General features: G+C 44.3%; 1 protein-coding gene across 1 annotated transcript; it reads right to left on the reverse strand.

Annotated features, from left to right (window-relative positions):
* Positions 1 to 21,048: 21,048 nt before the first annotated feature.
* KLHDC8A (kelch domain containing 8A) lies at positions 21,049 to 55,060 on the reverse strand. The gene is made up of 6 exons (XM_088479658.1): positions 54,843 to 55,060; positions 37,752 to 38,170; positions 35,838 to 36,002; positions 28,574 to 28,789; positions 23,910 to 24,011; positions 21,049 to 22,539 (listed from the first exon to the last, which is right to left on the reverse strand). Exons 2-6 carry the CDS (start codon positions 38,125 to 38,127, stop codon positions 22,346 to 22,348), a joined length of 1,053 nt encoding a protein of 350 aa, XP_088335784.1. The 5' UTR covers positions 38,128 to 38,170; positions 54,843 to 55,060; the 3' UTR covers positions 21,049 to 22,345.
* Positions 55,061 to 72,089: the final 17,029 nt, after the last annotated feature.

Raw genomic sequence — 72,089 nt, forward strand, 5'->3', positions numbered from 1 at the left:
TGTACAGAAACAATCCTTCTGGCTTGGGTATGCACCCAGCACAATATAAAGGCAGGCGGCACTCCAATAGGTGAATAAAGTCAATTTATATTAATAACTCGACATCATCATAACAAATCCATGTGTTGACGTTTCAAGGCATATAGCCTTTTCATCAGGACATTCATGTAAGCAGGAGCAGTATATATGTTGGATATACAATATATATATATATATATATATTGATAAATATCACAGAGCCTCTGATTAGGGATGGCACCCAACCATCGATGGTTTGCAAACATCGATGGTCTGACTGAAAACAAGTATTTTGCCTTTGCTGGTGGCCATCAATGTTGCACCAACGATGGCAGCCAGTTGTGGTCTACACAAATCTTGACTAATCTCTAAAGAATTGATGGCTTCTAACGATGGTTGAACCATCGATGGTACAGCTGTCAATGGCCATCACTACAGTATAACATAAAAATTGCTATATTTATAGTATACTGGGTTTTAAAAAAATATTTTTTTTTCAAATAAAATAGTGATGGATAAGTTTAAAATTATGTTCTTGACCTAATTTAATCATAAAAGAAACTGACAATTTTGGAGCGTTTTTTTGAAAAAAAATTTGTCAGTTAAGTGGTTAAGGTGGGCACCGAAGCAAGGACTTCTGCAGTTTCTATAGTGAGTGCCGGATCTTTGGTGTTTATATATATATATATATATATATATATATACGACTATTGGAACAGGAATAGAGCGCTTCCTGTGCTTGTATACCCATATATATATATATATATATATGTATGTATATATATGTATAAAGTTGTGGTATTATAAATCAAAGTGCTTTAAAGTGCTTAGTGCAAAGAAAAAAATTATAATTCATTCAGAGAAATCTCAACCGAGAAAACAATTAGCAGCAGTATATAGAGATTTAGGAGCCTCCAACGCGTTTCATCTGTCTTGGACGTCTTCAAGACACGGACGAAACGCGTTGGTGGCTGCTAAATCTCTACCCATTCATGAACTTGCCATTTTTTAAAATCAGATAAGCCATTTTTTATCCTTATTTATTCTGACAATTTTCGGCATCTTTTTGTATATATATGTACTCCTATTTGTGGATTTCTATGTATTTTTTGTGTATCGTATCCTATATGTAGAAGGATACTATTGTTGGTTTTGATTAATATTGATTTTTATATTCTTAATGAGCATTTTTGCACTTTCATAATTTTATTATTAATGCACTATTGCACAGGTTTATGAAATCTTATTGATATATACTGCTGCTAATTGTTTTCTCGGTTGAGATTTCTCTGAATGACTTATCATTTTTTCTTTGCACTAAGCACTTTAAAGCACTTTGATTTATAATACCACAACTTTATACATATATATATATATATATATATATATATATATATATATATGGGTATATATATGGGTATATAAGCACATGAGGCGCTCTATTCCAGTTCCAATAGTCACCTTTTTGGTGTATGTAGCAGATCACCACTGATACATGTTTTTACTGGTTGAGCTGACACCCATATTTCTGGGGAGTGCATGATAACCCGTTGTTCATCTCTGTATGTTCAAAGAACATGTAAGCCAGGCCCCTTTACATCGAGGCCACACCCCTTTGCGGGTGCAGGCAGGAAGTTTTGCTTACATACTCTCATATGCTGGGAGGTATACAGGCAGGTGTTACATTATAATGATTTTTTTTGTGTATGTGTTTTATACTTTTGAAATATTTTGTAACAATTTTTTATTTGTTAATGAATGCACAACTGTAATCTCGCAAGTCCGGACTCCCAGTGCACTTGCCAGTCAGTATCACATACAGGGGCGTAGGGAGGGCGGTTCCACCGGAGCGCGGGCTTTGGGCGCCAATGTTGCCAAAGGGCACCCTGAATTCGGACTCCAAAAGCAGCTGTCAAATAGCTGACAGCCTGCCAGGTCCATGTCCAGCCTGTCAGGTGCTGTGGATACAGAGCAGCAGCAGCAGTAGCAACTGCCTTCCTGCTGCTCTAGTGAGAGACTCCGTGGTCAGAGGATCTTGTGCTGAGCCCTGATTGGTGGAGCTCAGCACATGTTCATCTGACCCCTGCAGAGGGCGGGGCTACAGCAGCATGTCGATGGGGTTATATCCTGTAACATGGAGGAAAAAGCTGCTCGGGTCCACATAAAGGTGAGAGAGGCACCAGGGCCGTAGCTAGGATGGTGCGGCCAGTGCCACCGCACAGAGCGGAACAGCCCTGAGGGCGGAACCGGCCGCCCACCACAAGTGCCTCTGTAGCATGAAAGCCAGCGCAGGCTCAGTATCTAACACTTGCCGCGCTGGCTGAGGGAAAGAAGGGAGGGCTACAAGCTGTTTGGGGCCCGGTTTTTAAATCAAAGCGGGACACGCTGTGTTACCTGTGTGCACTGTGCCACAGCAGCCAGTCACCGCCGTCGGAAACTTCTGCTCACTACATCTCCCAGAATCCCCATGGTGCTTATGGCTCCTTCTTCCTCTGTGTCCGCTTCTGCAGCTGCCGCCCGCTCCTCAGACAGTTATTCTCCGTGCTCCCAGCTCCGGTCCTTCTCCCTCACACTCTGCTCCTGCCCAAGCCTAGCCACTCTCCACTCACTGTGCTTAAGCCTCCGTTCTGTGGGGATGTGGATCCGGACGGGGGAGGTGTCTGCTGCTGTGCGGGCAAAATGGATCTGGACTGGAAGCTGATGCTGCTGCTCAGTTGTACACGGTGCTGGTGGAGAAAGGTGCCCTGCAAGGTGAGGGTCCATGTTCCTGGTTAGCTCTGTGGCCCCTTCCCCTGGTATTATTGGCCAGCTGTGTGCCCCCCCCAATACTGACTGTGTAACAGTGTATTCCTTCACTATCCCCTCACTGTTAACTGTGTGCACCCCCTGCCTTGCCAACAGCACTGCAGGTATAACATGTATAAGGGTCACTACTGTGTAGCGTAATGTGTATAACAGGGTACTACTGTGTGGCATAATGTGTATAAGGGGTACCAAGGCCATAGCTAGGGTAGTGCGGCCAGTGCCATCGCACAGGGCACCACCTGTCATGTGGTGCTGTTTGGGCCTGTCAAATTTCTGTTTATTATCATTCTTGTTTGGAACTTCCTCTTATTTCATCCCCAGCATCTCCTGACCTCTCCTATCTCTTCCCTGGCCCCTCCCCATGAAGCCATGGCCCTTTTTTGGGTGCATTATGTCCCTTTGAAAAATGAGGGGGCGCCAATGCTCTTTCTGGCACAGGGCACCAAAAAGTCTAGTTACGGCTCTGAGGGGTACTACTGTGTGGCATGTGTATAAGAGGCTCTACTGTGTGGCGTAACATGTATAAGGGACTCTACTGTGAGGCGTAACATGTATAAAGAGGTTTAGAGTACTACTTTGTGATGTAATCTGAATGACAGACACTACTGAGCGGTGTAATGTGAATAATGGACACATGTGGTGTAATGTGAACTGGTCTGGTACTTTTGAGTGGCCACATCCCATCTTGGTGAGACCAAGCCCCCTTTACTTTTTGGTGCATGCATTCGCTGCACACTATCCCTGTTTAAAATATAGGGGGGGGGGGCACCAATGTTCTTTCTGGCACAGGGCACCAAAATGCCTAGCTAGGGCTCTGAGAGGTACCCCAGTTATGTCTGTCTCTGCCTGTATGTGTGTATGTGTGACCCTCCCTGCCTGTATGTGTGTATGTATAAATGTATGTATATATGTGGGACCCTGCCTGTATGTATGTATGTTTGACCCTGCTGACAAAACGTGTTAGTGGTGGCCAAGCTGATGTGAGACGTTGTTACATAATCTGCTCCGCTGATTGGGGGGGACGCCGTAGCACAAACGTGCTCCAGGCGCCCTGGCCACATGCGACATCTCTGATCACACAGCTGCCCTAGCAATATTTTGATGGTAAATTTGGTAAAAAAAACAACAACAACTTTTTGTATTGCTGCATTAAGTAGCTATAGGGAATCATGGTAACTATTGTTTTCCTCACATACTGTAAATATTTGTGTAAGAATTCTCTAAATTTTATTATCTCCCAAAACATGTGGCCTGTGACATCTGCCTCTGCCTCCATCATTACAGAATCCATAAACCGTATTAGTAGTTATACAATAATGCAATATATTTACAAAATAATAAATGTATTATCACAGGTTCACAAATGTCCATCCACCTCTGCTCTTCCAGTCATCCCGAAAAACCTGCATTGTTTTTAGGTCCTGGGAAAAGAGACACATATTAAAGAGTTAACTAGAGATAACTACTGTATTAAACTGTCTTCCCATGTGTGAGGGAAAGGGGAAAGGGTTACTAGATAAGTGTATGAGCTCATTATAATTTACATTGATGAATATATTAGCAAGGTGTCATTTCCATCACATACAGTACAAAGTGTGAGAAGCACTCTTCTGCCCCATATCCTGAGTGCTCATCTTACTTCCTGAGAGCGGTGTAATAAAAAAAGGATTAACATCAATATATATGAGGAGAAACAAGAGGGCTGTGACTGGGGAGGGGTGCGCAATGGCTGGTTCTGAAAACACAGGATAAACATTGATTAGGTAATGTATACAGTGTGACAGCTGGAACAAAAAGAGACCCAAATCAATGCAGCATCAGAGCACAGAGACATAAATGTAGTAAAATAAAAGTTGTACTATACTGTAGCAGTAAATGTATGCCCGAACGCCACTATACAGGGCACGCAGGGCAGGGGAAAAATATTTTTTTGTTTTGTACTTTATATAGTATTATTAATATTATGTATGATTTTAAAAAAACATATGTAAACCACCAATAATAGAATAAAAGAAAATCTAGTGTTAGCATAGTATCTATGGGGGTTTGAATTAGCTGTGATGTTCCGTCCTTGTGCGCTACTGTAAAGTGGTTTGTAATCAAAAACAAGTGAGGTTTTCACTCCATTAACTACCTGCAATGTACGCACGCACGCACGCAAATACGGCTTTTCAGAGTTGTACAGTATGTATTTTGCATTTACACACCTTACAACCAAAAAGACGGAATTGAGTCGTGATTGGGCGTTTTCATGTAGGCAAGGTTTAATGCAGGCAATGGAGACTGCAAATATTCACAAATGCGCCTGATAAGGAGGTGAAGCTTTTGAAGCTGCTAAAGGGCAGGTGCAAGTATCCGCTGATAATGTGGACTCGTCCAAAAGAAATTGATATTCTGCCTATGTAAAGGCTAATGCATCTCGTGTGCATCTTATGTGCAGAAAAATACACTTTTTTTGCAAGCATGTTTCATTTGAGTAGTTTACTCACAACTCTGAAACAACCATATGCACAGGAAAAGAAATTGCAGATGCACTATGTGATCATTACTGTTCCAATTTAAATGTACATTGTAATTCTATATCATATCAGAGGTAGTTAGCATATCGTTGGCCAATGATAAGGCCCGTTACTATTAGGGTGTGCAGTCTAGTGCCGCTCCCCAAACACACCTGAAGTCTGAGAATACTTCATTCTACATTGGCATCCCTCCCTCTATATGTTTTTAAGCAGGGCACTAGCATCTGACTGCACTTGGTAACAGGCATAATCTAAAGTAAGTCCTATCTATATTTATATAGTGTCAGTTTATTTGGGGTGAGCGTTTGGGCGTGGGGCCCCCTGAGCTGTTTTGGCTTCAGGGCATCACCACTTAATACACGGTCACTTTTTATATCACTCTTGTTTTTATTTATATATTTTTAAATGAAAATCCTGGTGCTTGCGCCAGAGTCCTACTCTACATACATTTGGCATTCATCTCTGCATTATGTTCATGGTTTCTGTACTTTCTGCAAATCTAATCCTGTATTTTATGTTCATGATTTCTGTAAAGCGCTTTGAGTCCTTTTGGACTAATGTGCTATATAAATAAAATGATTATGATTCTTAAAAATAAGCATAAAAACAATAAAGTGCAACACTATGTACTGTATATACACTATAGTGCAAATAAAACTGAGCACTTGTACTTGCAAATTGAAATGTGGAGATACCTAAAAGTCCTGGTTGCCAGCATTCCACAGAGCCCTACTACTCAACTAAATCAGCACATTGCAATTTGGTGTCATTATACAGCCATTGGCACATTAATGTGGTGCACTATGAGCGCTTCCACTTCAAGTTTATTTGCAGAGTAAAAATGTAAATCTGCATACCATCAGTATAATGATCAGTCAAACCTTGACAGCAATGGTGAAAACCAGCATACAATACCAGCAGCTTGTCTAGGAACGTTCGTCTGTGCTAGGCTACGCGCCTATGCATTTCATCACCTGGCACTTTGTCAGAGGACTGGCCTAGCAATTATCACAGCACAGTTATAAAGGACTACTAACCACTCCCGATATTATATGCCATCTGGACATATCTCCTTAAGATTTCCTGCAGAATAATAAAAGTATTTAAGTATAAAGGAAAGCCCCCAAAATGTAGCAGGTTAGTCATTGCCCTCCACTGCTTTGAACTTTTGACATCTTATATCTTTCAACTTATAAGGACTACAGTATTTCATCCTTTAGAATGTTCAACACTATACTAAAAACATACAGGGTAAGGGTATACTTGCCAACTCTTCCTGATTGTCAGGGAGACTCCCCGAAATAGTAGCAATCTCCCTGACTCCCTGAAGAGTCTAGTAATCTCCACGATGCACCTTACCCCCATTATGTAGCTGTTGTATACTTGAAGAAAAATAAATCATACATATATACATTCAAATTAGATAATCAGTGCCATTTCCCTGCATTGGTGATAAGGCGCAATGATGTATCAGTAGGGGAGATGTATCAACCGCCGAAGCGGCATCAGCGCACGTTATGTGCGCTGGTACCGCTTCTTCCCCATGTATGATTTAGGGCACAGTGGTAAATGACAGGCGCACAATGCACCCCTGTCATTATCGGCACTGCTATCTACAAAATATCAGCGCCGATAGGCAGAGCTATGTATGAACGGTCAGTTCGCCTCACCGTTTCCGCCAGCTGCAGCTGTCACTATCGACAGCTACAGCCTGGTGATGCCCTGTCCCCGCTGCAGGGGCAGCGCTGTCCCTGCTGCGGTAGCTGGCGGCTCCAAGGCTGCTGGCGCAATATTCGCAACACTTGCGAGATCCCGCGCATGCTCAGTGGATCCGACTGGGACTGAGAGTTCTGATGCGCTGCGGTCTCTAGCGGGGATTGCCGGAGGGCGGATTTATCGCTCCCCCGCTCCGGCCAATGAGGTGTTAATACATCTCATCGTTAGTGCTTCCTGCTTCGCCTGGGTAAAGAGGCGAAGCCGTGCCGCTATAATACATCTCCACCAGTGTGTTTTCATCAACAAGTAGATCTTAAAAATGCTGCTTTGGGGATCATTTACATTTGGATGTAAGTTGACTTTATGACACGCCTCCCAGGCAGAACAGTACATGTCCATTTTAACTCTGCGCTCATAGGTGTTGCTTTCACAATCTCCCAGAAATGCTTTTTCAAAAATAGGCAATTATGGGTAAGGGTATTGGTAAAGTACCCTGAAGGCATCAAAAATATTTGTGCTACTGTAAATTTGATATGAGGTAGAATATAAAACTGTGCCCATACCAAACAAGACACTAAGCAGACAGCACACTAATAAAACAAAAGACGTGAGTATGTAGTACGTACACAAGAGGGCACGACAGACAAGCTCACAGGGCTCTTTTAAATATACAAATTTTAAACTTTAACACCTGTACAATGGACAGACAATGAATTATTCCAGCCTAATCATCCATATCCTCTGTGCTGCTTCTCACTGCCCAAATACACAGCAGTTGTAGATGTGTTTGTTACTGATCAGGAAAGACAAATAAATTGATTGTTTACAGTGCAGTTTATTTTTGAATTTTGTTTACAATTAAATGCAAATTTAACTCTGTGTGAATAGATGTAGCATTAGTTTATTATTCAGTACACAATAGATAAAACAGTTGAGTGATCATTTTCTATTTTCTAGATGTATTTTATTGAAAAAGTGGGATACACAAACTGCTTAGTTCTGTATACACACACCATGATCTATGTATATTAAGAACAATATATTGCAGGTAGTGCTCTGCGTGCTCTCTCTCTTCAGTCCGATCTACTGTGTATGTGTGGTTCTCTGTGCATTCTTCTCTCTCAGCGTCAGAGTGTAAAAGATGTGCCCCTGAGTATCCCTACTAACGGAGACTAATATGCCAGAGGTTCCCAAACTCCACCATTACAGTCCAGGTTTTAAGGATATTAATGCTTGAGCACAGGTGACTTAATTAGTACCTCAGTCAATTTGATTTAACCATCACAACAGCAGGTGGTATGTTTTGCCATTCTGCTTTAAGTACAGTGAGCAACTGTGACAGGGAAGAAGGTTGAGTCAGCCTAGAACGCACCCGTCACTCCAATTCGTCCCAGAGGTTCTCAGAGGGCTTAAGATCTGGACTCTGAGCTGGCCAGTCCATCCGGGTTACCGAATTTTCTGTATACCAGTCCAAGCACTACGTAGTGCTCTAGTCGAAACCGCCACATTAGTGGCCATTTGGAGCTTGTGTGCAATGGTATGCATGGCATGCATTTCGCTTGCACTGGGGTGTCCACTTTTGTCTACATAGTGAATGTATATATATATATATTATATATATATATATATATATATTTATTTATTTAATCCTACAAACTCAGCACTCGCCATTATATTCCAAACATTCCAGGGAATGTTAGTTCCAAAGTATTGCAATAATTTGTCAAGCTGACCAACCATATCACAGTCTTCGCATTCTGGTCAGTCCCTACACTGACTCTCAAAAAAATAAGCATTGCTCTGCCTCTGCATCATTTGGCTCCAGGTATCACACAGATCTGAAATACACAATATGCTTCTCCCATAGGTTTAGGCACTGGCTCACTGGCTTAAAGAGACAGAACCTTTTTTATATTTAAATGGTGTGGTGACATACCACAGGCACCTCAGATGTTTGAGTGCCGTGGATCAAAGCCAATTGTTGGAGAAACATAGGGAGGCTATTCGTTGTATATATAAAAAGGACCGCACCCCTACCTGTACCGCACTGGAAAACGCATGTCCACATGACTGGGCTTCTAGTGCAGCACGCAAAGTACAGTCAAGCATGTGCAGAAGAGAACCTGGCTGGTTGGCTATGTACAGTACTAAACTCTGCTTACTGTTACCAGACAGTATCGCTGGGGAGCTGAACATCGCTTGGAAGTAAAATAGGTGACTGTATTTTCAAACCTTTATGGGCCCCTTAATCTTTTTATTAATATTGTTATTGATTTGTAAGCTGCAAAGCTAAAGTGCTTTGCAGCGCTGGACAGTAGAAAAGACTAAGCATACATATAACGGGCATACAAGATAGATGTAATAAGTGCAGATGTGGAAACAAAGGGTGGGGCTCTGCTCGTGACAGGGCTTACAATCTTTCTGTTTACATTTTTGAACACATCAAATAGACCATAATTAGTTGCATGAGCATTTCCCCATGTTTTTAGTACATGGTAGCAGCAGCTTTATCTGCAAATATAGCTATAAGACTGTCTGTACCAGCTTTGCACATCTGGACCCTGCCATTTTCACTCATTCTCTTTTGCAATATTGCTTGTCAGAAATTCTCAATGAGATTGAGGTCTGGAAATTGTGGGAATTGATGGGGCCAATCCAGGACATAAGTAGCGGTGAAAGTTTATGGCCAGAGAAGGAGGAGGGATACGAGGGATCCAGCTTCGCACTCTGGATCTTCTTCCAATAGAAATTATCGGGGCTCCAGGTACTAACTATGTCTGAAGATGGCATCAGTTCTTGCAAAAAAACCCACAAAACTCTCAGTTTTCAGAGGTTGATAAATATTCATGTCCTCGACAGGCCACTAATAATATATGGACCAGTAATTGCCGCATGTGTAACGTGTTAATTAATAAATAGGGCTAAAGAAGAGTTCACAACATGGATCATATACAAAAATGGACTGTAGTAAAATAGAGTATGCCTTGACAAAGATACACACTGGTTTAAGTATCGAAATGCATTGGATACCTGGAGGAACTATTTCCTTTTGCTGAGGGAGTGGGAACTCACCTGTAAAGAAAGGTCATCCTGGGACACCTGGAGAATGCTACCTTTATGCCTTATCTGTCTACAAATTTGTGGACATAGAAATCTGGTGAGTGACCACCCTTTCATTTAGCTTTGATGTGAAAAGTTGAATATTTTTTTACTCTATTGTACTACAGTCCATTTTTGTATATGATCTGCCTTTGGTGAAAACATTTTTTCACCTTGTTTTTATGTTTGTCTTGGTTTAATGTGAATAAATTATGGTAATGCACTATGGAAGCACTTTCTTTATAATTTTTTACATATAAACCTGAGAGAATAGAGGGGAAGAACCGAAACATCCATATATACACCTCAAGGAGGGATCTTCCCTACCAGACATCCACAAGCGTAATTGTCTGCTCATTTGATAGACCACACCTTCTGGTAAGGCGTACTACATATACAGTATTTTCCATAGGAGCTATTCCTTCATACTGCTACACTATGATCGTGTTTTTTATTGTGTTTTCGAGTCTTCTTTAGATAAAAGTGGAAATTATATTCCTGAAAGAAAGGAACAGATCCATGTTGTGAACTCTTCTTTAGCGCTACAGAAAGTGATTGGTGAACTATTGTATGACTTGAACTGTTTTCTGTGTTTGGTGACACAGTCACATCAAGAAGTTCTAATAGCTGCTTTAGCGCACTGACCTGCTCCACAATTTTTCTATAATTAATAAATAGGCCCTTATGTCCTAGGTCCTCTTGTAGACTACATAATATTTTTTCAAGACCTCTCTATGTATTGTGCCATCCATTTTGCCCTCTATGTTGACACGTTTTCCAGCCTCTCAAGCGGCAAACATTCCCAATGATATTATGCTCCTGCCGTCAGACTTAGTATTAAGTGGGGTGATAAAAAGTATCAGGCTTGTGCCAAACATAGCACCTAGCAGTGAAGCCAAAAAGTTAGTGTCCGCAGGCCATAGAATCCTCCTTCACCTGATATGTGGGTCAATAGCATGCTTTTCCAAACTCTAGGCAAGATTACATATGTATTTTCTGGTTTTCTGTTTCTACCCTCCTATATAGTGCAGATGCAGCCTGCCCTTAGCTTATTATTAAGAATAATGTTATCCTATCTCTGCCATGAAAGACTGCAATTATACCAGAGTTGCTATAGGCCTCTGCGCTTATCGCAAGGATTCTCAGTTTTAGAGAACAGCCTGTAAACTACGGGTATAATTCACTACGAAACGCAACTGCGAATGCAATAGCGATTACGCCCGCAGTTCAACTGTGATAGTATGCTAATCCATTGCGATCGCAATGCCGCCGCTGTACTACATAAGGACGCCCACTTTACCTTATGAACATCCATAATGTTTAGCAAGACTGCGATAATATCGGTATAATCGCGTACCATCGCAGCCTCATGCACACTTGCATAAGCTCTGACCTTACTCAGAAATACAATCGAGTACCATCGCAGCCTTGCGCACACTTGCATAAGCTCTGACCTTACTCAGAAATTGCTAACTACATCGCACGCTATCAGTCCTCAGGCTGCGTAGGGCATCGCAGTGGATACTTTATGCATGCCCCTGCAACGGCGTTCAAATGCACTGGCACGTGTGCATTCGGCCAACCACCGCCCCCTAGTCACCACCCACAAACAGCACTTCCTGTCAATCACTCTGCGATGGGTCTGCATAGTCACTGCAATGGATAGTTTGCGCACGGGCACTGCGATGCATACGCATGCGCAGAACGCAACAATCGACCAATTGCGTGTGTATTAGCAACTACGTTCCTTGCTGAATCAGGCCCTTCATGTTCTATACTCTCTCCATTTTTATATGAAGGAATGGCAGTGCTTCATAGTAAAAAAAAAGGGAAGATTCAATCCAGTGTAAGCTGCTGGGTGCATTTTTCTGCCCAATACGGTAGGCTGACACTGCTCACACCTCTGTCAGTCAAGGAACGGGTTCCAGCAGCTTCTGCGTATGATTGAATCTTTCCTTACAGTATGGGGCTGATTCAGACGCAGTTTCGATGTTGGACGTGAGCAATTTTTTCAGTCTGTGCATGAATCCGAGACGCACTGCGCATGCCATGATGGTTACCGCCAGGTGACGAAGAATGAATTTGGACGCAATAGAGCCAATTTCAGTGGGTGTTCCTGGGTGGTAACAGGGTTAGCTAGCCAGATCGGGCATGTCTTATCCTGGATCATCCCTCTCCTTCAAACCACATATCCAGAACCTCTCACAGTCTTGTTTTCAATCTCAAAAATATTTCCAAGATCAGACCCTATCTCACCCAGGATGCTACTAAAACCCTCATACACTCACTTGTCATCTCCAGATTGGACTACTGTAACCTCCACCTATCTGACCTCCCCAACTCCCATCTCTCTCCCCTCCAGTCTGTCCTCAATGCTGCTGCTCAGCTCATCTTCTTCTCCAAATGCTCTACATCTGCCTCCCCCTCTCCTACAAGCCCGCCACTGGCTCCCCTTCCCTTTCAGAACCCAATTCAAGGTTCTCACGCTCGATTACAAAGCTCTCACCCATTCCTCTCCCATTTACATTTCTGATCTCTTGTCCCTTCACTCTTATGTCCGCCCTCTATGTTCAGCAAATGCATGCCGCCTCTCATGCCAACTGATTACTTCCTCTCACTCTCGCCTCCCAGATTTTGCCCGTTCTGCTCCCCACCTTTGGAACTCTCTACTTTCCTCATCAGACTCTCCACTTCTCTACAATCATTCAAACGTGATCCACTACTTCATTAAAGCCTTCCAACTCTCATCCTAACTTGCTGCTACATGTTCCTTCCTCCCTGTCTACCCCATCTGTGTCAGACCTGCTTGTCTGCCCCTCCCCTTTAAGCTCTTACGAGCAGGGCCCTCTACCCTCTTGTGCTTCTCCTTACTTTACTTTCATCTACTTCTTACTCCCCACTAGGGCACCTAACACTTGGATACTTTGTTCTGCTGCTTACGCGGGTGTTATGGTCACTAATGTAGCAATGTATATTATCCATGTCCTTGTCTTGCATTGTATTGTGTTGTACTGTAAGTCACTGGTCACCTATTTGTTTATGTACTGTGTAAGGCGCTTCGGAACACTGGTGGCACCATATAAATAAATGATGATAATAATTTCATGGACAGTGACTGCGTCTTTATCCTCAGTTGCGCCGATTTTGGCGGCCATGTTCAGATGTACAATATGCGCCTCTATAGGGCTAATGCAGTGTCCAATGGTGCGACAGATGGTGGGTCTTAATTACTAGTAGTGCTGCAGTCGATGAGCGTCTCTGTATGAATCCCATTGGTTGCAGTAATAGAAGCAGTTGTGTTCCGGAAAGACGCAGTTGCGGTTGCTTTAGCGTCCACCTTTGAATCAGGTCCTAAATGTCTTCCTCTAATTGGTGCTTTTCAATAAGCGACATGCCCTGGGGGTGGAATATGCCATGCTCACCAGCCGCTGCTACCGCTTTCCACCGCCTCCCGGCTCCTGCACTGTGTGGGTAGAGATGTTATGACGTCTCCCGCAGTGCCATAAGAGGTGCCCTGGGATCTGTACAGCCGCTTGGTGCATCCTCAGGATGTTCTGGGCAGTGCCATTGTTACCTGATGATGGTGGTAACGCCCTCCCACCCCCTAGGGTGTAACTTTATGACCATATTCGCTCAGGCGAAGGGGCGGCAGCGGCACAGGGTGCACTGTCGTCTGTTATGGGGCAGGATGGCGGCATTGCAGTGACATAGTTGCACCTAACTCTGAATACAGGCAGATAGTCGCCCTTATCTCTGAGAATGCGGTGCAACCATAGATGTGATCGAATTGCAAGAAACTCAATCAGTCCCTTTTTGTGGAATACAGGAAAAAAATATGTTTTCATTATATTTGGCAATACAAATAAATCTACTTGGCTTTCTAGATGTAAGAGAATAAAATGTGAACAATATTTAAACTGAGCCAAAATAATCAATTCAATAGAAAATCACATCTTCACAGTAATACCCCTTTTACACCAGAGCAAAAACCTGGGTTTTTGCTGGTCTACCCGGGTTGCAGCTCAGTGTAAAAAGGTCCCTGAAAAATAACCCCGGTCAAGTTACCCAGCAATCCAACCCAGGAAGTTACCAGGGTCGGACCCAAGATGTACCTGGATAATGGTGCAGTGTAAACAGCGCAACCCGGGTTATCTGACCTGGGTCATGCCTAAAATGAGCTGATTGGTGGTTGTTGAGCAGTCACCTCCCACTTTTTATGACCTTGCAGGGCAGACCCAGGTTCAGTGTGAACGGGGCTGACCTGAGAATAACCCAGATCGATGGTGCTGTGTAAACGGTGTCTGACCTGGGCCTGACCTGGGTTGGAACCATGTCTGAAAACCCAGGTCGGACCCGGGTTTTTGGTGGAAAGAGGTATTAAATAAAATGTTAACTTCATAAAATAAATGATCGTCTGACCAAATATGCCCAGTTATGTACCGTACTGTACTTACAGGATATTTGTATTTCAAATATAGGAATTATTATAAATTGTCATCTGGGTAATGGAGAAAATGGGCCTCAGTCTGTTAGAGAATGAGGGGACAGTGAAAAATATATAAAGTGTAAACAGGTATATTATATTAACAAACGAAAACTGCATAGGTTTGAGTGCGATAAGAAGACTGTTTTTTGCTGATGGCAATGATTGACATGCTTGTTGGCTCAGGTGACTTAGTGATGTCAGTGGGTCAGTTTAGCCTATAGGGCTTCTTGTAGGAGTGGTTTGATTTACAGTATATAAGGACAGGCTCTGTCAGCGTTCAGCCTCTCTTCTCCTGTTTTTTTTATGAAACAGGCTGAGTATCCACTTTGTGGTTCCTATATTTTCTACAACTGTTTAATCATGCCCCGTCCACGCCGTTCTGCCCCCCCCCCCCCCCCGCCCCGCCCCGCCGGCTGGTGGATTTTTGGCCATCCACTGCGCTCCGCAGCTACATGCGGCCCCCCCCTCCTCATTCACCTATGCACGCAGGTCCCAGCGCGCCATTGTCCCCTGTCCCCTGCCCCATCGCCCAGCCCCACACTCCCAAAAGGATGTGCCTCAGGTAATTGCAGGGACCGGCAGCATCACTCCAGCACCCCCCCCCCTTCATGGCTGGCGTTACACTGTCGGGCCTTATGCCCCAGGCGGCTCCGGCTGGCAGCTCACTGCAGCCGGCGGTCGTCCCACCTGCCACCTTTTCCAATTCCAGGTCCCCCTGGTCCTTCTCCCTCCCCTGTAGTTTCACAAGTGTCCTGGCTGCCCTCCACAGTCTCTCACCCCACTTTCTTTTCCTCTGCTCCAGTGGTATCAGCAGCGGGCCCTTCCTGGGGTCAAGCTGCCTGGAGCACCGGATTTCCCCCCCCAGTCTATCCATCCGTCTCCGTGTCTCCTTCCACACTAAGTTACCCCCATTTCTCTGCCTCTTCCTTCCCCTCTTACCCCCCCTTTTTACAGCCTTACACTCACCAACCTTACTTTTGCCCTTGGCTTTCTTCATCTTCCTTACCTGTGTCTCGTTTTCAGCCCATCCAAGTCGCTCCGCCTGCTCCAGCCACTTTGGCCCCTTCTACCACCCAGCGAGTAACATCCCCACCCCCCATAACCCACCTATTCCCCCTCCTTCTCCTCGTCCCCCGATACCTCCAGCCCCGATCCCTGAGTCCTCTTTACCCGTTACTCACCATGTGCATGTAGTTTCAGGTCCACCGGCTTCAGGCGGATGCTCGATAGAAGATTCTTCAGCTAGTGCGGCTGCTATTCCTGAACGTATCGAAGAAACCCCGGCTGTTCGGCTGGTGGCTTCTCCTCGTTAAGAGGTCGACGGCGAAGTTCCGGGTCCTTCTCAAGTTGGTGAGTATGATTCCACATGTTCTTTTTCCAGTTTCTCTTCTCATTCCTCTGATTCTCCCGCTCGCTCACGTAAAATTGCCAGGATGGTTGTGCGGTGACTCGCTAAAAAGGCAGATAGCAGCAACAAGAAGGTGGAGTCAGCAGTGCCTGAAGCAATTCTTTGCGGATTGCGTAAAAGTGTTCGAGACAGAATCCGCAAGGATAAATTTGTGGATTTTTTCTCGCTCACGGAGGAAACAAAATAAAGGTTTGGCGAAAGCAAAGAAGCCTGGTGGTGTGGGGGAGGATACCTTTTGTAATTTTAATGCCTGGTTGAAGGGCATGCTGATGTTTGCGGCATGTTACCTCCACTCACGGGCGGACGAGCATGTTAACATTCTGAAATACATTTTTTTGGTGCATGACATGTTTGTCCGTTCCAGAGGCGTGGCATGGCGTGATTACGATGTGCAATTGCGCAGAAAACACAAGGGTAGACGTATCTTGCAGTTCGGCGTAAAAGATGTCAAGGTATGGTTGGAAGTTTCTCAGAACCGACGGCCCCCCTTGGATGCAGCTCAGCCCCGCAGGTCCCCGGCGTCCCTGAAGCCGGGTGCGACGGGTCTGGCGAGAGGCAAGTGTTTTGCCTTTAACGACTCGAGGTGCACACGTGGCGCCTCCTGCCATTTTCGCCACTCCTGTCGTCTCTGCGGTGGCGAGCATCCGGCCAAGGACTGCCGACGGGGAACGGGTGGCTCAGTACCCGATCGCCCCGAAGGAGCAAAGAATGCTAACTAAAGCTAGGTTCCCTATTTGCCTCGAGGCACTTTCCAGGTGGTTAGGTTGGTACCCCTTAGGCGAGTAGGCTAAATTCTTGTTAGAGGGTATTTCAACGGGTTTTCGTTTGCCCATTTCGGGCCCTTTGTTTGTCAGGCCGAGGTCCTGTTGGGGAGGATGGAGGGCCCTTTCCCTGTCCCTCCTTTGAAGGATCTCTGCATTTCCCCGGTAGGTGTGGTCTCTAAGAAGGTTCCGTGAAAGTTTCACCTCATCCAACATTTGTCCTACCCGGCGGGAGCTTCGCTCAATGATGCACTGCCGGCAGCAGCCTGCAGAGTGGTATATCAGTCGTTTGACGAGACATTAGGACTCTGCACTCGGAGGCTATGCGTTATATGGGCTTTCGCCTGCCCTCCGGTTATTTTGTGGACAAGTGTTTGCCCATTGGTTGTGCGGTGTCCTGTTCCTATTTTGAGAGATTCAGCTCCTTTTTGCACTGGTGCATTCAGGCTGGTACAGGCCGGGATGGCGTGGCACATTATTTGGATGATTTTCTCTTTGTAAGACAGGGTGGGAGTGAGGTCTGTGCAGACCTCCTCTTTTCCGCACAAGCGCTTTTTCGGAATTTAGGGGTCCCCGTAGCATTGGATAAAACTGAAGGTCCCAGTTCCCGTTTGTCTTATTTGGGTATTGAGATTGACACATTAGATGGTTGTTGCCGTCTGCCCCAAGACAAGGTTTCAAAATTGCTAGACATGGTGTCGTGTTGTTTGGCGTCTGATAAAGTTAGATTGCGAGCAGTCCAATCGCTATTAGGTTCCATTAACTTTGCCTGCAGGGTTATCCCGATGGGCAGGGTTTTTTCTAGGAAACTTGAAAGAGTCACGGCAGGTGTGCGTCAGCCTCATCACTATATCCGTCTTTCAGCGGAGATAAAAGAGGATCTACGAATTTGGGCCAGATTCCTGGTCCAATTCAATGGCGAACGCATCTGGCCTTCGCCCCCCGTGGCCAACAAGACGCTTCAGCTTTTCACTGACGCTGCTGGGTCATCTGGCTTCGGGGCTTATTTTGAAGGGGATTGGTGTGCCGCTCCATGGCCGCCAGATTGGCGTGACGAGGGCCTCACAAACAACCTATTACTTTTGGAACTTTTTCCAATAGTGGTAGCTGTTGAACTGTGGCATGCGCGTTTAAGTAACCAACATGTTACATTTTGGTGTGATAATCTAGGAGTAGTGCACGCCATGAATAATCAGAGAGCAGCTTCCCCTTTTGCTTTACACTTTTTGCGGCATTTGCTATTGCGTTGTTTAGAGTCGAATATTAGCTTCACGGCGTGCCATGTCCCTGGCATAGTCAACAAGATTGCTGACGCATTGTCCCGTTTTCAATTTGCGCGCTTCCGCTCCCTTGCCCCCTTGGCTTCCCTCGAGGGTTTGATTTGCCCCCCGTTTGCATGGCAGATTATCAGGCCGGCTTAGAGGGTTAGCTCGGCATTCACTTGCCCCGGCGACCCTCAGAACATACACTGCAGCCTGGCAGGACTGGCGAGCTTATTGCGCCCAGCCTGCTATGGAGGGTAAGTCTGCTCAGGATTTGATCTTGTCTTTTGTTTGGTTTAAGCACCAACAGGGCAGGTCCAGGGCCTCCGTGGTTGCGGCGCTCACGTGGATCTCATTCTTTTGCAAACTCAAGGGTCTTTATGACCTCACCAATTCATTCATGCTTACTAAAGCCCCCAAAGGTTGGACGAAGGAGTTCCCCGCTCGCGCCGACTCACGATGGCCGGTTGACCAGCAGCTGCTCCATTCTTTCCTGACAGTATTGGAGAAGGTGGCTACGGATTCATTTGAAGTGGCACTTTTTAGCTTGGCATTTGCGGCTGTATTCTACGGTGCATTCCGGGTTGGGTAATTAGTCGCAGCTAGTAAGAAGTCAGTTTCTTCCGGCCTTTTGTTATCTGATATTGTGTTTAGTTATTCTGCGGTGCTCTGTAAATTGAGATGTTCAAAGACGGATCAGTTGGGGAGGGGTAGATGGGTGACGTTGCATTGTCAGGAAGACAATTTAGTGTGCCCAGTTAAATGGGCATCCTCCTACATGGGTGTGCGCCCATCCGGGGGATCACAATGGCTGGTGCACGTTGATCGCACCCCCCTCACTAAGTTTCAATTTGCGGCTATTTTTAAGAGTGCGTTAAGGGAGTTAGGTTTGGAGGTCTCAGCCTTTGGGACGCATTCTTTTCGCATAGGTGCGGCTACATGCGCGGCTTTGGCAGGGGCTTCCCCTGCTGCCATTCAAAGCGTAGGTAGATGGAAATCAGTGGCTTATAAGTCCTATGTGCGCTGTGATAAGTTATAGGGCGCACCTTGCTAACCCGAAAACGTTGTTTACCTGCCAATTGTTGAACGACGGCTAGCGTTCAGCAATTGGAGGTGTGAATGGATTTTTTTTGTTTTCCCCCCCGGGAGCCAGGATCTGGGCCACTTTGGTTCACGGGTTGGGTTTGTTAGTTTTTCTTCTTCACTCGGGTTCTTTGTTTCCCCCTTTGTATGCATCCCTGCTAGTTAGTTGCCATGTCGTTCATTTAAGTTGTGTTGTGGTGGTGGTTTTCTACAATTTCTCATGGTTAGGCTTCTGTTTCCTTTTCAGCACCTACAAGGGAAGATGGACAGGTCTGGTTTGTAGGTAATTCCTATGTGTTCTGGGCAGAAAAGCATGGGCTGGCTAAGAGGGCTAGTTTGTTACTTGGTGGATGGCGAGTCCGTTGGATTGGTGTAAGAGGTTTGCGTGTGGAGGCTGTTCTGGATTTGCTGATCTCATCCATTGCTTCTTGGGGGGTCCCGGAGTGGTTGGTGCTGCATGTCGGTGGTAACGACGTTGGTCATCTAAAAGGTGTTGAATTGATTGTTCGTATGCGAGGCCTGTTGGAGGACGTGCGTATGCGATGGCCAGAAGTAAGGATTGTTTGGTCATTTAACTTGGAGGGGCGCTTGAAAGCATGCTGCTGTGGACAGAACGAGAAAGAAGGTGAATGTGGCAGTGGACCGTCATGTACTTTCCTTGGGTGGTGTGGTTGTGAGTCACGGCTTTTTGACTGGCGATTTGGTTAGATTTTTTGGCCCGGATGGTGTGCATCTAAATGCTCTTGGCCTTGGGCTTTTTATTAAGGATCTGCTTTCCTTTCTAGATTAGTTTTTTCGGTGGTGGCGGGCCAGTCTTCCTTTGTTGTCTGGCTTGGCGGGAGTTCGCTACAGCTCGGTGGCTACATGTGGCGCAAGAAAATATTGTGGGGGCGCTTGCCCTCGATGTGCGTGGCAAATTTGTCCTTCTCTGTACGGGGGGACCCGAGCGCTTTTGTACGGAAGCGTTTTGGGTTTGCCCAGGAGGCAAGCGAGACCCCCACATCGTAAGAGCGTCTTTAGGAGGGTCGTTTTAGTCGTCCCTTGAGTCATTCGTTTTTTCTAAAAGCTAGAACCGAGCTTGCAGTGTCTCTTGCCACCTTTTTTGGTTAGGTTAATTAATTCATTATTAATAAAAGCTGTGACCTTTTTAGCCAAGCTGCTTTGTGTCTGTGTCATTATTTATTAGTTAAGTTAAGTTAAGTTAAGAAGGTTGTTTAAGGTTGGAAGCAATAAACCAATGTATCTCTTAATTCATCCTGAAGAGACTCATCTGTTACTCTTATAACAACACTGAATATAACCAGCTATTTTATTGGCTGCTATTTTCAAACATTCCACATTTTCATAGATTTTTGATGCAGTATTTAAAGTGGCAATATTATTATAGGCAAAAGCTGCTTCAATTCCTGCAACAAAAATTACATCATAATTAATGAGGTTCAGGAACAGATTTTTTGCAATGTCCTGGGCCAAGATGTATTTTACGGAATCGGTATAAACCACTGCCGGACCTAAGCCCGGCGGATGAAATACCGACGCCGGCAATTGAAATCCCGACTGAGGTAAGTAACACCCCTAACCCTCCCCTATCCCTAATCTTCCCCCAGGGGTGCCTAACCTAACCCCCCCTCCCCGCACCCTAAACCTAACCCTCCAGGGGGGTGCCTAAACCTAACCTCCCCCCGGTGGTGCCTGACTCTAACCCCCCCTTACCCTGCATAAACCTAACCCTCACGGGAAGGTGCCTAAACCTAAATCCCCCCTGGAGGGTTAGGTTTAGGCTAGGGGAAGGGGAGATTAGGGTCAGGAACCACCAGGGGGTGGTTAGGCTTAGGCACCCCACCGGGAGGGTTAGGTTTAGGCACCCCTGGGGGGAGTTTAGGGTTAGGCACCTAACCATAAGTCCCCCCGGGAGCCCCTAATCCTAAACCCACCCACCTTGAGCGTCTAAGCGCTCCCGACGCTTGGCTTAACTACGATCGTTATGCCGGGCATTGGGATTTCAGTATGGGGCTTTTGATAGGCTGTCGGTATTTAGACGCCTATCATTAGTCCCATGCCGGGATTTCACAGTCGGGAACCTGGCGGTCGGCATTTCAAACCCGGGCTTCCTGACTACATCCCGTATTTTTCCTAAGATAAGTTTCATTTTAGAGTCCATTTTGCGTGCCGTCTTTTGTAAATACTATATGTATGTGTATATATATAATATATATGTGTAAATATAATATATATAAATTTGCTTTTCTATAGCCCCACTCACAGTTCCTGAACCTATTTTTCCTAGAAAAATAGCCCTGGTTATAATACTGTCTAGAAAGTAGGGAATATACTGTATATTTATATCATGTCACATTTTAATTATTTTAAATACATTGACTTCTGTACCAATATTGATGTTCTCCATACAATGGACCTGATTCAGAACTGCGCGCAGAAGCACATGCAGTAGCGTCTATTGGCGGTCTCCCGTCTGCCACTTTATGCAAATGGCCTATAAACTCCTTCCCATGTGGCTGAATGTGCAAGGCCTGAGATGCCCACTTTCAGTGTCTATGCATGCTGTAATATAGATTGGTGCATCCTTATCGGTCGCACCATCGAAACTTGCACCATTCCTATGGCAGGTGCAGTTTATCCATCTGGCTATGGCGTCCTATGCCTGTGGCTGTGAACACAGCCGCTTGTATTGAAATGCCCACAAGACTGCCATGATACACTAACTGAACGGACCATGCGTGCACTAGTAGCCACTTTCCAGGAACACACATCACTTTTCAGCCACCTCTCTGAAGCCAGCTGACCTGATCGCAAATAATCGCTCAACTATGTGAACATCGGCATTGCATGTGTCTCTGAATCAAGCCCAATGTGCCTATACTGTGCAAATCGCTTCCTGTTTGGAATGAACAACACTTAACACCCCTAAAATGACGCAATAATCTTCCTTAATCACTCTACTGAAATTAGCAATTTGTTTTATATGATTTTTGATGATCTTTTCGTTCTGCTTTCAATAATACCATGTCCTATGTGTGTATATACACAACATCTTGATGCACACCATCAAGAGAATATGCATGGTGTGTTATTATATAAAGGCACACTTCCCTGTAATTTCCTGATGACCTTAGCATAAACACACTCTCTTACATACAGTACCTACTACATACATGTAAACACTTCAGTCAAGTCTCTACTAAGCTCAACATTTCTACTGTGGAACTGGGACCCTGGTTTACTCCTCCTATGGCGTACAGCCTGTTCTTCAGTACGATGCTGGCACAAGCACATCGTGGGGTGGGCATCGGACTTAGGCTTTCCCATCTGTTCTTCAGTGGATGGAAGATCTCTGCTGTTTCCAAAACTGATGGTTGGTTTCCTGAATGGATAGGACAGTTGAAAAAGTATTTTAGAGAGAAGATTCAAGAGTGTGAAAAATAAGTTTCCACCTAACTTTGAAATATGAATGAATTGTAAGCTCTCTCTCATGTACAGATGTGTCCACATACACCTTTGCTCAATCCCGGCAAATATTGGTGCACCGTGGACTTAGCTACTTAGCCATACTAAGCATCCAGCTAGAGATTTTTTTTAACAATATGTGTCTTATTCACTGACTACTGCTGCTGGCGTTTCATGTATGTACTTCTGTGTGCAAGTAAGGACCTCATTCAGAGGTGTACATAAATCCGATGGTTTGCGTACATCTCAGATGGTGAACATTCTAGCATGCACAGGATATGTACTGCGCATGTGCAGGCCTCCATCTACGAGTTTGCTCGTAGTATCTCCAAGCCGCAGCCTGCGTAAGGGGGCGGGGAAGTGGTGACACTGCCCTGCATTCGCGGAAATGGGGGTGTGTTGCCCCCTTTTTCTGGGGGTGGCGAGGCCAGGGTCTGCTTCGGAAAATGCATATTTTGTGGCCGTGGCAACACAGGTAAGACGGTCATTCTGAGTAGCCTTTGGCTTTCTCATATGGCCGATGCTGCAACCATCGTGGGTGATCCGATGCTGTGTCTACGGACGCAGCACTTGGATCTGCGATGCTGTTAGTATGCCTCCTGCTGCATTAGCATAATTCCACATCACTGCTGCGTCCAAAGATGCAGCTGCAATGTGAACTGCGTCCATCTCTGATTCAGACCCTAAGTCACTAAATCTGGTTAGAAAAGACGACTATGGCCGATATGAGCGAAAGCTCCGGTTATGATTAATCTGCAAATTTATACCAATTCCTGTGTGACAAATGTATTAATCTAGTGTGCCTGGTACACTGTGAGGGACTTTGTATGCGGCTATGATGTGAATAAGAAAAATTCGGCAAAAAAGTACATATTGCTACACATGGTGGAGCGTCTAAGTGGCGCCAAGTATCTCGCACAGTATGTGCACATGTGTAATGACTCCTCACATTGCGCTGAGTAGTGATTGGAAGTAAATTGGCTTCCTGTAAGCATCTCATTGTTTTTTTTTCATTAGAATGTTGTATTCATCAGCTTTTATTAATCTCCAGTACATCATGTCCACAGCACTGTATAATGTATGCAGACATCCCACATTCTATGTGACATGCCTATCCTTCAGGCATATTTGCTTTATTGTTGTTACGTAAGATTAGGTTTATTGAAAAGTATGTTGCAACAATGAAAATGAGTGTGGGCTTTTTTATTTTTAAAATAAATATATTAAACATTCTCCATGGGAAATAACCATTGTGTAATAATGGCTGAAGAAATCTTTTGATCTTACCAAGACCTCCAGCCACAACAACTCTCCCATTTATTGCACCTGCAACAAAATCAGCTCTTCTCTTCCTTAGAAAGCAGGAACGGTCTGTCTTCGACCAGCTTCCTGAAAAGAGGAGAGATAAGATCAGGGTTATTCCGCTAGACAAGAGACGTTCGGTTATGTCATGCGGTATTTCTGTATACACTTATTCTAGAATGCTGATTGTTGTACATTAATATAGTAGTTTTACACTTATGTGATGTAATGTATACCAGCCATTTAGTGCTAGCTAAAGTAATTCAAGAAAGAAGCAAACTGCACATTTTATAATAATATATAATATAATAGTTACAACATGCAAACATACTAAAAGTAATTACAAAAAATGCATTACCTGCTAAATCAGAAGAGCACACACACATATTTATTTATTTATTAACATATAGGGACAGATTCAATTAGCTGCAGGTTGAGTCGCATGGCCTGTTCCCTTGTTCAATGTGCTCATATATATTAATATACTGACCTGCGATCGACCTACAGTACAAGCAGCCCCGAGGCAGCAGTTAATGCTTATGTTGCGCTTTACAAATGAATGGAAAAACAGCAATAAGTGTGAATTATAGACGCAAATCTTGCGCAGAGCTGTGAGATATTTTGAGATACTTGAGAACAAAAAAGAATATATTAAGTATGTGAAATGTTTGCAACTATCAAGAGTTTGCATTTATTTACAGGTCTAGCCAAGAAGACACTAGTTAAACCCCCCAAAAAACAAATGTAAAATGTGGGTCTTTGTTCCTCTATCTGATCCTGTAAAATAATATTATGTTCTGTATTCATTTTGTAGATATTTCTAATAATGCATTCTAGAACACAAGTCCAGTTCCTTATAGATAAATGTGTTGTGCATATGAGTCATTTAAACTGGCAGACTGAGGGGAACGCCCTAAACCCCAGGAAACCATTTTAAACTGCATGACACAAAAAGATTCACATCCACCTACTCACAACACTATTTATAAGGGAATTGTCATCCTTCATTTTGACAGGAGACCCAAATACCACACCTCATGGCAAAATAAAGCAAAGCCGACATAAGGTCTCTTTTATACAGAATACAGATATAAAATAAAAACAAATATCTTTTTCCAAATTCTACTCTAAATTAAACCATGACATACAGACCTGAATTTAATCCCCTGACCCTTTTTCTGTACTTTGAATCCTTCATTGAGCTCCAAGGCCACACACTGACACTCAAATTAATTTGGTTTATGTTATAGAAATAGATTTAACAGTAATTGAAATGATATACAATATACATGTATGCTATTAGCACAGGTGTGCTCAGGGCCGCAACTTGGGCTGTGTGAGAGGGGCAGCTGCCCAGTGCGCCAATCTGAAGTGAGCACAGGGAATTCATATTTTAGGTTCATTTTGTTACAACTGAAGGTTTGGAATCATCACATTTCCTTCTTGCCACAGGCAGTAAAACTTCTAGTTATGGCTTAGGAGCCACACGGTTTTCCTTTTATGTGTTCATAGTCATAAAAGTTTATTTCCACTAAGAAAACAAGAGGTTTGCATCTCCCATAACCATATGGTTTGATCTTTCTGCTGTAGGATTACTACCCATCCGGAATTCCCCGGACAGTCTGGAAATCACAAGATTTGTACAGAGTCCAGAGGCTTGCCTTTCCCGGATGGGTGGTGTCCAGAAATCACACAGCCCCACTGCGGCTCCTTCTCACCCAGCCCCTGCCCGTCCCATTGCTCGTCTCCTTCCATGTCAATGATGCTTGCCTCCGCCAGTTCCACTGCCCATCTCTGCCTGTACCACTGCCCATCATTGCTTGCCTCCGCCCACCCCACTGCCGGGCTCTGCCTGTACCACTAACTGTTTCCTCCACCCAACTGGCTCCGCCTGCCCCACTGCCGGTCTCCACGCATCCCACTGTCAGCCTACGCTCATCTCTCTGCCTGCCTCCACCCCACCACCACACTGCTCATCTCCTCCTGCTTGCTCTGCAGACTGTTCTGAGGCTGACACTGTGACTGTGGGTAAGTAGATGTCATAGCAAACAGGTCCCATCATACATGTACACATGCCTGGTCCTATAGGCAAATAAAAATGGATATTTTGCATCTGTGGTAAAAAAACAAAATGAATACCAAAGCCTATAAGGGATATTGCATTGTATGCCTTTGTCATGTCAAGAAATTAGTTCACTTTGATAAGTTGGCATTTTAATAAGTTAAAATCTCCAGCTTATTAAAGGGAACTATTTTCTTCACACTCCATGACAAAAGCATAAATGCAATAAAACCCCTCATAGGTACAAAGCTGAGCATTGATGTCACATATTCCTAGTTGGTAGGCTGTATTTTTGTACATTATCATGCATGCATAAACATATTGGCTGCTTCCACTGTGTGTGTTGTTTTATGGAGTTGATTTACTTGAAGATAATGGGAATAAAACTGCATTGATACCATTTCTAACAGTAACATTATGTAATTATATAGCTCAATACAGCATGAGGGGTCTCTTATGGCATATGAGGAGCTCTGATGCCATATAAAAGGGCATGAGGGGGCTGTGGCATAAAGATGTACGGTGGGGTGCATGACGCATTGCACTCGGGATACGATGCATTCTGCCGCTCTTTGCATGTATGCTGGCGATGGTAATGACGGCATGACGATTACCGCAAAAGGCTGCTCTGTCTGTAAGAGCGGCCCATTGCGATGGAGGGACTTACGGGTCTATGACCCAGAAGCCTTTCACGTATGCGCAGAAGGACGCGGGTGGTGCTGGGAAGGATACAGCACTCTGTAGATAGAAGCCCATAGGCTTCTATGAGTAACGCCATCTGGAAGATGACGTTTCCCACCGCATCCAAGCCCCGGAGTGCATCGCATTCTGGGGCTTGGTGCATATGAGTAATGCTGTCAAACCCGCATTTCCGGGTTTGACCGCATTTCTCACCTTGCTGCATCCCACCCATAATGTTAAGCACATGGGCTCTATTTATCAACATTATTTTTACTAAAATAATGTGAAAAAGGGTGTTTTCACATTATTTTAGTATCACCTATAGTTATTACAGGGCAATTGGAGTAGAATTCGTAAAATTCTACTCCAACCCCTAAGTATCACTTATTTTTAGTAAAGCAGATCGCATTTCCCATAACTGTAATGGGAAATGTGATCTGACCATAGTTACTAAAAATAAATGTGAAAAATATATCGGGGAAAGCCCTGTGATAATAACGCCACCTGGAGGTGGCGTTATCCAGGGTCTCCCTCAGTTACCGGACTCCTGGCCTGCTCTAACGGGGAGAGCAGAGCCGGGAGTCGGTCCCTGTAATCAGCTGTGTGGTCTAAACAGACCGCAAGCTGATTACTGTAAAAAAAAAGAAAAAAAAATAGTAAATAAAAAATTACTTACCTTCGGTCAGCTGGTCTCCCACAGTGCACTGCTGCCCGGTCATCAGGTGATCGGGCCCCAGTGCAGTATGGGAGATCACCTGACCGGAGGAATGGAGAACATCACCGGAGGCCTGGAGCATGCAGGTAAGTGTAAGTAAGGGAGAGGGGGGTCGCGGGGGGTCCGCGTTTGCGGGGCGGGGCTTAGCACCAGGGGGCGGGGCTTTTGCAAAAATACCGTGATAAGGCTCCGAAGGGGATTAGCAGGGACAGAGCTTTATCGCAAGCTCTGTCCCTGCAAGGGATTTGTAGTAAATCCTTGTGATATTGCCTGAATTCGCAATGCGAATTCACTCGGTAATATCACACTACAATCTGCATTACCAATGCGGATTGTAGTAAATAGAGGTGAGGTGTGTTTTAAGGAAACGTGTTTGACTTATGGATAAGTGGGAGGTATATCCTCAAATCTGATGCCACAAATGTATTATTCTGTCTTTTTTAGAGTAGTAAGAAAATGGCCTAAATCTGACAATTAAAATGATGGTAACCCTACTGCAGTTTTGCTGCCTGAATTGGCCGTTGTGCAGAACTTTATTTAATTGGCAAATACATTTTTGAGAGAAATATAGTTTCAGGTTATGATTTAGAAACAACAAAAACACATGGCCAGTTTATTGACCAAGTAGTAATCTAACTAAGGTGACTGAGGGCAGACCGACATATATGATAGGTGCTACTATAGTTTGTATAATTTATGACAGTTCAAAAATGGAGTGAAAAATGTTATAGCAAACTGCTATGCAGTAACAATTGAAGGGAACCAGTGCAGGAGTAACCTAGGAAGCTATAACGTAATGTACTAAGAGAGAAGTAGCAGGGGGTTAGTGTGTGATAGAATTTAAAATGCTTATGATAAACATAGAGGTAATCCTCCTACAATGAAAAGGGTATAATAAAGGTCTAAAGTGATATATAGGGCCAAATGTAACAGGGGTGAGAGTTTAGAAAATGTGAGAGCTTAGCAGTAAACTCTTACACTGTTACATTGGTTGAGTTTTATCTTCAAAATGGGAAAACATCTAAATGAGATTTTAAATCTTGAGAGTTTTTCGAGTCTAAAAACATGCCAGTTTCCATGTTCTCAGACTCTTACAATTTGGTCGAGTTTAAAGAGTGTGAGAGTTTACTGCTAAACTCTCACATTTTCTAATCTCTCACCCTATATTTGGCCCATAATGTTTATACATACCTTGCTCCATGTCAAATATATCCACAGTCTTTGTAAATTTCGGCCTACGGTATGTGCCCCCTTGCCGCAGCCCTCCTAAACTGTAAAGTGATTCTTCACTGAGCACATATCTGGAGTATGCCCTCTTGTTGGGAATACTGGTGAACTTTGTCCAGGAACGGGTCTCTATGTCAAAAACTTCAAAAGCATTCACTGCATACTTAGATTGCCTCCCCCCTGTGGGTATAGAAATTTGTGTCACCAGAGATATTGCAATAGTGAGATATAGCTATGTAATATGCTACAGCGTCAGCAAGTCTATTAAACTGTGCAGTTGGTGTCGGAATGAAGAACTCAACACTCCCGGTTAGATAGGACATCCTTGAAGTAACCACAGTAGTATAAAACAATTGTTGAGTGAGCGATATAGTGCATCATTTTAATGATTCACATGTAAGCTAAAACCTATTTATCAATTTTCATAGTGATCATTATCAAATATTTTACACCAGAAATGCCAACTTCCCTTATTTATTTTACATCAAACATCATTATTTTTATTCCTTTTACAGACGTGTCTTGTTAATGATTTTGACTATATTGGTGTACTATTCCTAAGCAGCGGTAATAAGCACTAATGACAAGATCAGCAATATAAAATGAATGGAATAATTATAAATAATGCAGTGTGGCCCAATTCACATGACTCAACCACAGTGCTAGGCAGTCAGGTGCTAACGGGTGCAGCTGGGGGAGGGGGCAGGGCATATCAAAGCTATCACTTTCCAGGGGCTGACTCTATTAATAAGCTGCACAGCCCCTGCCTCCTCTGCTAGACCCTTTTCCTCACCAGTTCCTTCACTCTGCATTTAATTAGCCTTAAAGGCACTATGCAGCTACTTTTGAGAAGGGAGGAGTAGGGGAAGGCAGTGGTCTGCAGCATAAACAGATATAGAACTTCATCCATGGGCCATGCTGTGTGGCTGTGATACTCTCTGTATGATATGCTAGTCACTGTGATGTCCTCTGTACTTTATGGTGGTCACTGATGCGCTGTATTATATGGCAGTCACTGTGATGCTCTGTGAATCGTATGGTGGTCACATGGATGGTTTGCGCATTGTACGTATGGTGGTCACTGATGTTCTCAGTATTATTTGGTGGCCACAATGATTCTTCCTGCATTATATGGCATCACTGATGCTCTCAGTATTATATGATGGTCATCATGATGCTTCCTGTATTATATGGTGGCCACTTTTTTTCTCAGTATTATATGCTGTACTCTGTATTTTTATCACTCCATATAATATGTTGTACTCTGTAGCAATCACTACAAAGGTCTGTGAATTGTGTGGCGGTCACTATTATGCTCTGCATTGTATGACTGTGGTGAGTGAGGCACAGCAGCAGTCTCTTCTTCTACAGTTGTCATTCCTCCAAGAAAGAAATCACCGTGCTGGTTCCTTGTACCTATTGAATAGTAATGCAAAAGACCAAACTGCTGTTTCTGTTGAGCATGTGCCATCTGCCCAGCATGAAAAGTTCATGAAGTACCCTGCAATAATGGCCATACAGTATATAATAATCCACCCAGAACAGAACATCGTTAGCTAAAAATGCCCTGACAGAGCGAGTTGAAAGCCAGAGGTGAAATGTAGACTATGCACAATATCTACAATGTATGTTAGGTATGTTAAGACTTAGAAATTCAGCGCACCTGAGCCAGCTGTGGATTAGTGACAAGTGATGTCACAGGTAAAGTCCCACAGCACCGTGGAATGTGGAACTGCAGGTTTGGGCAGGATTATGCTGATCCATAGCACTTAAGTGGGCAACTAAAATTCTACTTGAATTTTAAATATTACATATGATGGCTGGCAGCTAGGCATCATAGATTTCAGCTTTAGGCAAATGCATATTTCTCTCAGAAATTCTACACTTAATGAACTAGACAACAAGTTGATTGCCTAATGTAGTGGTTTTTTCTGTTCATGGCACCCTTAGTCTTTTAAAAATTAATTTTTTCACGACACCCCTAAGCCAAGCAGTAGACTCAATTAACTTTAAGGTTCTGTTGGAACTTCTCAAGCTAATGTAACACTAGAAAAAGCAAGCAAGGTTCTACAGTAATAACCTCTTATTTGTACATAAGACATACACATATATACAGTGCCGTATTAGGACGGCAGTGTGCTCTGTGCTGCACTGCCGCCACTCTCGCTCCCTCCCGCCCCCTCCTCCCTGTATGGACATACCTTTTCAGCCAGTGGAATGGTGGAGGGTGGGGGTTTCTTCAGCGTTGCTCTGTGAGAGCCACGTAGCACTCCAGGAGGTCTCTTCCTTGAGACCTCCAAAGCCGGGCAGGTTGCGGCCGGTGACCTTGGAGGATTCCACACTTGTGCGGAGGCAGCGGTCGCACCACCCTCCCTATGGCCCTGCATATATATATATACATACATGCAGACAGGGTCACACATACATATACACATACAGTCAGGGGTACAGATAGACACATACACACAAACAGGCAGGGTCACACATACATTCAGGCAGGGGTACACATAGATACATACACACATACAGGCAGGGTCACACAAACATACAGGCAGGGTCACACAGTAATAACCTCTTATTTGTGTATAAGTCATACACATGTAAAGGACGTTCGTACGTACGTACGTACATGCAGGCAGGGTCACACATACACTCATACAGTCAGGGGTACACATAGACACATACATACATACAAGCAGGGTCACACATACATAAAGGCAGGGTCACACATACATATAGACGGGTAGACATAGACACATACACACATACAAGCAGGGTCACACATACATACAGGCATGGTCACACATACATATATACAGGCATGGTCACACATAGGCATATACATACATTCATACAGGCAGGGTCACACATAGACACATACATACATGCATACACAAATACAGGGGGTCACACACACACAGGCAGGGTCACACATAGACATACACACATAGACACAGGATTTTCCTTCATCGCGTTTCAACTTAAATTGAAGGCCGATGTCGATGTCCGTCAGATTTTGTAGGTGTAAATGCCATCTGTTTTGATCTTTCAGTTCAAAACCGATGGCAAATAGAACCTCAAACATGGTGGCATACCCATCAGTATGATCTGTTCAGGCTTCTTAAACTGGCCACACACTAGACCAACTTACATCCAACCAGCCAACTTGTTGATTGGTTGGAATGAAAATCTGGTAAGGAATGGGAGTAAATGATGATCAGCAATTTGCTCCTAAATGCCAGAAAACAGATGAAAATGGTCGTTCAGACAAGTTTGTTAAATGTTTGATCTAAACTATTTGTTCAAACAACAGTTTTGGTCCATTTTCCAGCGTTTTTGAGAAAATTGCTGACTGTATACCTTACCAGATTTTCATTCCAACCTATCAACTAGTTGGCTGGTTGGACAGATAATCTTTAGATGTGTGGCCAGCGTTAGGGTTACAAATAAAGAGTTAAAAATTAAAAAAATTTAATAAATGGAGTGGGGTCCCCCCTGAATCCATAACCAGGCCTGGACCTCTCAGCTTGGTCTGGTCATAGAAAATTAGGGGGGAAAACCGAAATGGGCTCCCCCTGATTTTCCATTAAACAGCATCAGGCTGAACCAGCCAGGGGGCTTACACTATAGCAGGGAAACAGAGGGCCTGATTCAGAGCCGGACGCTATTTGCGCTCGCTCGTTCAGAAAAAGGGGCCGGCTATTTAAATTGAGCGCTCACTCTTTGCGGTCTGTTGACGCCTCTATGTCTGAGCGAGCGAACGAAACATGCGCTCGCTGTTTTATAAAGACACCCCCTGGCGGCTCGCATCCTACGTCATCTCCGCTATTTATTAGATTAATCGAGTACATCGAAAGGTGTCTGAACTGCTCGCAGTGCTTGTGGTTGGATTTTCCTACCGCAATCATGCGAGCAGTTCAGGCTAAGAAACAACCAAGTGACGTGGTCGATGACGCTCCTTTACTAATTATGCACACCCTTAAAACGCCCGTTTTGACCGTTTGGCACGCCTGCGTTCGGATCTCCACTCCCTGTTTTCAAGCACCTTTCCCTGTTACCACCCACAAACGCCTCATCCTGTCACTCAAATTAGCAGGCAATCGCTATTTTGCGAACACACGATTTCTGACCGCACTGACTGGTTGGTGCATGCGCATTACGACCCATACACATGCGCAGATGTGCGAACATCGCTCGGAGCGAACGAGCGGCCGCTTACGAGCGGCTCTGAATCAGGCCCAGAGAGTGTAGGGTCCCCCTGCCATAATGTCAATTTACACCTTAGGGGCCCATTTATCAACAATTGTATTTGCAATGTAATCTGGTTTCATTACTAGTGCCCATGATCGCAGTGCATGATGCGATCTTAGCGCCGGCATGTATCAAATAGCCCTAGCAGAGATCATGCTTGCAGTAAAGAGACCATCTCTTCACTCCTGTGCCGGGCTCCTGTGCATGCGGGTCTACAGACCAAGCAAGTGCAGTGGCCATTACCGTGGGGGGTTTCTCTGGAACCCTCTCATGGTTAGTTTTGCGATGTGTTGCCCATAGGCTACAGCAGCACAACGCCATCTTTAGATGGCATTAACTGTCTGGGCCAAGTTCTGCAATGCTTTGTTCTGGAGCATGGTATATAGAAACATGGGGGATGCGGCTGCTGTCGTAAATGGAGGGACAGCAGCAGGTATCGTAGCCCCCTTAGTGTGTTTGCCAAGTTCTCTTGAAATACAGACAGCAGCCATTGCAGTGCTTTTATGGATGTCAGAAGTAAATGTGTATCTTCTTCTTGGTTATTGAATTGCTGAGTTGGTGGTGACAGCTATGAATGTACAGTATGTTACTATATTATGTAGGGGAATTCAGTAAAGGAATGAGAGTCAGCCTAGGTCTGTATGTGTCAGTGTCTCTCTTTTCTATTCTATGCTGTGTTAACTGATATAGAACATTTGCTAATGAAAAGGTTATGGCCATTGCTGGCATTTCAGTCACAGCCCATAGAAAAATATAGAAGGGAATGATGACATTAATAATATTAACTGCAGTTTGCTAAATGCCAAGGAATACCAATCTGATACAACCGCAACAAAATGTGGCACATGCACGCCACGAATGAAATTAATATCTTGAGCTATTTTACATATTTGCCTTTTCAAATACCAACTTATGACAATCCTAAAACTACAAGTTAGTTGGCCAATCTCCATTAAGGTAGCAAGGGGAGTGATGTCCACTAATCCTTATAACAATGTACTCAAGTTAAATTCTGTGGCTGACTGTTTTGGACCTGGTGATATGAAAACTTGAGTGTGGGAGTTAATGTTGTAGAAGAGAGGAGACAATAAAGCTGGGTACAGACCATGAGATGGTGCGACCCAGCGCTCTAATGGCAAGACTGTTTTTTACTTGATTCATGATCTGCCTGCCAGGACTTAGGTAAGACTTCATTGTAAGGTTGTCCTCTCTCCAAACATCTATTTTTCAATATGGACAGAGTAATAATGGCCGCACACAGAACAATCATGTTGCTTGGTTTCAGTGCCCACACAAGCAAGATCAGTTTTCAATATATCCATTCATGGGTGGCAAAAGATCATGTAATTTAGTGCATGAACTAACCTGCCAGATCTCTCTGCTTCTGACTCACAAGGAAAAACACAAGATACAGCCCAAGCGCTGAGGGGTTGATATTTACTGAACAGATTCAATGTGGTTGTGTGGGGTAGTCAGTCCCACTCAATAAAAAGTACATGAAAGATAAAGCAACCACAGATTCTGTTAGTATAATTAAAAATCACTCAAACCAGTAGCAACAATGTATATAATAAATGAATTATATCTTTATTAAGACAAAGCAGCCAATGCTTATAAATTCAATAAGAGCAATAAAACACACATGTAAATAATGAAATTGCATGTAAATAATGGTTCCTAAAATGTATGAATATAGAGTCCCGGACTTTTGAACAACATTTGGTGAAACCCTCTGAAGAATTCCTCCATACACAAATATATTTTTTGAACTGATGTTGATTAGATCATCATCCGGTATAAAAGTTACAAAGTAATAAATGGGTGTCGATATTACCTTCCGTATAGTTGGATCAGACCCAGATCTGGGTATATGACCACAATGTGGATGTTCAAACTTGCAATGCCTCATTCACCTTGAAAAAGGCGTCAGAAGGACATTGAAACGCGTTGGTGCTTGATTTTGCTACATCTACCCGGTTTTTGATTCCTGGAGTCTCATCACTGGCTCTCTCTGCACGTCTACACACCGTGCCTGGCAAGCTTCAAGCCATTCTATCAGCTTGCAGTGGAATATCCTCCATACCCATCCGGGACGCAGAGCCCTCTGTTCCTTTCCCCCTGACACGGAGCCTCAGAGCGGCGTCATTCAATTCTTCCCAAGTCTCCCCGCTGGCCGGGTAGAGCACGTGCATCTTGGTCAGACGACCCATTCACTCATAGAGCACGGAGTACATTGTTTTGCCCCTCCTGTGCCGGACCTGGAGCACTAGAGCGACCACCCACTCCCCTCTGCATCTCCATCGTCAGCTGGGTCGAGATCGGGAGGTCTGCCATCTTCAGCCACGGTAACCATCATCCACATTGTGGTCATATACCCAGATCTGGGTCTGATCTAACTATACGGAAGGTAATATCGACACCCATTTATTACTTTGTAACTTTTATACCGGATGATGAACTAATCAACATCAGTTCAAAAAATATATTTGTGTATGGTGGAATTCTTCAGAGGGTTTCACCAAATGTTGTTCAAAAGTCCGGGACTCTATATTCATACATTTTAGGAACCATTATTTACATGCAATTTCATTATTTACATGTGTGTTTTATTGCTCTTATTGAATTTATAAGCATTGGCTGCTTTGTCTTAATAAAGATATAATTCATTTATTATATACATTGTTGCTACTGGTTTGAGTGATTTTTAATTATACTAACAGAATCTGTGGTTGCTTTACTTTTCTGACTCACAAGGAAATGTTACTGTTGTAGAAATAGGATCACATATAGGCCTATAGTGGCCATTTTGTAGCCAGATTTACTGCCAATAGCAATCAAATCAATTAAAATTATTGTAAGTCCACACGCTTATGATATTGGGTGTGGCCAGCTTAAAGTGACACCTTATGTGGAAATACTATACATGTCAGGATCTGTGTACCAAAAAAATAATGTGTGGGATGGTCATAATGCTTACCCAATACATAAATATTAGTGCCTCTGAGAAAGGAGGTAGCGCCATAACGGGGTGTTGGCATCGGGGCAAAATGGACCCAAATATCTTTGAGCATGTCAAATTGCTGAAGGAAACAATGCGGTCGTAAATCTGAACCCATTCCTCCAGCAGCATACACCCTGCAATCTGCAAAGAGGGAAAACAAAAAATCTCTTTAGGCTGTATCCCATAAGACATGGAGCTAAAAGCCCAATTCAGGCCTGCTCGCTATATGCGTTCACTCGCTCGACGCGTATGCAAATTTGGCTAACTAACAGCAAGGCAGGCGATTGCATGGCAAGGCATAAGCACGCCCACCACTGTCTTGGCGTGTGGTCGCCCTGTGTATGCAGAAGCCCACCAGCCTGGCTTAAGACCCCCACTTGTGCATGTCATCTCCAGGAAGTTTATGCAACCATCGGTAACAGCGAGTACCATCGGAAGCGAACACAGCACTTGTGGTTGACCATACCTTACTGCAAGCACTTCAGCGTAAAATCCAGCCAGGTGTTGTGTACTATGATGCTGCGTCTTAATTATGTACGTCTCTGAAATGGCGTTGAGTCACTCAGGCACGCCTACGTTCACACCTCCATTCAAAGACCAACCCCTGTCACCACCCACAAACGGCTTCTCCTGTCACTCACATAGCTAGGCAGTCTATGCGCAGCGAGCAAACGATTCCCGATCGCTTGGACTAGTTTGTGCACGCGCAGTGTGATGCGTACGCATGTGCACATTGCAACCCATCAGCAGCTACAAGCGAACGCATCCTAGCGAGCGGGTCTGAACTGAATCGTGTCCTAAGCTCTAACACAGTGAGGAGTTGATCTATGTTGTAGACTTACAGGACTAAGGGGCCCATTTATCAATAATCACATTTGAAATGCGATCTGGGCGCGATATTAGCTCCTATGATTACATTGCAGTGATAATGACAGGGAATCATGCGATGTGCTTGGAGTGCAGTGACCATATCAGCGGTCTCTTCACTCCCATATCGGGGCTACTTTGCATTCGCAGTCTATAAACCACGCATGTGCGGTGGCCATTGCCAGGGAGAGTTCCTCCAGAACTCTTTCCTGGTAATTTTGCACAGTGTAGTCCATACGCTGCAGCAGCACAAGTGCCATCGCCAAGGCTACGGGGGCCAAACTGTAAATCTGACAGCATCACATCCCCCATAAAAACTATGGGGGTTATGGTTACTGTCGGAAATGGAATACATCTGGGGGATATTTAATATTTGCGGATATCCCACGAAAACTGTCATCATATGCCGCAAATATTGAATGATAACTAGGCTCTAGGGCATTTCTAGAGAGGAAGGGGCCTGTGTGCAGTCTCCGACACGGGCCCCCTCCTCTCCGTCCGCGCGGATAGCGCTGCACTTATAGACTCTGCGCAAATGACAGGAAAACGCCCACGCTGCCATTTTCCAGTCGTTTTTCCGGGCGCAGACACCGGAGCCGACGTGTGACTCTGGAGAGGTAGGTTTTATGGGTGTAGGGTGTGTGGTGCGGGCCCCCCCTGGACCCAGGGGCCCGTGTGCAATGCACACCCTGCACCCATTATAAATACGCCCCTGAATAGGCTCCTATTTAATATATAGTGCACTGATAACGTAGAGAAAAATTACTTAAGATAAGTATTTTATTTTTATGACTAAGGCAAGGGTTAGGTGTGCTGAGTCTTCTACTTCATTTTTTATGCAAAATGCACACATTTATAGCTCATGTGCATGTCAATGAGTAGTTTGAAGTTGTATTAAGAATGATAGGTAATTCTTAATGCAAAGATGTATAGTAAGCATTATAGTGTTTCTACATTCCCAGCACAGTGTCATCGCTCAGGTTAGAAATATAATCTTGCTACAAGAAGGAAATAGACAGATACCTCTCACAGTGATAGATATTCCCATGGCTGGCTCACGTAGGGAGCTCTTCTTCTTCCACTTGCCCTCATCAATGTTATAGACTTCTACCACCTTCAGGGGTGTCTGGTTTTCCCCCACTCCTCCAACGACCATGATTCTCTTGCCAACTGAGACCACTGCGACCCCAGCTCTGGCAGAGGGCATGGGTGCCAGGTTTGTCCAGCGGTTGACTTCTGGGGAAAATACCTCAAAAGAATTCATTGGGTTTCCTACATCATCACATCCTCCAATGGCAAAGATTTGTCCTCCAGATTCTACCAGTGAACAATACACGCGGGGGCTGGAGAGAGGTGCCAGTGTCTGCCATTGGAAGTCTTTGGCAAGTGGCACTTCCATGCTGGATCTCTGAAACAGCAGAGGCTCATCTGGGTGTTGGCATCTTCAACACAAAATTAGTAGGAAACCATGAGTGATGTACTAGTATTTCACTGTCAATATCTAGATTATGACATAATGCTCCATTATTAAATATGCAATATGTTGAAAAAGCACAAAAAACTCAAATTTAATTTCATATTTGGCTTCAATTTTTGAGCAATGTTGCAAATTCTTAATTGCCAAAAGTTCCACAGCATTGTAAAGTTTGTTATACACTACATGATTGTATGCCCAGCTGAAGGGACGACATGATGTATGTAATGATATACACTGCAGTGTACAATGACGAAATGCATCGTTCCATGCTGCATTTAGCACAGCAGATGGGACATTGCAATGGACGTGGTCACGCGCAATCGGACATACACACTATGCGATCCACACGCTATATCGTTCCGATCCGGATGGATTGCATAGTGTGTACTCAGCTTACAGGTGAGCTGCAACTCTTTATCAGCTTTTATATACAAAAAACAGGATATAGAAAAAAACAAACAGAAAAGGTAAATCACAGAATAGGTGATTTCAAATATTTGTTGTTGCCTTAGTTTATAAACAAACCCACGACCACTGATGTTTAGGGGTCTATTTATAAAGCAGCAATAACCCCTTTCTCTTTTGTGAGGGGTTATTAATGCTTCCTTCTATTTAAGAAGTGGGATAATGGAAAGAAATCATGGATGTCTCTTGCAGTCCCTACCTTTTAATTTGTTAATGTGTCCTCATAGCCTGCTATGGAGACTGTGGTGTCTGATCTATTTACCAAGCGTCGGAAAGCTTGATATGGCATTACCCCGGCTAATACCAAATAATTGGGGAATTGTGAGCTCTCATTGTGCATGGGCATAGTGCCAGCATTTCTTGCTGGTGAAGAGGAGAAGACAACTGTAACTTAGTAGCAGAGTTTTTGCCACATGGTAAATTGCAGAGTATGAATACTATGTTTTGCTGCTACATGTTTAGAGCAAACCATTAAAGCAATTCAATATAAAGTAGACAAATGGATGGAAAAGGACTAACACTAGCTGACAGAACGCTGAGCAGAAGCACACAGTTCCTGAAAGCAGCTGCTAAAGCAAATGAAAGCATACAATGCATAATAAGGATAATAAAAGCATTTGGTGCATAGTTTTAAAGTATAGGTCACTAGATAGACCACACCTTGAACAATGGCTATGATTTTGGACACCTCACAAAGAGCCTGATTCACTACGATCGAAATATAGCGCACGCACGCAGTTCAACTGCGATAGTATGCTAATCCATAGTGATCGCAATGTAAACTCAGCACTACATAAGGACACCCACTTCACCTACATGCACATAATGGTTAGCAAGACTGCTAAAACATCGGTACAATAGAGTACCATCGGACCCATACGCAAAGTTGAGGCAGGTCAGACCTCACTCAGGAATTGCTAACTTCAGCGCACGCTATGAGGCCTCAGGCTGTGTAGCACATTGCAGTGGATAAACCCGACCACCCCCATATCACCACCCACAAACGGCACTTCCTGTCAATCACTCTGCGATGGGTCTGCGTAGTCACTGCGATCGCAGTCCCGATCGCAGTGGCCGGTTCATACACGCGGATTGCGATGCATACTCAGTACGCTACATAAATTATACAATTCAATCATAAAGAGAAAGTCATAATCAATGTAGCACATTCCTGGTGGATGAGTGAGCCAGGGGACATACATATATATATATATATATATATATATATATATATATATATATATATATATATATATACATACATATATATACACGACTGCCCTTTTTAGGGCCAGGAAAATGTTGTTTTCTTCCCTGAAAGGCTAAATTGGCACATGCAACATTGGGGGTTTTCTTTTCCTTCCTCTGGATCAATGCAATTAGAATAATGAAAGAATTAACTTGATGAACTTGCGTCTTATTTTAACCTTCCTATGTAACAGCAAGAAACATTGCGAGTATCATTGGGCTCTGTCTGGCTAGTGATAACCTAACCCCAGACCTGCAGTGAGCCACCTTACAGTGGGCATGTTTGCAATGTTGTGCAACAGTAAAAAAATATATAAAAATTATATATATACTTTACAACTGTGCCAGTCTGTAATGCTGCCCATATGAGGGTAGGTTTTAGGGCTGGGCAAACATCCCAGGTGCCTGGATGCAGGGAGCATGGACCTGTAGAATATTTTCTACCTTGTTTCTTTTTTTAAAAGTAGGCTGATTTTATTATAAATTGGCTTCTTATTCTAAGCTAACTATTGGAATACTGCTTTTATTTTATTTTTACTTAATTTATATTTTTGTCCTGGGCTGTTAAAACTCTAAACTTTACCTTGCTCCACTTTGAATATTTTAAAGGTTCTCCAGGAACAAGATTTAAGTTTTGGTATATGTATATTCATGTACATGTATCATACCTCTTTGTGTATTAATATCCAGTCTCGTTTCATTACTGTGTTTGATTCCAGATGTAATTGCGTACTATGCTTGTGCTATAAAAATAAATGGTAATAAAATATAAAAATGAGCATTACTTCATTTTCAGATTAAATTGTGTTTTGGCGCCATCTGTTGGTTATTTTCTTAATGCATACGAATAAGTATAAATCATGCAGAAAGCAGTGTTTATAACCTTCCTACTAGTCTGCTGAAATCCTGCTGGCCGCCAATAGATGCGATATGGAAGTAAGTGCAGTGTTCTGATTTTAATCCTTTTTGCCCTATAGCAATATTCTTAAAGCCAGTAAAATTCTCTGGCTTTTCTGAGTGAATGCTTCCCCAAATGTACTGCCATAATACCTATTGTGATTAAAATAATTTATTCACTTCAAAAATGCTTTATTCCTTGAAGAAATAATTTTGGAATGTATACATAGTTTTAACTTTAACTATCTTAACTTTAATTTTCACTCTATTTAAACTTTTTAAAAATTTTTACTCCAATATATTATAAATGCCAAAATGTAGTAAGCAGCTCAAAGGTTGGCCTGGCAAAAATGGTAAGTCAAGTCTTACTGATTTGGGCTATTATTATTGAGTATCGATAAGTTGTCTGGACAATGTTTTTACGATAAATTGTGATAATGGTTTAATTTTTATTTTGCTGGAATAGGCAGCGATAAATAAATAAATAAAAATATTACATATGACCATAGTTGGGCTGTTCATGATTAAAAGGTCTCAAATATTTGAACTGGATAACTTGCTTTTAACAGAATAAACTTCATTCAGTTCCCTGGACATCTTGATAATGGCAGTTTAGACTTGTTATGTTGCTTTACAAAATATAAATAAGATTTTTTTTAAATGTAGTTTTTGGGACGTCTTTTTTAAGAGACCTTAAAATATCAGACTTGCGATTACATAACATATTTCCTTTATATATCAGTGCCAGCTTCCCACATGGATGGACTCCATTCTCCTGCCATACTCCGGAGAAGCAGACAGGTCCGAATGCAAAACACCAGGTAGATGGCCTGTAGTGTATGACACTTTACTTTTATTGGTGCCTGTGGCTCTTTAGTGTTGTGGGACTACAGAGCAAAGCATATTCTGCCAGAGGGCATGCCAGAACGTCTAGTTCCAAAATAGCCAGGGGGTGCGAGCTGAAATGGGCAAAAAATGACCTGTTTGGGCACTTTTCTAAATCACGCCCAGCACTTTGGTCAGGGTTAGCCATTTTACATGGCTAAATCCGACCTCTATGGGCATGATCAGCGCGATAACAGACATCAATTGAATAGCGCCCAGCGATCTCCTGTTACTTTAGACGGGAGATTGGGCACACATTAAACAATTGAATACCGCCCATGAAGTCATTATCCATGCACTATAATTCAGTACTGTGTGCTAACCCCCAGTGTAAAATTGATGGCCATGCATTGTAGTTGCCTAAATGCTGCCCTCCATGTTCACTTGTATGTCCTATGACACTGCCCTGATTTTCTTTTTTTTGTCACTTCAACATGTCCCCACATGCTTAGGGTCATAACAGGATGATTCACCACCTGCGCCGCATGTGCTTCCGAACATGATGTCACGCTGAGGGGGAAGGGCAGCCAGGACAAGAAAAAAAGCAGACTGCACAGGGAGCCCTCAGAAAACTCCTGGCTGCTTGGTAAGCAACAAGCTAAACGTCCTATGGCTGTTTTGTAGACTGCGGGGTGCCATTTCATGTACCCTGCAAGCCAAAAGCATGTGCTGTGCGGGAGTGATGGTGCTGCATCCTAGGCTCTGCACCGTCGGCGGTGGCACCACTTGCCCTCCTCTAAGTTCTGGCCCTGCACATGCTGGATCCCCCAAAGACACTTCAGTTATCTGTAACACTAGGGGTATATTTACTAAAGTGTAGGTTTTTAGAAATGGAGATGTTGTCCATAGCAACCAATCAGATTCTACTTAACATTTATCTAGCACCTTCTAGAAAATAACAGCTAGAATCTGATTGGTTACTATGGGCAATATCTCCACTTCTAAAAACCCACACTTTAGTAATATACCCCTGAATAATAGCGACACCTATGATAAGAGAACCTCTGAGGGGTAACTTGCAGCGGTATCCCAAAATGTAGAGTCTATAAAATTTTCTCAGGAGAGAAGTACAAGCAGGGCTGAATAGGGAACTTAATGTGGCCTCATCCAGGTAGGATCAAGCCAACTGTTGCCAGGCTAACAACAAAACATATTCAGGGTTAGCAAACCATCAACTCTAGCCAAATCGGTGGTAGATAAGGCTACTTTAACTTAGCGACTGTATACAAGGTAGGCATTTTAGGGAGCAATATACAATATATGGAGCTTCCCAGAAACTGATATATAATACAGAGTTAGTAGATTATGGGCTGAGCTATGAATGGATGAGCTGAGCACAACTAGAGGCCTATTCATCATCAGAGACTGTATGGCCCCCGATGATTAAGTACTTAAGTATCCAACTCGCAGCAGGGGAAACTTGACACCGGAGAAATTCATCATTGCTCCGGTGCGGGGACAGTTGCTCCGAAAAGTAGCTGTCCCCTCGGTTAGTATCGCAGTTACAGATGCGCAAAGCCGCAGGGGAGGTGGTGAGAAGGCGGCAGAAGGATCCCCTCTTTCCCTTAGGAAGGAGCGGGGCTATGAGAGCAAGCGCCGTCTGAAGATGGTGCTTGTTCTCGGAAGCAAACTCCGAAAAGTCGGACCCCTGACGATGAATACCCCGGTAACCTAAATAATTTCCGCATGGTTACTGGGCCATTTATCCGTTGATGAATAGGCCCCTCAGTTACTGAATGCTGGGGCAGTGCAGTGCATGTGCCATCACAGGTACATTATGGAGGTGTTGTTAGCAGTTAGTAGGCCAGGACAGATCAGCCTGTTTTAATAAGGTGGCTGGTCCCTGGGGAGGTGGCATCCACCACAAAGCAGTCCAGTGGCGGGGGCCATCCATTAGTATGCCAGGGCCTGTCCCAGGTAGAAAACAATAAAGACAAAGTAAAAAGAATGCTTGAAGTGTCCAAATGGCCAACCGGGTACAAGTTTTCCTTACATGCCCACTAGTACGAGTTACAATGTGTGAGATTTTTATAGGAGCTCTGTTAGTACGCAGGATTCTTGTCTGAGAGCTTGAGTATTTTTTATACACATTTTTTTATATATTTATAATTTTATACAAAACTAAATATAACACTGGAACAAAACAACACATTGATAGACAAACCACAAAATGCAGAAATCAGATAATGGCAGCAAGTGCAGAAATATCAGAATGAGGCAGAGAACACCAGGACATTATCATAATTACAGATGAGTGTATAGTAAAACTGGAAAAAAACACTAAAGGAAAAGAAAATAATAGGGTAGCAGGAGGAAGGAAAGCAGGAGAAGGGAAGGGGGAACCCAAAGGTGGGGAGACACTGATGGAGAAACACAGTATAGATGCCAGAGAGTAACGCTGGAAACAAAGGGATCAACATGGAGACGCTGGTGATATTAGAACCAAAGGTCTGACAGTCCTGTGGAAAAGGTAGAGCGGAGGGAGGAATTGTGAAGAGAATACCATAGTCCACAAACCTGTAGGAACTTAGGTTATTTGTTATTTAGGTACGTTGTAATTTTTTCTATCGCAGCTAGGTATCAAATTTCGGACACAAACGCACGCAGGGAAGGAACTTCAATGCGCTTCCAGTTGGTGGCAATCAAACATCTAACTGCGTTGAGGATCTGAACTGCAAGTTTATCTGCAGTGTTATCTAGGCCCTCAAATCACAAAAGAAAAGACCATGGGTTCATAACAATGGTGACTGGCTTCTTAGTACTTTGTGCAATTCTAGTCATCTGTCAAAACATTGTTGCTCTGACAGATGCTAAAGTGCATCTCTTATGACAATCTGCATTTTCCATTCTCTGCTGTCACTAATGGAACTTTAGGACATTGCTGTTTGTTCGTCAGGAGGCTTGCCACTTAGCAATAGCTGGTGAGTTTGGGTGCAGACATTGACACCACCTCCAATGCTTCTCTCACAGCCTGGGGTGCATTTACAAAACACAAGGCGGTAATAGGAAGGTGGTCGCCCCAGGAATCTGTGAACTACATCAACCTTCTGGAGCTGAGAGTGGCCAAGTTAGCACTGCTCTCTTTAGTGCCCCCACATATTTGGGAGATCTCTGTCCAGATTGGTTTCCTACTTCAAAAGAATGGGAGGCACTCGATATCTCCTTCTCTGATGAGAGGCGGTATACTGTAGATCTGGAACTGGCCGATGGAATGCTCCATTCTTCTGTCTGCCACATACGTTCCAAGAGTTAAATGAGCTTAACAATTCCCTGTCCAGAGAGAGACTCACATTAGACCAAGAAAGTCTTAAACCAGAGATTTTTCTCAAAATAAGTCGCAAACTTTGGTCAGCTGCAGATGGACCTGTTTGTGAACCCATCCAATGCGCAATCCCCAACTTTGATTTCCCAAGGTCTGGACCCAATGGGCCGATCACATGGATGCGATGTCCTTACCATGGACCGATCATCCCCTCCCTTATGCTTTTTTCCCTCCTGCACTGCTCCAGAATTTGATTCCCCTTGATCTCCCATCTCCCCAAGGGGCACAAACTTCCCCTAGGCATATATTAAAGGATTGCTTCCAGGGAACTCCGGACCTTCCTCAGGAACTTCCCCAATGCATGTGGATAGCAACACTACTCGACAGTTAACCGACTCTAATCTTTTGGTTCCAGACACCAGGTCTACATGACCTGTATCCGCCTCTTCAATTTCCGAACTCAACTTAGATTTTCTCGCTGCTAGATTCGACATGGTTTAACCTCAGCTACAAATCGCTCTTATGGTTCTGCCTTAACCCTCATAATTCCCGGCCTTACAGAGAATAAGCTATACCTATTGTTTAAAGGTATTTTCTTGTTCAGGCTATCGTGCCCATGCTACTCTTCCACATAGAAAATAGATCCTTTCCTGAACTTTTTAGCTTCTAAATCTTCCTCCGCTGACATATTCTGTTTATCGAGGAAACTCGCTTTACTGCTGGCTTTGTCTTTAAGAGCCAGGGTTGCTGAGTTTTCACTGATAAACACCTCAGAACCTTGGAAGACCCTCATTCTGGACAATTTCCGCATTATCCTTAAAGGTCACACTAAAACCATTTCAATTTGAAATCCCTTTGTAGAATTTGACCGAGTTAGGAACCAATCGGACCTCATTCTTTGCCTAGTTCAATGCCTATCATCTTGCCTAACTTACACAACCTCATTAAGAGGTGGCATTTGCAGTCTTATTATCACCTGCCATAAGCCCATTCACCCTGCTAGACCTTCCACGATATGCGGTTGGATAGTCTCCACTATGCGGAGCTCAGGGATAGACACTTCCCTTTTTAAAGGTCATTCATTATTTAGAGCTGCTGTTACTTCTGCAGCTGCTAAAGGTTTGTCTTTACAGTACCAAATGCAAGCAGCTCGTTGGTCTTCCACACGTATCTTCGTGAAGCACTATTGGAGACCTTCTGACTCCCAAAGGATCGAGCTGCTAAGGAGCAACCACCAGGTATTTGGTAGACTGCCTACCAGCTGTTGCTAGGTGGCAAGCCTCCCGACAAACAAACATTAGTTTGCAGGAATCTATAACCTGCAAGCTCTTTGTTCTAGGGCAGTGGTTCCCAAACTTTTTGGAATCACGGCACCCTAGTGTATCAGCATTGTTTTCATGGCACCCCTAAGCCAAAAGTTTGTTATTGAGAAATTCAGAAAAAAATGTAGTGAAGTAGTAGAGTGATATAAATTGTGCTGACCTGTCATCCTTAGGTTTGGTTATATAGTGGTGGACAGGTTTGGGCTTCTGTTTGTGCACATATTTACATTACACTGACCATAAAAAATTTGATTTGGTGCTAGACCACCAACCAGAGGCACCCCTTACCAAATCGTAACAACATATCGTGCATATTGAGCAGTGTGTATGTACAATATGCCCGCTCCCGCGTTCGCATGTGCATGCGCTGAACATCAAACCTGACGATATTGCGATCGATCGTTCTGTCTTTAATGACATCATTCTGATGTGTACCCAGGATCCGATATGTCTGCCCGGCGGCCTGACATATCGGCTGGGTACACATCGCTCAGTGTGTACCCAGCTTTACACATGATGCAAGGTTGTAAACCTAAAACGCTTATTTTTTTAGAGCTAAGCTTGAATAAGACAGCTAAAGGAATGTTACCAAGTGCAGTTCAGCTTGCAGATTCAGATATGCTTGCTCAGTTCCAAAGCGGCGGGGGGGGGGGGGGGATAAGGGGGGTAGGCACGGCATGATCTCCCCACAATCCATCCAGTACCAATCCCTGCTTTTGGTGCAGAGTGTATTGCTACTAAATGAACATCTGGAGGCTCTGTTGGGAGGGAGACATTGAGAGAGGGGCAAGGAAACTAAAGTTGAAAAATAAAGGAGAAAAATTACAGGGAAGGTTGAAAATTCCAATGTGTTTTGCTATAAGGATAATATAGTTGGTAAACCACCTCCCACCCCTCCCTAAACAAGAAAAAGTGTAGACCAGCACCTAGCTCACACATACCTACTTTTGGGACCTTCTTCCAGGTGATCTCAGGGTAAAGGTTTAAGTGGCAAGTACAGGTGCTGCTCTCCACTGTGTACTGTGCAATGCTGTGATACATAAAGAAAGGAGATCCAGAAGAGTCCCGGAGTCTCCAGAACATTCAGCCAGCGTGCAAAAGGGACCTTGATCAGACAGTCAATTTGCAGAATGCTGTGAAAACTCTGCAGGCATTGAAGTCACTGCTCCTGGTGACTGCACACCACTGATGTTCATGAACACTTCTATGAACTGTGGGACAGTCTAAGACGTCTAACGTCTACAAGATTTCCCAGTGCTTTCTTCTGACATAGCTTACACTTCTACTCATGTAAACAGCATAGTACAGTAGGGATCAATGATCCCAACGCAATGGTATGGGTTGGCCCCTACCTCAGTCAGTTTCAAACACACTTCTGCCAAAATGCTCCCCTGAATGAGTCCTGAAATGTACGTGTAGTATTTTGCGAAGTTAGAGGAAAATGTTTCAAGACCGCTTATAGTTATAACCCCCCAACTTATAGTTATAACCCCCCAATACTCTTCCTGAATGAGGGCAAGAATGATTTTCACTACATTACTGCATTCACTCAGGGAATGTGCAGGGATCTATTTTGAGAATTGCAGAGGCACATAAATGATCCTAAAACTGCAATACATGCAGAACGTGCTTTATATTCAGCCCTGCTCTGAGGAGAAACACTGGCTGGGAACAGTCTATATCTATGCAGACACGTGCACACTGATTAAATAAAACAATTCAGATTCTGATCTACATTTCCAATACGGGAGCTATGAGGACAATAGGGGGTTAATCTCAGCATCACAAGTATCGCACCTATCTACCAATTCGTTAGCACTCAGCTTGATGAGTTCTGGTTACTAAGCAACCAACGCCCACATGAACTAACCATGCGGTACAACAAGGACAGCATGAAAGAACAGGAACTGGGCCGTACAAAAAAAAGAAACAGAAATATTAAGACTAAGCTGGAGTATACCTAGGAGGAATTTATGGTTATTATACTGACATTACCAATTACTATTTACAAAACATGAGTCTGATTCTCTGGCAGATAAAAAAGAGTCTCTGTGCTTACAGTAAAAAAATAACTGATACTGAGCGGAACAGATGTTTCTAGTAGTGAAAGGGTTAAAGGAAGAGTGACAGATATACTAAAGGAGACTTAAATTCAGGTCACTTCCATATTGCTTAAAGCCCTTGGGTGGACTGCTACGCATTAGTCACGTGTATCCTTTGCTGATGTGGTCTCCTGATCAAAATCACATTGCAGTACGATTAGGACCTAGATTCAACAAATATTACATGACCTAGAAAAACACAGGAACTAATAATGCTAGCCTGCATCTAGTTACAATAATACGGTTATCTCTACCCTAACGACTCTATACTGACATCATGAGCTTTTATTTCCTTTATAGTTACTTGCTACAGGACTCATCCTCTATCAATGCAGGACGATAGCTCATTCTCTTGCTTTCCGCTATGACAAATTACATGGATATACTCATGTATACTGTATATTATTTGCTAAATGCAGACCTAAAGAGGCTCAGCTGTTAGAGGTGCAGTTCACCATTTCAGTCAGATACCACCAAAAACTATAACAAGGTTTGGGTGAAGCTAGACAAGATGAATAAAAAAACCAAAATTAAATTTAATTTAACCTCCTCTCTCCCATGATGGCTATAATGGCCTGAGCAGGAGGATCTCTTTCCTTATGGATAATGCGGTATTAGAGAAATGTCAATTCCAAGCAAGAAAAGATTTCCTTCTTTCACCAGTAGAGTTTATCGTGGGACCTGTTGGATAGGAGGCAGGTAAGGTTTATTGATCTCACCTAACTTCACCCAAAGTACATTTTTAGTTGTACAGTATGTGGAATTATGTTTTAAAACTCTTCCTTGACTATTTCAGAATTTCAGTCAGGGTGATTAGTTAATTATTACTGTTTTTTGTTGACTTAAAAAGTCTTAAAGAGCCACTAAAGTTAAAATATAAGTTACTTTTTTCTGGTCACAGAGGCCGATCCTGGCAATCAGCCCTCACCCTATTCCACCGTATCAATCTATTCCAGTGCATAGACTGAACTGATGTCACCGAGCTTCTTATTGCAGTATAAATTATAACTATTCACACAAACTGAGAATGCCCTTCTTCCAACTACTTTTAAAAACATGTTTGAAAATGATTATGTCAAAATAATGCAAACAAGATCCTTATAAGCCATCATAGTATGTATTGGTCAACACATGTTGCAATTTCTGCCTAATTGTTCAATGTATACTGCAATACTACAGAATGTGTTACCTGCTAATATTAAAGAGCTATTAATAACATATACGTATGTGTATAAAGGTTTTATGTGCATCAAAACTAAAATATTAGATAAAATTGTAATTGCTAGGTCACATGTCTATTATTCACTGGATATATTTGGATCAGTCATACAGGACACTGCAGTGAGCATCTTAAATGATACACAACTTTTAAATTACAACTTTCTGTTACACACACATACGCATAATGTATATATATACGTATATATATATATATATATATATATATATATATAAATATATATATATATATATATATATAAATATATATATATATATATATATACAGTCAGGTGCATAAGTATTGGGACATTGACAGAATTTTCATATTTTGGCCTCTATTCACCACCACAATGGCTTTGAAATGAAACAAACAAGATGTGCTTTAACTGCAGATTTTCAGATTGAATTTGAGGGTAATTACATCCAAATCAGGTGAACGGTGTAGGAATTACAACGGTTTCTATATGTGCCTCCCACTTTTTAAGGGGCCAAAAGTAATGGGACAAACTAAACAATCCTAAATCTAACTTTCACTTTTTAATACTTTGTTGCAAATCCTTTGCAGGCAATTACAGCCTGAAGTCTGGAACGCATAGACATCACCAGATGCTGGGTTTCATCCCTGGTGATGCTCTGCCAGGCCTCTACTGCAAATGTCTTCAGTTCCTGCTTGTTCTTGGAGCATTGTCCCTTCAGTTTTGTCTTCATCAAGTGAAATGCATGCTCAATCAGATTCAGGTCAAGGGATTGACTTGGCCATTGCATACAATTCCACTTTTTAGCCTTAAAAAACTCTTTGGTTGCTTTTGCAGTATGTTTCGGGTCATTGTCCATCTGCACTGTGAGGCGCCGTCCAATGAGTTCTGAAGCATTTGACTGAATATGAGCATATAATATTGCCTGAAGCACTTCAGAATTCATTCTGCTGCTTTTGTCAGCAGTCACATCATCCATAAATACAAGGGAACCAGTTCCATTGGCAGCCATACATGCCCTCGCCATGACACTACCACCACCATGCTTCACTGATGAGGTCGTATGTTTTGGATCATGAGCAGTTCCTTTCCTTCTCCATACTCTTATACAACTCCCATAGGATGTTATTCCAGAACTGTAATGGCTTTTTTACATGTTGTTTGGCAAACTCTAATCTGGTCTTCCTCACCAATGGTTTACATCTTGTGGTGAACCCTCTATATTCACTCTTGTGAAGTCTTCTCTTGATTGTTGACTTTGACACATATACAAATACCTCCTGGAGAGTGTTCTTGATTTGGCCAACTGTTGTGAAGGGGTTTTTCTTCACCAGGGAAATAATTCTTCTGTCATCCACCACAGTTGTTTTCTGTGGTCTTCCGGGTCTTTTGGTGTTGCTGAGCTCTCCGATGCGTTCTTTCTTTTTAAGAATGTTCCAAACAGTTGATTTGGCCACATCTAATCTTTTTGCTATCTCTCTGATGGGTTTCTTTTGATTTTTCAGCCTAATGATGGTTTGCTTCACTGATAGTGACAGCTTTTTGAATCTCATATTGAGAGTCGACGGCAACTGATTCCAAATGTAAATGTCACACCTAGAATCAACTCCAGACCTTTTACCTGCTTAATTGATAATGAAATAACGAGGGGAAATCTCACACCTGTCCATGAAATAGCTTTTGAGTTGATAGTCCCATTACTTTTGGCCCCTTAAAAAGTGGGAGGCACATATAGAAACCGTCGTAATTCCCACACCGTTCACCGGATTTGGATGTAATTACCCTCAAATGAAATCTGAAAGTCTGCAGTTAAAGCACATCTTGTTTATTTCATTTCAAAGCCATTGTGGTGGTGAATAGAGGCCAAAATATGAAAATTCTGTTAATGTCCCAATATTTATGCACCTGACTGTATATATATATAGTTATTCCAGTATGTAAGTACACACTGTACAATTTATACTTTAGATGCGATGAACTCACAATTTGTCCTTGCAAGGAAAACCTCCAATACTAACGTGTACACACTGTACAGTTGTTTCTTCCGATCCTCTTATTTATCTGTCCTATTGATTGGATGGAAAGATCATGTCCTTGTACAAGCTGCACAGATATTGGTTGTCAGCGCATACACACTGCAAAATGTTTACGATAATGGGATGAGACTTATCACACCTTGTGAGTGTCCTAGAGGATGCAATCATGCAACGAGACTGTATAATGTGTACGTATTTCTGTCAGATAAATCAATCGTCTGTCGGGTCATGAAATTCTCATATTATCTGACAGCTAATTATACAGTGTGTATGTGCCTAAGTTTTTAGTTGTATGGATACATTTTAGTAAATCCCTTCAGAATAATAGTACCTTGTTGGGGATCCCTCCCCTGTAGGTGAGATCCAGCAAAGACACTCTAATTGACAGCCTTAGAGCTATTTCACACACTCCGGTTCTGGCCGGCCAGGCAAGAACCGGGCGGTAGCTGGCCGGGGTTTTTCAGGCACTCTGTGCCTTTCACAATCAGCGGCTTTGAGCCGCTTTTATTTATTTATCCTATTGGGCATGCACAGAAGCAGCTGCTGCACAAGGCCGGCCGGCAGAAGCCAGTGTGTGTGAAAGGAAACATTGTTTCTTTCACACTACTGGCGTGCAGGGACGGCACGGCCACGGCACGGCACCGTCCTGCATAGTAGTTTTTTCCGGCTGTAACACGGCGACCGTGCCGTGGCCGTGCCATGTGAAAGGACCCGCTGAATTCCTGCATGTACTAGATTTTACACCAGGCTGAAAACCGGGCAGCTTTTTGCCGCCCGGTCAAAACCGGAGTGTGTGAAATAGCTCTTATAGGTGCTGTAACAGAACTCCCCTGCTATGGAGGAAGATGAACATCATCAAACATGAGTGGCAGAGATCCTGGCTATAAGTAACTGCTAAATACAACAAATAGTGGGGGTCCTAAGGAAGCAGAAACACATTTTTATTCATGTTTTCTTCACTTACTCTAACCAATACTTTTTTAGTATGTACCATTTTAATATAAAAATGCTCTGTGTTTGCATGTTGTTACTGACTCAATTGCTGCTGTGCTTGTACTATGCAAAAAAAGAGACAGTATGTTAGGGGGGAGATGTACTAAGCTTTGGAGAGTGATAAACTACCAGCCACTCAGTTCCTAACTGTCATGTTACAGGCTGTGTTTGAAAAATGACAGTTAGGAGCTGATTGATTGGTAGTTTATAACTCTCCAATTTATCACTTTCCAGAGCTTAGTACATTTGTCCCAGAGAGAGCAGAATCTTCAATTAGTCACTCATAGAGGTCATGTTATCAGCATTGAGGGCACTGAGAAAGTAACAATACACTGTAATCACAAAGTTTTACACAGCCAAAATGCTGAGCTGGACCAAGACTAGTCTTGGCGAGACCGATTCGCACATGCACATTTGATTTTATTTAGTCATATACATTGACTTAAAGCTCAAATTATCATATTTAATTCTTACTTTACTTGTTCTACATTATCGATACAAGACTCACTAGATGAGCTTTGTCTGAGAGCAACAAAGGGTTAAATCCAGATACCCGATATGGAATTCCACTCACAAATTATTTACTCAAAGAACTCCAGGGAACCTCTGCAGGAGAAGCATAACCAGAAATATCTAATTACACATCTGTGCTGCTGATGCACCTACAGCATCTAAATTTACAACCAATAGAATATTTTTGTATCCGACATAAAAATCTCTATAATCTTCCACACCGGAACCTTTTAATAATATTACCTCATATGATAAAACAACTGTTCAGTAATATGTCATAACAGAGGGTGAGTGCTAATGACAGTCAGACACACAGAGACATTGATGGCAGATCAGAACAGCTTTGGCTCATCTAATCTGCTTTTATCCTACCAACTTAAAACATCAGTCCATGTTTAACCCTAGAGGCCAAATGTAATAGGGTGAGAGTGTAGAAAATGTGAGAAATGTAATAGGGTGAGAAATTTGAAAATGTTACATTTTTAAACTCAGCCAATGTAATTAAGTCATAGAGCATACAAACTTGCATGTTTTTCAGACTCAAAAAAAAAACTTTAAAGATTTAAGGGTCTAGTTACTAAGCAGTGTTAGGAGACAGAGTGAAAAGTGATAAGAAAGTGATAAGCTGCCAGGCAATCAACTCCCAACTGTCATTTTTAAAAACAGCCTGTGAGATGGCAGTTGGGAGCTGATTGGCTGACACCTTATCACTTTCTTATCACTTTTCACTCTGTCTCCTAACACTGCTTAGTAAATAGACCCCTCAAACTCTCATCCAGGTGTTTCCTGTTTTGAAAATACAACTCGATCAATGTAATAGTGTGAGAGTTTTATTGCTAAACTCTCACATTATCTAAACTCTCACCCTATTATATTTGGCCCTAGGTCTTTATTCAGGAGAGCCTGCTGTCTAAATTTCTTCCTTGTATTTACCCCAACCACCTATGATGGGAACCAATGCCATAAACACATTTGCCAACTCTCCCTGATTGTCAGGGAGACTCCCTGAAATAGTATCAATCCCCCTGACTACCTGAAGTACCTAGCAATCTCCGTGATTGCTCCTTGTATGAATAAACGCATGCAAATTACGGATGTATTTTACAAACAGTAGTTGTGCCAGACTCCAAAAAGAGAAGAAAAATAAAACAAAGCAAAACCAAAAAAATAATGATGGCTTTATAGCTTTGAGCCATTATAAATCTACATTACATTGCATCATAACACTTTCTTATAGCATTTAGTTATAAAAAAACAAAACACAGAAAACCTTTCTTTTCTGCTTAATAATCTACTAGCATTATGTCATATCTGTAATGGGAAATATTGCTTTCCTGGAAAACCAGTGTGATGCTCTTCTGCCCTACATGTCTGAGAGCTGTTCATTGTAATGTAGGCTTCAGTATGAAAGCCCACTTGTGAGGTTATTTATCAGGATGTACGCTGTTGTCTGAAAACTGTGAAATGAAACATTCTCCTAATTAAATGGTTAGCAGCGAGTGAGCAGTAGTAGTTTGTATCCATCCGTGACATTGAGAGCTGCTGTTGGAGACAGGGACTGCAGACTAGGACAATGTTAGATCTCTGCGAAGCCCTTGTACTGTGGGTACTGGGTAGACCTTCAGCACCAGAGTCAGGGACGCATCGCTTGGTGGTGTGTAGCAGAACTGTACTAGTAGGGGTTAATAGCTTACAAAACAAGAAACCGCTCTACTCACCGGAATCTCCAGGATTACCAGCGTTCTGGGTGCTGCCTGGTCCTCTTTCAAGTTTGAACCAGGGAAAGTCCAAATATATATATAGCAGTAGCTTCCTGAGAGATTGTCACTCCCAATATTCCGCTGCTCCCCTCTCATAGCCTACATGCCTGTTCTCCCTCACAGCATGTTTCTGCCTCTCATCTTTTCTGCCTGCCCCCCGATTCCTCACATGCACACGTTGTCAAGTCTGTGCCTTTATATTTCTCCCTCCTCGCAGCCCGTAGGGAATGAGAACAGCTGTGATTGAATAATGATTCAGAGAGGGAAAATACCTGGAGAGAGAGAGAAAGAGAGAGTGAGAGAAAGAGAGAGAGAGAGGAAAAATGTCAGCAAGTGAATTGTCAATTATCCATGCATCAAAGCTAAATTTAAAATGTGTCCCAACAAAGCCACAGCTGGCGATGTCAGGACAATACTTACATTGATTTTAAAGGGAAGAGTAGATAAGACCAATCTGAACATATTTACATCTTATGCTGGGCATCCACTATGCAATTATCTATCAGATATCTGTCCAATCTGGCTGGTTGGAATAAAAACCTGGTAATATATGTGAGTAAATGACAATCAAATATATGGTCTTAAACACTGGAAAACGGACAAAAACAAGTGTCCAAATTGGTTAAATTCATTTGATTTATCCAGTTTGTCTGAACGACCACTTTTATCTTGTTTTCCAGTGTTTGTGAGCAAATAGTTGACTGTCATTTGCTCCCATACAGTACCAGGTTTTCATTCCAACCAGCCAGATTGGACAGATATCTGACAGATAATTGTAGAGTGTATGCCCAGCATTAATATATACTGTATGCTGAATTCTATACACAATAATATTGGAAATATTAATTGAAGATAGACAGATATTTTAATAATAACTTAAGCAGATCAGACATTCTTTTAAGTGAACTATCATGAGAAAGTTGAATGTACTGCTGCCTCTTAAACCCATTGGCTGCTGGTTAGGTCTAAATTCAAGTAGGCTAAAGGACCTATGATGTCACAACCATGTGACCCGCGATGGCAAAGGGAGAAACAAGGTCGGCTCAAGTTCAGAACATGCGACCCAATGTGTGCCCTTGCAGGCTTACTTCACTCGACGCACTTCGGATAGTAAAACTGTATGACCACCCGGTGTGGTGTACGACCACCCGATATGTCATTCCCCTGCCACATCCACAATCATGGTGTCATTCATTTAATCTTGTAATGAAGGCCAATCTGAAGATGTGACAAACAACGCACAGGAGCGCGCATATGAGCATACACATTTGACGATGTGGACGATTTGTCGTTCCGATCTGTCTTAAATTGCCAAATTGTCCAATACATTGTCTAATGTGTACCCAGCTTAAGGCATAGGTGGGTGTAACCCATGAAAAGGATATGCTGCATTATATAAGGTGTTAACATTTTTACTTTGTGTTCTAAAACTTACAGTAGGCCTTAATTATGATATAGAACAGTTAACAAATTGGTCACCTCTAATCTCCCTAATGATGGGAATACACTGTCAGATAAAATGCCTGTCAGTCCGACAGACATTTTATCTGGCAGCATGTCACCCAGCAGATATCACGGGCATACCTGTGTACACTGGAGTCTATTCATCATCGGGGTCTATATTAAGTATCCAACTCGCCGCGGTGGATACTTATTATCCAGCAATTCCGTTGACCCTGCGATCAGTAACACTGCTACTTCTGTAGGAGCGTTACTTATCTCTTCTGTTGCCCGGGTCGCATATGTGCAGAACCATTGGTCATGCAGTGAGGAGGTGGCGAAGGGGTCTGCTCTAGTCCATCTTCGCATCCCTGGAACTCCTTCCCATAGGAAATAGCGGGGCTCCAACAACAAGCACCATCTGCTGATAGCATTAGTTATCGCAGGTATTTTCGAAAACGTTAAGTTTTTAAAATATTGCTGAATATCAGGTGGTCATGATGATGAATGGCATGTTACCTAAAATATTCTCAAACTACCGTTTCCGCATGTACAACGGGCCATTAAGTGATGATGAATGAACCCACTGTGAGATATCTTACAGCGTATTGGCCTCGATACCTGCGATCCGCCCCTGGGGAGGACACATTTCCCCTTTCCTTTCCTGTGAAAGGAACAGGGGAAATGCCTATTGGTCGGCATACACTGCCCGATGCGGCTGACTTTTACTTTGAAAATATAGGATATAATGATCGAGCATGCCCGACCGATCAATATTTTCAGATTGTTCGTCTGCATACACTGTGCAATTATCTGGCCGATCTGCCGATATCGGGCAGATCAGACAGATACTTGTCTAGTTTATGCCCAACATTGGCAATATAATAATACAATTAGCTACAATAAAATGTTGTCAGGATGATATATTTTAATGCATGTTAAACTGGCATTCCATCTTCAAATTCATCACTAATATGGTTAGTCCTTGCATTTCTTTAATTCAATCCAAATTGTAACATGAATCTGGTTAAGGTTTTTTACAAATGGGTCCTAAAAGTGTTTTGCTTTAACCAAGCATTTGTAGTATTTAATTGGACAAGGTGAGATGAAGAACAGACACAAATGGAGTTGGTCCCTACTCAAGGGCTGGCTGGCAACTTTTAGCCTGGGGGGCAAATGCATGCAGGCGGCCCTGGCAAAGGAGTAGCGTGTAGCCAGGGTGCCCGGAGCACGTGCGTGCTACGGCGCCCCCCCCTCAAGTGTTCCAGGGAGGAGGCAGGTCCATATAGAATTAATGTAAAGTAAACATAAAGATTAGGGGCAGCCCCCTGTAGTGGTGCCCATATGCAGTGCTCCCTGTGCCCCAGGAGAGGACCCCCTTAGGCAGGCCTCCAGTAGTGCCCCCAGTAGTGATCCCCCTATGCAGTGCCCCTTATATAGTGCCCCCAGTAGTGGCCCTCCCTGTGCAGTGCCCCTTGTGCCCCCAGTAGTAAGCCCCTTATATAGAGCCCCCAGTAGTGGTCCCCCCTGTGCAGTGCCCCCAGTAGTAAGCCCCTTATATATTGCCCCCAGTAGTGGTACCCCCTATGCAGTGCCCCCAGTAGTAGTCCCCCCCTTGTAGTGCCCCCAGTAGTGGTCTCCCCCTTGTAGTGCCCCAAGTAGTGCTCTCCCCCTTGTTTTGCCCCCTGTAGTAGCCCCCTCCTTGTAGTGCCCCCAGTAGTGCTCTCCCCCTTATAGTGCCCCCAGTAGTAGTCCCCCCCTTGTAGTGCCCCTAGTAGTGGTCTCCCTCTTGTAGTGCCCCCAGTAGTGCTTTCCCCATTGTAGTACCCGCAGTAGTGCTCTCCCCCTTGTAGTGCCCCCAGTAGTGCTCTCCCCCTTGTAGAGCCCCCAGTAGTTTAAGTGTTGCTTTACTAATGGAACGGGGATTATAGGAGATACCCGGTGGAGCATGGTAAATAGATTTAGCGGCAGTCCATTGGCAGATTGTGCAAGCTTGGCAGTATCTCTTGACCGCCATGCAGATGCCCGGCCAGTAAAACCTTTGGAGCGCCCAATTGAGAGTTTTTTCCTATCCCAAATGCCCTCCCTTATGGTGTATATGAGCCGCTGCCAATACCAAAGGAAATGTACCCATGGCACCAAGAGCTGCTTAACTATTTCTCTTGCACCACCGCTACCAACGCTAGCAGGTTGCTTTCTATTATAAAGTATGGTTCTCTCTCAGCCATACTCCATTCATTTTCACAACAAATCTCTAGGCATTCTAGGCACAAGCTCTTCAAATGACTGCATATGACTCTGCAGAACCCATCTTTGCAGCTACCGGTTTAGGTTCCACAGGCAATGGTTGATTGTGAGAACTTCCAAGATTCTGGAGGTTTTTGTTAGCTTCGCCAGGTTGGCTAGCTGAGCACGCGTTGCGGACCCCAGCTTAAATCGCCAGTCATAAAAACATTGTGCCTTCCTGGGCCTTGTCACCCCTATCCATGCCAGAATTGCGGCCTTTAGTTGCCGATATTTCATCCCCTTGTGCTTCGGGCATATCCACATAGGCCCACTGTGCTTCGCCTGTGAAATAAGGAGCCAGTTTTGCCACCCACTCCTCTATTGGCCATTTAAGCCAAGTTGTAGTCCGCTGAAAGTAAAAGAGTTTTTGCAGTGCGCGTGTCCAGAATCTGGGAATTGTTATGGGAGCTGCTAATGCTATAGAGGTCACCAATCTCTAATTAAAACCATACAAAAATCTGTTAGCTTGCGCTCACCTTATGATGTTAATGTGAGAAGGTAATGTGTGTAACTCTGACTAATATAATAATCTCAGATACATTTAATTGAGGTATCAATATTTTTATTGGTTAAAATCTATCCCAATGGGGGAGACAAACAAACTGACATGAAACAAATGGGAGGGGTGGGTGGGAAGGTGTGGGAATGTTAATAGTCCTCAAAAGTACATGTGCTCTAATATTCAAAATATAATAAAACTTCCATATGAATTTGGAAGTAAAAAAGGAGACTTATGTCTTACCTGTTAAGTCCTTGTCTTCAAACTCCATAGGGGACACAGGGACTACGCTGGGGTATAGGCAGTCACGGCATCAAACAGTTAAATTCTTCAGCAACGTGCAGCCCAGGCTCCTCCTCCCCTATACCCCACCCCCAGCTCAGGCAGGCCAGTCAAATTAACAAGCCTAAGGCAGGAGCTGGAAGAAGAAGGAAGACCCACAAACACAAACATCCGAAGAGACAGGGAAACCAGAAAATGAGGAGAAACCCCGCCAGTCATGTACGTCAGGGTGGGCGCCCTGTGTCCCCTATGCAGTTTGAAGAAAAGACTTAACAGGTAAGACATGTCTCCTTTTCTTCTTCACTTGTCCATAGGGAACACGGACTATGCTGAGGACATCCCAAAGCAATCCCCCTAAGGGAGGGGATGCTCTTGAGCTGCACTGAGTACCTGATGCCCAAAGGTCACATCCACGGAGGCAAAGGTATCAAAAGCATAAAAGCAGATAAACATGTGAACAGAAGACCACGTGGTTGCTTTGCATAGCTGCTCCACAGAGGCACCACGATGAGCTGCCCAAGAGGCACCGACCGATCTTGTGGAGTGAGCAGTCACTAAGGCCAGGGCCAGAAGGTACGCCGCCAGGTAAGCGTGGATGGCGAACAGAGCCACCTGGCTAAGGTCTGTTTCTGCTTCGCAGCCGGTCAGGCTCACTTGTGGAAACCATAGAGCATTAAAAGGGAATCTGACTTCCGGCTATCCCTGGTATGCTGTACATAGATGCGGAGCACCCTCACAACATCCAAAGAGGCCTCTTCTGCCGAATCTTCCAGAGACTGAAAAGCCAGAACCACAATCTCCTTTCTGGATACCACCTTAGGAAAGGTGGTCAGACTGAATCAGGGCCGTCCTTCCTAATTTCAGAGCGGCCTCCTGGCCGCTCGCATAGCTCTGGGTGACCACCCACAGCTATAACGAGCGGCCAAAAGATGATCACGATGGTCAAGACCATCGCGACCATCGGGCTTGCGACGAGACCCTTGTGGTAGGGTCTCGTTGCCGCAAGCCCTGGAGTGCTTTCGGCTCTATCAGAGCCGAGAGCACTCCCACTGACATCACTTGTCAGTGGGGCCGGCCCCAGACGGTAGGCGTTCCCATGGGAACACCTCCGACTGGGCAGCAACGCCCCGGCATGCCCACCAAAGGGGGCGTGCTGTCACTCACCATCGACAGCAGTCCCCCTTTGTAGCGAGACCCATAGCGACGGCTTGGCCGTCGCTATCCGGGTCTCGCGCAAGTGCACGACAGAGCCGGCTCCCTCGTGCGCATGCGCACTGGGCCAACATCGACCCGCTTGCGAGCGCTCAGCGCTCGCGAGTGGGTCTGAATTAGGCCCATTGATCGGGAGATGGCTCTTCTGAGACATCCATCGACCCTGGAAAGACTGCTGGCAAGACTGCTGGCAATTTACAGCTCCACACCTGCGAAGACTGGCATCCGATTTGAGAAGGACCCAGTACAGAATCCAGAAGGGGCAAACCTTGTCCAAGTGGGAGCTCTGGTGCCACCACACAAGGGAGAGATGAACCTCCCGAGAAAGGATGATCATCTGCAGCTTAAGCTGGAGATGGGATCCAATCCAACGAGCCAGAATCTCCGCCTGGAGAGGCTGGTAGTACTGGGCGTACTCCACCATGTCGAAGGTGAAAACCAGAGATCCCAGGATTCACATGCAAGTGTGAATTGTGAAGTAAGAACCCCCAAATCCTGTACTGCAGATTCTGAATCTTGTCCACTGGGAGAAACACTCTCTGAACTCGTGAATCTAACAGGGCCCCGAGATGGAGCATCTCCTGGGCCGGAGTCGGGAGGACTTCTTCCAATTGATGACCCACCTGTGTGACTGTACAAAATCTATTGTGAAGTGAATGTGCTCTCTGAGCATATCCGGAGATCTGGCTAGGATAAGAAGATCGTCCAGGTAAGGGAGAATTCTTACACTCTTGCGCTGTAAGTGAGCTGGCATGACCGCCATGACCTTCGTTAACACATGAGGAGCTGTGGAAGATCAAAGGGCAAGGTACAAAACTGGCAGTGCTCCTCTTTGACTGCAAACCGGAGGAAATGCTGGTGGCTGAAGAAATATGAGGCTGCCATAGCAGCCCCACTGTTTGAGGTGCACGCTCCTGCGGCAACAAACTTAGACTGGACTGCCTGGTCTGTGGATGGGGTATAGGGGAGGAGGGGCACGTTGTTGTTTAATTGTTTTGTGCCCTGACTTCACCTGCCAGCCTTATACCCCAGCGTAGTCCCTGTGTCCCCTATGGAATCCTATTTAAACCTCTATGCAATCCTGCCTATAATCACAGTTTACAAAAAAACTATGCAGTTCGATCGCGCTACCCAAAGAACCTAACTGATCAATGGACTTTGCGATTAATGGGTGTTCGGACTGGGAAGACCTTGTTTCCCGAAACCACAATGTATCTTCTTTGTACACTGGCCCAGTAGTTTGCTCGGCCTCAGGCACCTACTGAGTTTACACTTTGACGTTTGACCAGACAGTAACCTCCGCTAGGCTTAACTAGACAGTAGCCTTAGCTTTTCGGGCTTAAGTAGACAGTAGCCCCCACACACATACACACTTCAATCACATACCCTACTTCTGTGCAGAAAAATAAAACCTTTTCCCAAAATATAGCAGTACAATTAAGAGGTTTGAACAGGTAATCACACTACAAAACACAATGACCTTTTTGAACATGCGGCAGCAATACAGAAAACATGCAGACGCTAATGTGCGACTTACCCCCTAACACAGTTTTAACACCAAAGGAAAACACACTTTTCCTTCTTCGTCCCTGGTTCTAATCAGCGATCCTTGATCTTACACGGTGACGGTAGCGCTCTCTCAGCAACCAAGTGGTAGCAGGTTTTCGAAGGCAAAGCATTCTTTCCCGCTTATGGCGCCTTTCCACCCTTTTGATGAGCGATCGCTAACTGTGTGTTACCATGTAAGTGGTAGCGTGACTTCACTCTGAGCCCCCAACTATGGAATCCTATTTAAACCTCTATGCAATCCTGCCTATAACCTCTATGGAATCCTGCCTATAACCCCTAAGCCTTAGACGATTAGCCAGAACCACAATCTCCTTTCTGATTAGCGTTATGAATAGTCGCACATAGCAATAAACACTTTCAGACTTTGATTGTGGTTCTGAAGCACAAAAAGTTATTATTCAGCATAAATCCAGAAGCCTGCGGTCATCCAAGAAGAAAAATGGCCCCTAACTGGGACCAGTACACAGGCTATATAACCGAACTGATCATGATAACAGCAATGTAGACAGACAAACATAATTTCATTGGTTCTTGCTCTTGGTCTTTGAAGTACACTGTAGTTCAAAGGGCAGTTCACTAGGGGTATGTCCACTTCTTCAGATTGTATCGTCTTTCTTTAATTGATTTAAATTAACCACAGGCTCAGCATACAGAGTTTTATATTTCAACCAATAATCCACTATGGTCCATAACTCCCGAACGCATGATCCGATTCCCTTGCCGATATAACCGGAGATCTGCAAATAAACAGCAGATCAGAATGGCACCAAACATGGTCTGCTTATCATGTACTAAACCATAGATATCATATAACATGCACTTTACAACATTGCTGATATAAATAAAACATTGAATATTAACCTAAAATACTGCTGAACCTTTTAATGTAATTGTGTGTATATTTGCACGCATTGTGAATACACATGCGATTGTCTATGTGCATGCATTTATTTATCTTGAATTAATATATATATATATATATTTCTCTATGCTTTACTTGGTTTTGATATTACTTATCTGGACTACAAAAATGACAGGCAATGGGGGTGACCAAAAGATGCCTGATGAGATCACAAAGGCAAGGCTAATCTATCTAAGCATCAGACTCAAAGACAATGGCTTACCCAGAATACAATTCATTTCTCCACATCACATTAGATACAAGGCCTACAATGGCTAAAGATAGCTTAGATGTCTAACAATTGTTTCCGAATTCACTCTGTCTGAGTTTATTAGTGTCTGTATTGTACTTCAATTTTCATAGGCATACTGTTCTGTATGCAGAGCAAACGCTCACCATATCTTTGTGTATTCTCTAGTTATTCGTCACAGACAAATCAACAAAACCTCTCTTGTCATCACTGAATATTTAATGTAAGGATTTTCTTAATTGTAGCTAAAATGGCGTTTTGCGACCAGTCGCAAAATGGCTTCTTGCAGATCTTGATTTGAAACAGATTCTGTCTCAGCCAATTATCCGGCTTCGACTCCCCTATGGACAAGTTAAGAAGAAATGTAAATATATAATAATTGGTTAAAAAATCCAAAAACATGAAAATTTAAATAAAATAAGAGTAAATTGTATTCCAATCAGAGCTAAGAACAACTTGAGAGCCTGATTCTGGGAATGAGACGCCCACATCTTTTGCCTCAGTTACATCTTATGCTAATGCTGCCGCGTTTTCATGTAGACTGAGACAGCCACTTGCAGTGTCTTGAGAATGTGCTTTTCTGCCTTGGAGCATCCTTAGACACACCATCAGTGCACCATCAGTGGCCCCATCTAAACTTGCACCAGCCTTACGGTAGGTGCAGTTTCTCCATCTGAGTATGAAGTCCGATGTGAGTTGCTGTGTGTCCTTGGACGCAGCCACTTTCAGTGACACGACTATGTCACTAGGGGCTCTATTTACTACAATCCACACTGGTAATGCAGATTGTAGTGCAATATTACCGACTGAATTTGCATTGCGAATTCAGGCAAATCACAGGGATTTACTACAAATCCCTTGCAGGGACAGAGCTTGCGAGAAAGCTCTATCCCTGCGAATCCCCTCCGCACACTAGTCACGTTATTTTCGCAAAAAAATACTGTGACAAGTGCCCCGCGCATGCGCCGACCGGTCACCGCTGCTAACGCGATCGCGGACCCCCCGCGACCCCCCCCTCTCCCTTAAGTACACTTACCTCCATGATCCGGGCTCCGGTGATGTCCTCCAGTCAGCTGACATCCCATACTGCATTGGGACCCTGTCAGGTGCTGACCGGGCCGCAGTGCAGCATGGGAGACCAGCTGACCGGAGAGAGGATATCACGGGAGCCCCGAACTCCGGTCCCTGGAGTCAGGTAAGTTTGGGGGTTTTTTTTTTTTTTTTTTTTTACTGCTGATTACTGGGGCCGGCTCCTGGCTCTGATCTCCCCTTCAGAGCAGAGCACGAGTCCGGTAACTGGGGGAGACCCTGGATAACGCCACCTCCAGGTGGCATTATCACAGGGCTTTCCCCGGTATTTTTTCACATTTTATTTTTAGTAAGTTTCAGGCAGATCACATTTGCCATTACAATTATGGGAAATGCGATCTCCTTACTAAAAATAAGTGATACTTAGGGGTTGGGTAGAATTTTACGAATTCTACTCCAATTGCCCTGTAGTAACTGTAGGTGATACTAAAATAATGTGAAAAGGGTGTGAAAACACCCTTTTTCACTTTATTTTAGTAAATATAATGTTAATGAATAGAGCCCTTAGCCTCTCCCTTGTTTCCTCCCACTAAAACCCACTGAGTCTGTGTCTATTTCTTTACTGTGGGCCTGATTCAGACCCGCTCGCGAGTGCTGAACGCTCGCAAGCGGGTCGATGTTGCCCAAGTGCGCATGCGCACGAGGGAGCCGGCTCCATCGTGCGCATGCGCGAGACCCGAATAACGATGGCCAAGCTGTCGTTATGGGTCTCACAGCAAAGGGGGCATGCTGTCGATGGTGATTGACAGCACGCCCCCTTTGGTGGGCATGCTGGGGGCGTGGCTGCCCAGACGGAGGCGTTCCCATGGGAACGCCTACCGTCTGGGGCCGGCCCCACTGATATCACTAGTGATGTCAGTGGGAGTGCTTTTGGCTCTGATAGAACCAAAAGCACTCCAGGGCTTGCGGCAGCGAGACCCTACCGCAAGGGTCTCGTCGCAAGCCCGATGGTCGCGATGGTCTTGACCATCGCGACCATCATTTTGGCCGCTCGCTATCGCTGTGGGTGGTCACCCACAGCTATGCGAGCGGCTGAGGCCGCTCCAAAAAGGAGCAGGGACGGCCCTGATTCAGAGCGAGCGCTCTGTCAGAGCGTCCGGCTCTGAATCAGGGCCAGTGTCTCTAGGCTCTATTTACTACAATCCGCATTGGTAATGCAGATTGTAGTGTGATAGTACCGACTGAATTCGCATTGCGAATTCAGGCAATATCACAGGGATTTACTACAAATCCCTTGCAGGGACAGAGGGCCTGATTCAGAGCCGCTCGCTCTGACAGAGCGCTCGCTCTGAATCAAGGCCGGGCTTTTTTATTTTTGGTGTGGCCTTTTGGCCGCTCGCATAGCTGTGGGTGACCACCCACAGCTATTGCGAGCAGCCATGATGATGGTCGCGATGGTCTTGTGGTCCCTTGTGGTAGGGTCTCGTGGCCGCAAGCCCCAGAGAGATTTCGGCTCTAACAGAGCCAGAATCTCTCCAATGACATCACTCGTGATGTCAGTGGGGCCGGCCCCAAACGCCTCCCTTTGGGCAGCCACTGCCCCGGCCCGCCCACCAAAGGGGGCGAGCTGTCACTCAACACCGACAGCTCGCCCCCTTTGGTGCGAGACCCGGAGCTGCGGATTCCCCTTCGCTAGCCGGGTCTCGCGCATGCGCACGACGGAGCCGGCTCCGTCGTGCGCATGCGCTGTGGGCCACCATCTACCCGGTTGCGAGCGCTCAGCGCTTGCAACCAGGTCTGAATCAGGCCCCCAGTTTGCGAGAAAGCTCTGTCCCTGCGAATCCCCTCCGCACACTAGTCACAATATTTTCGCAAAAAAATACCGTGACCAGTGCCCCGCGCATGCGCCGACCGACCGTCGCTGCTAACCCCCCCTGCGCTAAGCCCTGCCCCCGTTGTTAAGCCCCTCCCCCAGCGATCGCGGCCCCCCCCCGCGATCCCCAACCCCCCTGCGATACCCCCTCTCCCTTAATTACACTTACCTGCATGATCCGGGCTCCGGTGATGTCTTCCATGTCCTCCGGCCAGGTGATATCCCATACTGCACTGGGACCCGATCACCTGATGACCGGGCCGCAGTGCAGCATGGGAGACCAGCTGACCAGAGGGAGGACATCACCGGGAGCCCCGAACTCCGGTCCCTGGAGTCAGGGAAGTACTTTTTTTTTTCTTTCTTTTACAGTGTATCAGCATGTGGTCTATTTAGACCACACAGCTGATTACTGGGGCCGACTCCTGGCTCTGCTCTCCCCGTTAGAGCAGGGCAGGAGTCCGGTAACCGGGGGAGACCCTGGATAACGCCACCTCCAGGTGGTGTTATTATCACAGGGCTTTCCCCGGTATTTTACAATTTAATTTTAGAAACTCTGGTTGGATCACATTTCCCATTACAATTATGGGAAATGCGATCTGCTTACTAAAAATAAGTGATACTTAGGGGTTGGAGTAGGAATTTTTACGAATTCTACTCCAATTGCCCTTTAATAAATATAGGTGATACTAACAATGTGAAAAGGGTGTGAAAACACCCTTTTTTCACTTTATTTTAGTAAAAATAATGTTAATAAATAGAGCCCTCTGAGTGGTAACAATCGGGACATATGTGCTGTGCATCTCAGGCACATGCACAGACTTACAACATTGGCCAACAACGTGCAGCATCAACACCTTGCCCACCTCTGAATCAGGCCCTTAAGCTTTATTTTTAACAAGCAAAAACATTTCAATTCATCACATATACTAAGACTGAGCTATTGATGATGATGAAAAGGTTATTATTGAGATGTGGTGAGGCGTACATTTTTTCAAAGGAAAAAAAGGCCTATAGGAATTAATATACTTTAATAATTATTACTGTCACCAGATGCAGCTTTCTTCATGTGTGTACATAGGAAAAAAAGATCAACCCAATTGTGTGAAAATATACTTAATAATTCATGTTGTGCCTAATACTTCTGCTTGGTTACTGTGTATTCCAAACATGGCAGCTCCTACAATGCAATTATAATACACATAAAGTGCCCCCATTTGTCACTTCTGATATGTATAGATGTATTACAGTACTTAAGCAGCACAAAATAAAACATGACATTAGCTTGAGGATTCAGCATACAATTACCCTGGTTACCGTGCAGCTTATAGCAGAATGGGATGGCTTGTTGTAGGAAACCCTATAACTGCGAAACTGCGATCTATCTACAACCATCTACAAACTGCGAAAATATCAAAACCTCAGGCTGAGGTTTTGATATTTTCGCAGTTTGTAGATGGTTGAAGGACTCCACATGCGCTGGAGACGCAGTGCACATATGCCTCCATACAGGGGTATGTAAGGTACTTGTGATGGACCAATAAATTGATTCTGAGTAACATCCATTCTGTGTATGTATGTATGTATATGTGTATGTATGTACAGTATGTATGGGATCAGTAGCTGGAGGCAATGCTGATCCTTGTAGTGCCAAATTGGAGGATCTTAAAAAAAAATATGAGATATGGTAAGAACTTACCTTTGTTATCTCTATTTCTACGAAGTCCATAGGGTTCCACAGGATACCTTGGGGTATAGGCGATGGCGGCAGACATCCAGGCACCACAGAGTTAAATTCTCAGCCTCCCAGGATGCACTGGGTTCCCTCTCCTATACCCCGGCCCCGAGCCTCAGGCCACTCAGTTTCGTAACAAGCCATAGGCCGAAGCAGGAGCAAAAAAGAGAGAGAAGAAAGTCTGGAACACACAAGAATCACATTCTCACCAGAAGGAGACGGAGAAACCGGTGACCAGATCAAAGCCCATCTGCAGTACAGGTGCGACAGGGCGGGAGTCCTGTGGAACCCTATGGACTTCGTAGAAATAGAGATAACAAAGGTAAGTTCTTACCATATCTCATATTTTCTACTTCAGGGTCCATAGGGTATCCACAGGATACCTTGGGGATGTCCCAAAGCAGTATCCTTTAAGGGTGGGGACGCTCCTGTGCTGTAAGGAGAATCCGCCGCCCGAAGGAAGCATCCTGAAAGGCGAAGGTATCAAAAACATAATACCTTACAAAAATATGGACAGATGACCACGTGGCTGCCAATCACCGCTGAACCGCTGAAGCGCCACGTCGAGCTGCCCACGAAGGAACCACAGACCTAGTGGAAGAGCTTTAAAAGAGGATAGAACAGGAAGACCTGTGAATCCATCCTGCCAAAGCTAGCGCAGTGGCAGGCCAACCCATTTTATGGAAACCAGAAGGGACAAAACCGAGAGTCTGATTTCTTAAATGGACTGGTACGGTCAACTTAAATTCTTAGAGCCCGTACCACATCCAAAGAGGCCTCACCAGCAGAAAGGACTGGGGAAGTAAAGGCAGGTACTATAATTTCCTCATTGATGTGGAAACTAGACACCACCGTAGGTACAAAACCAGGGCAAGTGCGAAGCACTGCCCTGTTCCTAGGAAAGATGAGAAAGAGGGAGGTCTACATGACAGAGCCCCCCATTCTGAGATCCTACCGGCCAAATCAATGGCCAGAAGGAATACATTCCTAGCAATAAGCCATTTGAAGTCCACTGAGCCCAGTGGATCAACTGGCGGTCCTCAGAGAGCCCTAAAGACCACAGCCAAATCCCAAGGAGCCACAGGAGCAACAAAGGGATGATGAATATAATGTATACCCTGCACAAAGGCGCGGACATCAGAGTAGCAATCCTACGATGAAACCAACAGGGCAGAAACCTGCACCGTCAGGTAAGCAAGGCGAAGACCGTTATCTAAGCCCACCTGTAGGAAAGCCAACACTCTGGATATCCGGAATACCCGAGGAGCAGAGCCTGTAGGGTGACACAACTGAAAGAAAGTATGCCATACCTGATGGTAAATTCTTGCAGATAAAATCTTCCGAGCTCTTAGCATGGACATAGGCCCTGTTAACTATAGAGCTGGAAAAACTCCTAGACCTTAAGAGGGCAGTCTCCACCGCCACACCGGCAAGGACAGACAACCCAGGTCTGGGTATCAGCCAGGATCCTGAGACAACAGGTCTGGTCGTAGAGGTAACAGCTTCGGAGTGTTAACTGAAACACTCCAAAGATCTGAGTAATAGTGCCGTCTGGTCCACGCACAAGCTATCAGCAGGAGCGTGCCTCCTTCTTGCTATTACTGGAAGAAGGGATAACGGAGGGACAAGGTACACAACTTAGAAGGTCCACTGGACCAACATACGTCTACCATAAGAGTCTCATCTCTGAAAGGCTCCACTTGTTCACCAGAAGATTGAACACCTCCTGATGAAGAGGACATTTCCCTGAATGCACGTCCTGACAGCTGGGAAAGCCTGCTTTTTATCTGAGGATTTCTGAATGAACACTGCCGATGACGGCAGGGATATAGCCTTCCACCCAAGCCAGAATTCGGGACACCACTGTTAGTGTCGCCCGACTTCGGGAACCACCTAGGTGGTTTACATAAGCCATCATGATGGCATCAGACCGTACCTGCACGGTATTTCCGTGGAGGACCTGTCCTGCATGCTGGAGAACCGTGAATACTGCTCAGAGTTCTCAGATGTTTATGGGAAGCGCAAAAACTACTGGTGTCCACCTGCCCTGGAACAAGTGTGGACCCATCACTGCTTCCCAGCCACGGATACTGGCGTCCGTTGTCAGAAGGACCCAGTGCGCAATCCCAAAGGGGGTGCCCCTTGTTTAGGTAAGCTTTCCGCAGCCACCAGGCCAGAGAAAGACAAACCTTCGGGGAAAGCACTATTGACTTTATCCTATGGGGCAACCTATCCCATCCGGAGAGGATCAATTTTTCTAGAGTGACACTGGGTACTCTCCACCATGTCGAACAGCGACACCCTGGAACCCAGGAACCACATTGCCGAGTGAATAGACACTCGGCGACTCTGCAGGCAACTGCGTACCTTTGCCTGTAATGCAGAGATCTTTTCCTCAATCACAAAGATCCTCAGATGTTGGGATATGGAGCATCCTCCGTGAAGAATCAGAGAGGACCATTTCCAGTGTATCAGTCAGCCCTAATGTAGCAACACAGATATTGTCCGTTGCAGATGGCACTGAAGTATCTCTGGAGACTCTGGTAACACCAGGAGGTCGCCCGGATTGGGTAACAAGTGGACCCCCTGCATCTGCAGATGGGCTGCCATAACTGCCATGACCCTGGTAAAACTGGAAATGCTTATCGACCACTGCAAACCTGAGGAAAAACACTGGTGTTCGAAGAAAATAGGGACATTCAGGTAGTCACCCTGAATATATCCAACGACACCACAAAATTCCCAGGCTCCATTGAGTGATGGAATGCAGGGTCCCCCTCCTGAACCAAGGAACCCTTAAGAATTTGTTGAAGGATTCGAGGTTGCGGATGTCCAGGTAAGACCCATTGGGTTTCCGTACCAGAAAGAGGATGGAGTAATACCTCATTCCCCTTTGGGGCAACGGAATAGGTACTATAACTCCTGCCTGGAGCATAGAGTGTAACACCCTCAAAAATTACAGGGCCTTGTCTTGAATTGACAGAAGACCTGTAATGAAAAACCGTCTGGGAGGCTTTTACCGGGAGGAGAGGACATACATTCAAGAAAATACTTCTCTTACCCCAGTGTCCGTGGAGGTCAGACACCAGCACTGGGCGAACTGGAGAAGTCGGCCTCCAACTCTGAGGTCCCCCGAGAGGAGGCCCGTCCCCTGAGGCTGAAGGCTTATAGTCCAACTTGGGAGTAGGACGTCTTGTAATCCAAGCCTGTTTTTATGGCTCAGCAGATTTCCTGGTTACTGACTGTCTTGGAAAGCTATATTTTAGACTTACCCTGACCTCACAGGGCCGAAAAGACAAAACCCCAGACAAAACCCCAGACCCCGATGGGACTGTAGCCGATGGCAGGCAGGCAGACGTAGCTGCTGCCTGCGGGGCCACAATTGTGTCCAGATGAGGGCCAAACAGGACCTGTCCCGTAAAAGGCAAAGCATTCCAAATGGAATCTGCATCCGCTTTCCATGAGCGCAAGCACAGGGAGCGGCGAGCCGCTACTGCTGCCGAGCCGCTACTGCTGCCGAGGAGATTCTGGAAAGGAGTAGGCTATAAGACTGTCTCATTATGAACGTGGCTAAGTCTCTGAGAATTTGCCACTATTCACCTGCTCTGCTGGAGAGTCAGTGTGCAGAGATCCAGTTACCTACCCAGCGCTCCATGGCTCTGGCCCCCAGCACACGGCCATAGCCGGCCTGGAAGCCCCTCCAGCAAGGGAATAATTGGATTTTAGATATATTTGCACCTTGCAATGTGTAACCTCCTTCAAGGAGGACCTGGAGGGCATGGACCACGTAACACTCCTCACTAGGCGTGTAATATGAGAATCTACCCGTAACGGTAACTCCCATTCGGAAAAATAATTATCCGCAAAGGGGTATGCAAAAGGTCAACCGTTTTTGAGGCTGGAACCGCTTACCCGGATTTTCCACGCCTCCTCTAAATGATCCACCTGACCAGATAGAGGAATTACAGTGGCAACACCCTTATCCTTTAAGAAGGCATAGTTGGATTTAGCCACGGGGGATATGTAATAACCAAAGCCGCACGGACTGCCCGTATAAGGCCAGGTATATAGACTTTAGACCCAGACTACGCCTCCTTTGCACTAAGGGGCTCGTGTCTGAAAAAGTCAATAA

The sequence above is a fragment of the Taudactylus pleione genome, unplaced genomic scaffold (genome assembly GCF_031769625.1).
Source record: "Taudactylus pleione unplaced genomic scaffold, aTauple2 ptg000242l, whole genome shotgun sequence".
Classification (NCBI taxonomy): domain Eukaryota; kingdom Metazoa; phylum Chordata; class Amphibia; order Anura; family Myobatrachidae; genus Taudactylus; species Taudactylus pleione.

Coding starts and splice junctions, on each gene's coding strand:
- KLHDC8A (XM_088479658.1), bottom strand. CDS start 38,127: ATGGAAGTGCCACTTGCCAAAGACTTCCAATGGCAGACACTGGCACCT. Junction 36,003..37,751: donor AATATCTATCACTGTGAGAG/GTATCTGTCTAT, acceptor CCCTCTTTGCAG/ATTGCAGGGTGTATGCTGCT. Junction 24,012..28,573: donor TATATTTGACATGGAGCAAG/GTATGTATAAAC, acceptor TCCTCTTTTCAG/GAAGCTGGTCGAAGACAGAC.